Source organism: Papaver somniferum, unplaced genomic scaffold (assembly GCF_003573695.1).
Source record: "Papaver somniferum cultivar HN1 unplaced genomic scaffold, ASM357369v1 unplaced-scaffold_24, whole genome shotgun sequence".
Taxonomy (NCBI): domain Eukaryota; kingdom Viridiplantae; phylum Streptophyta; class Magnoliopsida; order Ranunculales; family Papaveraceae; genus Papaver; species Papaver somniferum.
Genome location: NW_020634374.1, coordinates 2,390,810 through 2,462,898, shown reverse-complemented (window position 1 = coordinate 2,462,898; position 72,089 = coordinate 2,390,810). Strand labels below are relative to the sequence as shown.

Here is a 72,089-nt window from a genome sequence, read left to right as displayed (position 1 = left end):
TTATTCTTGAGAATCTTCTCTTCTGATATAAGATTCACTCAAACTAGATCGAAGTTTCGATGGGATCTTTAGAACTGTTTGTAGATCTAAAGACATCTTGTGATAATCCATTGTTAACAGACTCCGTTCTGTACGTGATTGATCACAAGAGATTCAAGTTGTGGTGTGGAGGTATTTATTGAAGATTTAAGAAGATTTGAAGACGAATAAGATTTCTTATTTGGGTTCATAATCTTTGGTTTGCACAAAACTTGATCGGCTGGGATCCAACTATAATCGGTTTATCTATGATAGATTTGATTGATTAGTTGCGTAGATAGGAATCACTATATAGTATCTTGGTAGATCCTATATTTGATTGCAAAATCTAAACTCGGCTACTTTGGTAGTTGTTGGATAGATAGATCTAAACCCGACAAAGGAGTTTATTGGATTAAACAGAAGAGTCTTTGTCTAACTCATATCACTGAGATTGAACAGAGTTGTTACCGAACAAATTTGTTGTTTCTTTACTGTTTGGAATACGAATCAAAAGAATTGTTCCAGTGCGTGCACTTATTGAATGTCGGAAGCGCAGGGATACTTAAGAAACTAGGTGAACTATAGGTTTAGTTGTTTGGTCTCAACTATACGAAGTTGGTGTGATTTTGTATAGCGGCTTAATTCTAAGAATATTCAATTCTGGACTTCGTCCCGAGGTTTTTCTGCATTTGCGGTTTCCTCGTTAACAAAATCTTGTTGTGTCATTTACTTTTGTTTTCTGTAATTATAATTGTTGTTATTATAATTTAAAGTAAATTACACAAACGTTAACTCATGTATTACTTGATAGTGATCCTATAGAGTTTGGTTAAGTCCGAACCTATTATCAAGTAATCACACTTTGATTGTTGTATTGTCTGGATCTCGTATCCATAGACGATCACACAAAGTGTGAATACCGATTCGTTGTATTGTCTCGACTCAGTCCATAGACAATCACTTTCGGTAAGAGGACTTATAGGTGGAAAAGTTTAAGATTGTGGTATATTTGGGTACCCTCGTCTTTTCAAAATGGTTGGTTAGTGTCGTTATTATATATGATTACACGAATGACGACCCTAAGAGTTACATTCACAGAGATTTTTTGGTTTTAGAGTCGTCTTGGTATAAACAAAACAAAGTAACGCTAAGTGTCCTAGCTAGATGGAGTCGTCAATGTTTATCACACCACCCTGACGATTTTTCATAACCTTGAAAAGTTGCAGGTTTGCGTCGTCATTGGTGGTTTTCATAAAAGAACGACTCTATAGAGTCGTTTGGGTATAAACCCCTGACAATACGACCCTTACGCTGAGTTGTTCCATAGTGGGGATGATTCTACCACTTGGAGCGACAAACAGACAAATCGAAGAGTATAGATGTTTACCTGATTGTTTTGAGCTTCGGGTTCTTCATTTTGAGGGGTAGTTCCTTCATTTTGAGCAATAGGATCTTCATTTGCACCATTATTCAAGGTTTCCTATACTAACATCTCTTCATCATATATCCAATCCATAGGAGAATATAAGATAATCTTACCATCAACACAATCATGTTTGTTATTTAAACCTTCACCAACATCATTTCTTCCACTTGAATCACTCATTTCTAAAAACCCTAAGTTTTCCCCCGAAAACTCCTCTTCTTCTTCAAACACACAAAAAACACAACTCTTCCCCCCAAAATTTAATTCTTAAATCTGATTTTAACTTAACCCACTAATTAACTTAACTTAACTAATTATTAACACTAATCATTTAGGGGTAGTTTAGACATTAAAAAAATGGATAAGGGGTAACCAAATTTAGGTTTTGATGACCTATTTTGTCCTGTAGTGGTAGGCCCCCAATTGTTTCTTGGGGCCCCCAATTAAGCAGTGCTATTTCCTCCTCTTCGATTTCCAGTTGTGTCCTTCAATATCTGCAAGGAAACCGAAAGAAAACGTCATATCAAGAAACAGACTTTGAGATTCAATTTTGTAATTCAGTTGGTTTTAATGCTATACTCATGACCAAATAGAAATAGATTCGTACTCGGAAATTCCCCACCAGTTCATACTTTTCAAACCAATTTAGTAGTGATCTTTCACCCCAAGACTAACATGACTCAAACTCATGTCAAATGACCAAATAAACAAACAGATTAATCATATCGAAACCTCCTAATGGACTAAGAACAATACAACTCAAACAAAAAAAAAGTCGACGGAGGATCACGCTTATAAGCAGAAATATTTAAAAAAAATAATATATCATATGCTTTAACATTCCCATAACCACACTCATCTTGTTAGAAAGCATAAAAGGGGCTGCTAACAAAGCAAAAAAAACAACAGAAGAATAAGACACAAAGTTTGGTATCCCTCTATAAAGAAAACAACACAACATGGCTTGAGTATGGTGTGGATGGAGATGGGTACTAGCCTAGTTATTGTCAGAAGGATCTCTTCATCCACTTTTGTAAAAGACAAAAGTATTCACAAAACACCAAAAACTTATCTAATATGGGTACCCAAGGGTATATTGGATGCCTTTCCCATTTCAATAGTAAGTTTATACCAAAAACTTATCTAATATGGCTTATGGAAGTTGTAAAAACCGTTGGATTGAAATGATCTTAAGGGTTATAAAGTCATGGAATACCTGAGAAATCGTGTGTAGAGTATGAGAGGAGCAGAGGTTGAGCTCCCCCCTCTCCATGGACGATCATATATGTCATGTGGAGACCGTATTATTGCTTGTGGATCCCTTTGTTGAGCATGTGGAGCCCAAGAGAGCTGATCCACGTTTTTGGATAGACATGTATAGTTCAGGCTCAATTTACTAGCCGTGAGTGTGTTTGAGAGGATGAGAAGTATGCTTGATCCTTAGGTAAGGCGTGTGCCTATCATGGGGAATATTCAACCTTATCTGAGATTTCCCGAGATATTTGAATCTCACTGAGATTTTGCGGAGAGATGTGAATCTCTCAGGGATTTTGAAAAGATATGTGAATCTCTTTGAGATTTTGTGGAGAGATGTGAATCTCTCCGGGATTTTGAGGACAAATGTGAATCTCTCCAAGATTTTGCAGACGGCTCCAAATCTCTCTATGGTCAGCTAGGATTTGTTCTGAAGAGAGAGAAAGGGTTTTATGTGCCTGATTAATGTCTCTGCGAGACTTTAGCTCATTTATATTTGACCAGCATATCTTGCAGGGATGTGCTAGGAATCAACTGTGTCTATTTGATAGGACCGACAAGACCAGTGTATCTCGAAAGGATGTTCTAGGAGTCAGTCGAAAGGGTCCGGAGGTAGAATAACCAGTGTATCTCGCGGGGATGTACTAGGAATTATTCAGAAGCCTCGTTAAGTCGAGTCATAGCCTAGAGTAGACATGACCAGTGTATCTCGCGATGATTTTCTAGGAATCAGTCATTGATCTCAAATAGGGTGAGTCGTGCTTACAGGACACATGTATGTCCGTGCTCTGGGTCATAAGTCCGCTGGAGACGTTTTTACGCATCTACAGAGCCTACATGACCAACAGTATCTCGTATAGGATTTATATTAGGAATCATGGCATCACAATCAGCTGCGTCTCGTGAAGACATGATGGAATTGTGGTTGTTCTTGTTCATAAGTCTGTCAGGGACGTTTTATGCTCTACAGAACCTACATGACCAGCAGTATATCGTCGAGGATGTGCGATAGGAGTCACGGCATCACGACCAACAGTGTCTCGCGGGGACGTATACTAGAAATCGTGTCTATGAGTGCCTTGAGGACCAAGGGCTTAATCTCTCCCGTGAGAGTTGAATTTTGTCTATGGTTTTAAAATAACACTTTTTCCCTTTATCCAAATTTCACCATCTACACTAGGAACTCCTCTAACACCAGTCATGTTCCTAGGCTCATAATACATACTGATATGGATGCAAACGGTATACAAAGTATATCCTGCGAGCATAATATGACATGTAACAAAAATATGATCAAAATCACGGATAAGGTATAGAGGTTGTCAGATGTTGAAATTAAAATTTTGTTTCAAGAGGCTATGGATACAAGTCAAAATATGAACAACACACGAAAAAGTGGAAACAACAGCTTCCCATAATACCAAAACATGTCAAGATATATCGTGGGGCCCACACTTTTAGCTCAGTAGTTTTCTATCAACTCTAGTAAGAGGAAGTTTGGGTTCAATCCCTATCGTAAAGGTTTGTAATGGTGTGGTTGTATAGTTGAGTTTTGGCTGGTTTGATTTGGCAGTGGGGTCAATCCGACTTGCTGGGTATGGATTGGAGTTTGGGTTCAACTTTCGCATATCAAAAGAATAAAAAACCAAAAGTTTGGTAATAAGAACTGTATTTTAAAGTGGGATTGGTTTAAATCTCAATCTTAAAAACTGTGCCTATCTAATTTAATAGGGAAATTAATGTTAGAAGTCTAATATGGTCGATTTCAACTGAGATTTTGTCCAGAATCTCAGTTTCCGTCTATGGTCGAGACGAATCGCTGAATCTCGGCGAGACGAGATTTGACTGATAAACTCGCCTTGACGACCTACACACCGTCAAGATTTCGTCGAGACAATCGATATTTCACCAACGCGCGGCTGAAATCTCGTCAAAACAAGTTTTACCTACGAAAATTTAGTAATAAAATTCAAATCCAACCCTAAAAACTTTATTTTTTTCTCACTTTCTTTAAAAGTTGTTTTTTTTTTAATTATATTTATACAAGCTTAGATCACGTAAAGTGTGCGAAATTCTCGACATACATATTACGGGCATAAAATTTAAAAATAAAAACTCCAAAATTGCATCGAGAATCTTCCCAAAATAATGTTGTCCCAGTTTCTTAGAATAATGTTGTCTCAGTTTCTCAGAAACTGATGGAGATTGACTACATTGGTCAGAACGGCAAGTTTAAATTACTACCCATTGAAATTTATTGTCAGACGAACTATCAAAGTGAGTTGGGATTTTGGCAGTTATAGCAACCCTCCCTCGCGGGCCTTCTGAACAAAGTATTTCAGGGATAGTTAACAAAGAACGATTTTTTAGAAGAAGAAGAATTATTGAGAGAGTAAAGTTGGAGAAGATGAAGAAGGAAAACATCACAAAGGATTTTACCAACCACAACCGAAGGAAGAGTATTTGGGTACCCAGGTATGTTTCAAACTTAGATAATGTTGGTTGAATTGCTCCAAATTTTCAAAAAACTACAAATTTTTAGAGTAGATTTGGGCTTGTTCGGTTACCTTATGTGAAGAACAGGTTACCGAACTCATCTGAAAGTGTAGTTCGGTTACCTTTTCCATATACGCAGGTTACCGAACTCGTTCTTTAATGGAGGTTTTTAGTTGTTCGGTTACCTTTTCCATACACGCAGGTTACCGAACTTTGTTTATAGGACTTACAGAGTAATGTTCGGTTGGTTCGCAAACTTTAACCCAACAACATATCTAACCGAACTCCACATGTATGCAATTAGTGAAGAGTTCGGTTTGTCAACATTTTTCGCGAACAAACCGAACATAGTGGAACAAGTTCGGTTAAATTGAAACTCAACATAGTAGGCAAAATAACACAGTTCGGTTACATTGGAAAAAAAAAATTCTTTTTGGAATATAAGTAGAGTTCGGTTACTAGATAGTTTTAGAAATTTTTGCGAACCAACCGAACAAGGTAGGTAAAGTTCGGTTATATCATAACTCAACATAGTAGGAAAAATAACACAGTTCGGTTATATTTTTTTTTTTTTTTTGTATTATGGGTAGAGTTCGGATACTAACTAGTTTTAGAATTTTTTGCGAACCAACCAAGATCGGAGTTCGGTTATGAAAAATTAAATTCGTGATAACCGAAGTGTTCTTCGTGTTCTTTGTTTCATAATGTTCGGTTACAAAACTAGTTTTTTTTAAACTATTCCTAACCGAACATGCCACTTTAACATCCATTTAAACCATATTTTGATGATTTCTACTCAATTTTCCTATCCAAAAACGAATTAAAAAGATTGATGGGTTTTTCAATCGAACGAGGAACGTCAAGGAAAGAGAGAAGAAAAAGAGAATAAACTTCTTTTCAAAACTAAAAAATTTCGATTGCTCTTTTGATTTTGATTTTGATTTTGGTTAATAAATTCATTTAGATTAGATGTATATGATTAGATTTATATAATTATTAAGTTAGTTTTAATTTAAATTAAAATAAAAGGTAAATGAGTATTTACCTAACTGTGGGACACCCCTTATAAGTATAGGGAGGTTGGCCTAATAAGATCATGGTCCCCCAAAAAAACCATGATGCCTATAAAATCATTCTTAACAAAGTGTTGTGCATTGACGGTACTACTAGACGGAACAAAAGTGAAAAGTCACCCACCAAAAAGAAAAAAAATGGAACAAAAATCTGGGAAGTCTACCGATAGATCTGTAAAACAGAGATCTACCTAGGGCTATGGTTAAAAAATCTTCTTTTGCTGAAAGCTGGTAGAATTTATTTCTTTGGGTATAAGCCTACTACTGCCTACCCCCTCTTAAATAGAATTATAGAACTTGAGAATAACAAAGTCACAAACTGGACAAAATTTTCAACAACTATGGTGGTTTTATTGAAGAATCCCTATGCAAAAACGAAACACATTTTTTCACAACTCCATACAAATCAATCCTCTTTTTAAAATCCAAACTAAAAGAGAGGAAATCAAAAAAAAAAAAAAAGAAAGAAAGAAAAATTGCTCCTACTCTTTCTAGTCTTCTTGATATATCTAATACTAACAATTACAAAGATCAATCTGCATTGCCACTGCTATTTCCTCCTCTCCGATTTGCAGTCGTGTTCTTCAATATCTGCAAGGAAACAGAAAGAAAACTTCATATCAAGAAACAGACTCCGAGATTCAAATATGCACTTCAGTTTGGTTTTGATGCTACACTCATGACAAAATAGCAGTAGAGTCGTATTCCGGCAATTCCACTTCAGTTCATATTTTCCCAACCAGTTTAGTAACCTTTGACTCCCAGACTAACATGACTCAAAACTCATGTCAAATGACCAAATAAACAAACAGATTAATCATATTGAAACCTCCTAATGACTGAGAACAATACAACAAAGGAAAAAAAGTCGACGGAGGGTCACGCTTATAAGCAGAGATATTTTTTTTTAAATGATATGCTTCAACATTCCCATAACCACCATCATCTTGTTAGAAAGCATAAAAGGGGGCAAAAAAACAGAAGAATAAGACACAAAGTTCGGTATCCCTTTATAAAGAATACAACACAACATGGCTTGAGTATGGTGTGGATGGAGATGGGTACTAGCCTAGTTATTGTCAGAAAGATCTCTTCATCCACTTTTGTAAAAGACAAAAGTACTCACAAAACACCAAAAACTTATCGAATATGGGTACACAAGGCTAAATTGGATGCTTTTCACATTTCTACAGTAAGTTTATACCAATAAGAACATTTCAACATGCCAATCAACAGTACCAAACTACCGATATATCACATTGTGTGAGTTTCATCACCTACCAATAATTCATGTATCTTTTCATTTGTTTATATATTTGGAAACAATCAGCGTGAATACTCAGACTTAATGAATCAGCCACTGGCTAAGATAATATCACTTAACCCACAATTCATGTAGTTCATACTAAAAATAAGACTCAGATCGTCACCCCCTGGCCAACAGAGCTAATCCCAGTTAACCGAGAAATTGGGTATAACGAGAGGAAAATTGGGTATAACAATGAAAATTGGGTATAACGAGAAACTGAATACATACATGTCTAAGCATCTGACTCATAATTCATGTACTTCATACAAAAATAAGATTGTACGTTTTGATGCTTGTGTGGGAATTAATACGACAACGAAAATTGAGCATAATGGGAAACTGAATACATACATGTCTAAGCATCTGATTTTCATTTTGCAAAGTTGAGAGTCTCTCTTCAAGTTCCCCATTCTTCTTCTCTAATTCTTTCACTTTCACTTCTAAATCTGTCAAGTAAGCCTTCTTTCTTTCTCTTGCTTGTTGAGCTGAAACTCTATTCCTCAGCAACCTAAAATTCATTCACAACAGATAATTAAAAAGGCATTCATGATTGAACCAGGTATACGGCAAATATACATTTTCAACCTTTGCTTCCCATGGAAAGAAAATTTTTGATGAAGTGAAGTAAATCATTTTACCTTTTTAGCCTTTTGTTTTCTTTATCAGCCGGACTTCTTCCTCTTTTTCTTTGAGTACTACCAACTGTTGTTGATGCTTGAACCCTGTCTGGACCGGCTTCTCCTCCTCCTCCACCACCACCTCCTTCTCCTCTACCTGATATTGATGGACCTGGTTCTTCACTTCCCATTTCTGGAACTCTCCTTATCTCCTCATCACTCTCTACACCTGCAAAAATGAGATTCTGAGTTTTCTCTTTTTTTTTAGATTAACCAAAATTTAAGAATGAAAGATCCAAATTGGAGATAAATTAAGATGCCCCATCATCAAATTATCTCAATTTTCATCAGAATTCATAGAAAAAACAAATGATTTCATCGAAAAAAGATGAGGTTTCTAATTTTTACCGTCTTTGATTTCGAGCTGAAACGCAGAACTAGAAGATCTTTCACTACTAGAAGCAAGAGAGTTGGTAGTTGCAACTTGTTCTTGCATCTTCTTTTGATTCTAAAAATCAGAGACTGATCTTGAAATTTTCGATTTTTTTTATTTCTCTGTGAAGATTTTTTTTTGTTGAGACGGAGAGAAAAAGAGCGGGGTTATTATTTTTCTGACTAGTGGTTTATGGAAGTTGTGAAAACCGTTGGATTGAAATGATCTCAATGGTTACAAAGTAGTGAGCGTGGAAGACCAGGAGTCATGAAGAAATCTAGAGACGTCACATGGGGAAACGTGGGGTGTTATGAAACGTTAGATTATAGGTTAGATCTTGTGGTGTATTTACATTATGGGGTTGTTGTATGAGAGAGTCTATGATGGAATGGACCATTCTGTTGGGTGCAATGAATTGTTGAGGCTCCCAATTAGGGGACATTCAATTTGGTGGTATATTTACGTTTGTAAAGGAATAATGATAATGATGTATTTAATTTATCACGAAAATCATCACCCTATTCTATAGACCGATGAGTAGGAGGGTGTAGCATAAAACCACACGTTGCTCCAAACGAGTCCAGGGGAGACAAATTTAAAAGAATCAGTGTCACAAGACGATAAAATCACAAGGTGCTTAACAAAATCGATATTTTTCGCAACGTTTTTTTGGCGACCACCAAAAACTCTCCAATTCTGCTTCTTCCATAAGATCCAACAAATAGCGTAGTGAATAATCTATCACACTTCCTTTCCTCTTCCTTGTAACACATTGGTAGACCAAGCTTCAAACAAATGGAACAAAGTTCTCGGCATCCGTCATGAAATCTTAAACGCCTTGATAAAATAATTTCATATCTCAAAAGAATACGAACAATGAAGAAACATGTGGTCAGAAGTTTCTTTTTCATCATTGCAAAAAACACACAAATCACTTTGAATGCTTATGCCATGATGAACTAACATGTCTCTAGTAGGGATTGAATCGTGAAAACTTGCTCAAAGAACGAAGCTTACCTTATTTGGAATATTGCTCTTCCATAGAAGTCGAAACTACAAGGTGGATAGTTACCTTATTTGGAATATTGCTCTTCCATCGGTACATATCCTGGTGATAGTAGAAAAGATCCAAAAGAAAACAAGCAAACGACAATACAATGCAATAGAGGCTCGATAATTTAACACCAAAAGCTGATATATGAACAACTAAATTATAACACTTAAGTGATAATGAACAACTGAATTACAACACTTTAATGATAATTTCATGTGCGATAAGATTCACTAATTTCATTTATTTAATAATTTTCATATTCACCTAAAAGATAGAGTTCAGGAGTTAATAGATAACAAAAATGTTATTCCTCCACGTCACAAACTAAAATCCTTCCCTTTAAACAGATAAAAAAACAACAGAAAAAAGACGATAAATTTGATGCCTCAAATAATACAAATTGTGTTCCCGTCTAGAAGAGGGGATATAGGGGTGTCCAATAAGGATGAAGTTACTAAACTATGATTACTATTAAAAAACTATCCTTAACGTAACCTATTTTCATTTGAGGCCTAAAAGAAAACCATATTGACCGAGTCGCCTTCTTTCTTCTTCCTCATTTTTAATTTTGAAATTAAAACATTGTTGATTTATTTTGTCCATTGTCGATTCAAAAGCCAAATAATCGATCTTCTCTATATAATGACGATTGTAAATGAGTTCTTTAAAGTAAGCAACTTAGTGGAACTGATCTAGAATTTGGGAAAGTAATTCGATTTAAATAACTAAGTCTGATTTATGAAGACAAAGAAGAAACAAATTTCGAGGAACAACCTCTTAGCGTAATACAAGCAAAAGAAATAGTAAGAATCGAGTATTTTTCTATCAACTCATTTCTCTTAATTAGGTTTTCGATTCCTGCATAACCACAAAAATTGAAAATTTTCAAAACTAGGTTTTATTTGTTTAACCAAAGTCGAATGACGTGAATGTCAACAATGACCAGTTCCTTGTGAAAAAGTGGGGGTCTAACAACCTCACCCAATATTTCGCTTAGCAATCTGTATGGACTAACTCCAGTATACTTTCAAGAGAATCAACTATACATTCAGACTCAATCTTAAGAAAAGTATATCAAGGATTTATATCTCAATTTCTCGATTCAATACTTACTCAAGCAAATAGCAATCCGCGAGTCTAATTGAATACAAAAGAAATCACTTGAACGGATCCAAAGACCAAAGTTCAAAGATCAATCAATCAACAACCAAAGGTCAAATTTACCAATTGATCAATTCAACGCACAACATGTGATATTACAATTATATAACAAAATATAATGCGGAAAAGAAACAACACAGACACCAGAAATTTTGTTAACGAGGAAACCGCAAATGCATAAAAACCCCGGGACCTAGTCCAGATTGAACACACACTGTATTAAGCCGCTACAGACACTAGCCTACTACAAACTAACTTCGGTATGGATTGTAGTTGAACCCCAATCAATCTCACACTGATCCAAGGTACAGTTGTGCTCCTTACGTCTCTGATCCCAGTAGGATACTACGCACTTGATTCCCTTAGCTGATCTCACCCACAACTAAGAGTTGCTACGACCCAAAGTCGAAGACTTTAATAAACAAATCTGTATCACATAGAAAAGTCTACAGTAATAGATAAATCTGTCTCCCACAGAAATACCTACTAGTTTTGTTCCGTCTTTTGATAAATCAAGGTGAACAGGAACCAATTGATATACCAGACTTATATTCCCGAAGAACAACCTAGAAATATCAATCACCTCACAATAATCTTAAGCGACTAGCGAAACAAGATATTGTGGAATCACAAACGATGAGATGAAGATGTTTGTGACTACTTTCTATCTTGCCTATTGGAGAAATTAATCTCGAGCCAATTTTACAATTGTACTCAATACGATAGAAACAAAAAGATCAGATCACGCAACTACGGAGAAAATAGTTGGGTCTGGCTTCACAATCCCAATGAAGTCTTCAAGTCGTTAACCTACAGGGTCTCGGTAGAAACCTAAGGTTAAAGGAGAATCGACTCTAGATTATACAACTAGTATCATACATGAGGTGTGGGGATTAGATTTCCCAGTTGCTAGAGTTCTCCTTTATATAGTCTTCAAATCAGGGTTTGCAATCAATGCTACCATGGTAACAAAGCATTCAATATTCACCGTTAGATGAAAACCTGATTAGATTCAAGATAATATCTTTCAACCGTTAGATCGAATCTTAGCTTGTTATACACAAATGAAATGCACGTTCATTTAGGTTTGTGTAAACGTACCTAAACATGTACATCTAGTTCGTTCAACAGTAGTTAACCAAATGGTTAGCCATACGAGCACTTTCATATCAACCTTATCATCTTCACCATAACTAGTCCAAATGAACTAGTTCGAGAGTTGTTCAATTGCTTAGATCTTATAGAAGTATACAAGACACAATCGAAGAAAAATTGGTTTTGATTCATTAGAATCGATTCATGAACATTATAGCCACGGTTTGCAAATTGCATTCCTTATTATTTAAATGTTTTATTTCATGAACAAACCAATTTTAGAAAGTAACACACTTAAGTATGCGTAAGGGTATGCGTACTTAAGTAACCTGATTTGAGTTTGTTTTGGTTTTCAAACTCAGCATAAATTCACGGACATGAACTTTCCGCTAGTATGCGTACGGGTACGCATACTTAGGTAACCAGATTGAGTTTGTTTTGATTTCAAAACTCAGCAGAAATTTACCGAGTCTCCATCAACCATTTAGTACACACACAAGTATGCATAATTTGGTTCCCGGTTTTGGACTTATACACTAATGTGCGAACACACTATATGCTTATATCCAAAGATGGTTACATATTCTAAACTCTTTATTTCTATTATTGAAACATTCTTAGAGGATGTTATATAAAGGTTATTCACACTCTATTTTTCATCAAAGCGATTTTCAAGAGATTGAAACAATTAACATGGCTTTCGTCACTTGTAAAGATGAACAAACTCGGCTCGAAATAACAAATGTGTATAATCGAAGTCTATATAGCAATACGACTTTTTTCTCAAGATAGGAGATAGAGTAGATAGACTTTTGAGTGATAGATAAGTTCAAGTCTCCACATACCTTTTAGTCGATGAAGATCTACCAGTTCCTTGAGTAGTTCTTTGTCTTTGCATGATGAACGCCGTGGAGTCTAGAGCTCAACTATACTTTCTATCCTACTTCGAGACTTAGCTATAAATAGACTAGAAATTAAGAATTATAGTTTTGGCAACTAAACTTGACAAACAAGCTTGAGATAGCAACGCTTGCGAGTTCTACCGAGTAGTGCTCTAACACCTGGATCAATGGGTTGATGTGCATATAAATATCAAACAATTATTCTCGATATCTTTTGTGGTTAAAGAATATCAGCACATAATCGATCCATGTTGGCATTCATATCGACCGCTTTTGGTTTGAAAAAAGAAAACGTACTTAATACACCGCCAAATTTTTCGTTCGTGAACCTGTGTGGACAATCCTTTGGAAGATTTAATTTAAGGTACAAATCCACATGGTCAGCATAATATGTACTTGAACCTTCAATATCCGAATTCAATCAAGAAAAAAAGTCTTGTATGATATAAATTCAGGATATGAATCCAATAAGAACAAGTCTTGTTGGATTTTTAATAACAAGCTAAATCTATATAGGTTGATTAACATACTACTAGTGATGTTTCAATTATAAAGATAATAATAACATAATGCGAAAAGGAAATAACAAAAGATGCCAGATATTTTGTTAACGAAGAAACATGCGATGTATTAGTAAATTCCCGGGACTTCATCCAATTTGAACACACATTGTATTAAGCCACTACATACACTACCCTACTATAATACTTCCGTATGGAATATAGTTTAGACCGACTATTCCATCCAAGATATTTAACTAAAATTGTGCCATTTACGTTTCTTGGATCTCGCAAGATCCTACATATATGATAACCCTAGAAGACGTCCTTTACAGGCCTAGGGTTGCTCTACAGTCCTTGGTGAAGACTAGTGATACCCTTCCTCTAATAGGAAACCAAATAGAGGTACAATTAGTTAGGCCTAGGGTTCCTTCAGATATATTTTAATCAAGATAATATAAATTTATTTGCTTTGAGGTGTCTCCAGATAAAAAAGATATTAAGCAAACCCCAACATCCATGGTTTACATGTTACGAAACTTAACTGATTGTAACTCACAAAGTCTATATTGATTCCACCTCACAAAATCTATTTAAGTACAACTTAGATCGTAATCTTTTGGAACTAACAAGATCATAAATGAAGAACTCCTTGCAGTTTTTATCAATCTTATTCCTTAATCGATAATTCTTAAATGGTCGTATAACAGAAAAACACGAACCTTTAAAATAGACAAGAACTACATTTAATGATCCAAATAAGAATTCCTGATAATAAAGATATATCAGGTAAAAAAATAATCTGGCCGAGCTTCACAAACCCCAAGTAAATGCTTCACAGTCGTAACCTAATTATGTTACGACTAAGTTGGCGGGAGCTAGCCTGCACGACAACGCATACAGTTCCAAATGGGTGGGGATGATTGGTCCTAATATCTTCCACCATTTTAAGCAGTCTTCCAGGTCACCAACTATTTGGTGAGTCGTCATTTAAGGCCTAGAAAACTCAGAGTACTCGTACAAGTCTAACACGATTTGCAAAGTAACTGGCACAACAGTTACGAATTCTCTTCGCATGCAACTGTCAGCCTACTCTTCCAACCAGTTCCTTTACTTTTCGAGAAAAACTTTGTAGTCAGTCTCATTACAAGACAGGTCCAACACATAGAGTCCCTAGTGTCGTCTGGAATTTTCTCTGACTTTCGATTAATTTCATTTTACGGTTATGCCTAATTCACAATTGGTGCATTCCTATATGTGTAACTTGGTAGGAGTATAAGCATCCAAATAATGAATGCAACTACCTTATCAAGTATGGAAACAGTCATCTCTTGCATCGCATTGCCGAGACAGATGATATGAGTTTTTAAAAATATGGCAATTACCTCTTAATTAGATGATATGAGTGACAAGGTGCTGAAACACTAACGCTGCAACTCATGCGGCTTCTACTCCGTAGCTCGAAAGTATCAATGACAAACCATAATTCATCGATTCCGGAACTAGAATCTTAAAACCAACTCGTGTTGCAAGGCCAAAACTACGGAAAGCTTAGTTTGTATATGCCACATGGTCTTTCACAAGATATGTACAAGACCATGCATAATTGATCCTTTCTTCGTAATGCGTCATAATGATGCAATCATAATTTAGCAAAACGACAAATATGATTCATATTCCTCATGAAGCTCTCTCGAGTATGAAACGCGTCATAATAGTGCTTTTGTACCATAATAAACTCTCATAAAATTACCAAATCATTACCTTTCTCATTTTAAGTCCAAGATCTCCCAATTCTTTCTCCACATATTACTCACAAATCTCTCCAAAAAAAGAGTCACAAAATTGAAAAAATAGCCGTAATTCTTCTTTCTCCTCTGATAATCATTGTTATCATCATCGAGTGTAAATCTTTGAATCTCTAACAGAAAAGCACATACTGGCAGCATCACAAAAAACAATTAAATTTTTTATAGGGTTTTGCCATCACCGATTAATTAAATTAAAAAATTAAATCTTTTGTAACTTGTTTATCATCACCGATTAATTTCCATCATCATCGTCAAATCATTTCTTCATTTGACAAAAAGAAAAATCATTTAAATTCCATAAAGAAAAAAAAAACTACTAAATAGTTTTGCTTAATAATTGCCGAAATTATGATAAAAACCTAAGAAGAAAGAAACTTGCAAGAATATTAAAGTTGTTGAAGAAAAACCTAAATGAGACATTGATGTAACAATATCATGATTCAACATTGTCCCCAGTTCTTATATGTTATTGATTCCTTCATCATAACATTTCCAATAATGAGTGAGTACAAGTAAGACAATATAATTGTTGTCAGCCAGTCTTTTTTTTTTTTTGGGAAGAATAGACGATAGAACATTGAAATTACAAGCATTTAACAAACTGAAATATTAAACTTACAAGAAATTACCAAGCTGAATTTTTCTAATAAGGTATATCCAAACCATAGATTCACCAAATTGAAATTGTCTAATAAGATAAACCTAACCCACATAATTCCCAAAATGATAGTAAAAGCTACAAATAAACAATAGAAAATAAGATGAGACTATAAGACTAACTCAAACATAAGATTTGAATTACAAGAAATCCTCATATGTTAAACACGCCCGCCATAATAGAATCTGAATGCTTTCTCCCTCTATTAACTTCAACCCATGAGGTATATTCTCAATGTCTTGAGTATTTGGCTTGAAGTCATGCCAAATTTCATCTTCACCCTGATGTTGGATGTGTCTTATATTAGATAACTTTTTGGGATATTCCTGGATATTGATTTACTTCCCATGAGAATCCATGAAGTCCTCGAATTAAACCCTAAAGGGTTTGTTGTTTCACTACCATAAAATACTCACCACCTACAACACTGATTGATGTTGTATTTGTGTTTCTTTATGTGGATAAAATTTGGGTTGCTTGATTTTGGTATTATGGATTTTTTCGCACATATCAACTTTGTTCTAATATCTTCATGTTTTAATAATAATAATTTCGTATGAACCAGGTATTACAAATTTGTATTTAAGATTGTGCATAAATCCACGTTTCTTGTCTCAGTACTTTGAATTTATTTCATGTTTTAGCTTATGCATCAGATTGAACTTGTGAATACTTTATGCACATAATGAGTTTGTGGATATTTTCTGCATAGACCAAAGCTCGTGGATGTACTCTGCATATAGTGAATTGTGGATATTTTATGCATAGATGAATGTTTTTTTAATTGATTTGCATTTATATAATGCACGCACCTGCTTGTTGTTATTATGATATGTTGTTGTTTATGTGTTGCTTCATATTAATGTGTTTTTTCATATTTAAAAAACGTTTTCTGAACTCATTTGCTTGATTTAACTGATTATGAATCATGAGTGCATGATTTTCCATTTGAGTTGCTGGTGTTGATATTGCACCAATTACACCAATTACGAAGGAAGATACAAATATTCTTGGATTTTCTTATGTCGATTGGTGCAGTAGGTATACCTTCTATAGTACTCACCAAGAAAAAACGAGATAAAAGTGTGCTAGTGTGGATGCATAATTTTAGGTTCTTTGTTTGTCGTCGCCTCGATATAAGGCTCCTAACAACTTCTCAAGCTTGGAAAAACAAAGTAGAAACTTAACAAGAAAGTTCATAAACTTAACAAGGAATTAACATATAACTTTTAATGTTGATCGGTGAAGGTTCTTAAACTTAACAAGAAAAATCGTAATGCTCCACGGGAGATTCACAATCATGGAGCAATTAATCTTATGCACTCGCAGCATCTATTGCACCATTCAATCTCTCCACAATCAATCCCCTTCAAAGACTTCATATCAAAGTTAAAAAGAAGAAAAAAAATGCAAATCTAGGTTTTAGGAAGTAGAAAAAAAAAATTCTTCTTCTCACGACCAAAATATTAAGTAGTTTATTTACCAGAGGGATCAATAAGTAAATATTGTGAAACGAAGGAATTTATAAAACATAATAAAAACAAATATTTTATTTTATTTTCTAACTTTTTTCTTAAGATGCGTGTACATCTAAGACGTAATATCTAAGTAGTAGGAAGCACACCCTTATAATAGTTGACGTGGGTGACCTGATCACAAAAAGATTCAACTAAAACTGACAAATTACATGTACAAAAAAAAATCGACTATCTTTAAAAACATATCACAATACATATCCTAGGTGAAAATAAGAGGTAATTTTTTTTCTAGGTAAGATTGTTTTTACATTCGATGCATGTACAAGGAAGAAGATAAATGTTAAAGCATCTGCATCTTCACGTGCAAATAAACAGGTAAAAAGTAGAAACATCTCTAATTCAGTTGCCAAAATAACCAGGTCATCTTGGTTAATAACAATTTGATGTTGATTATGTGAAGTTTCATAGGCCAAAAAACCTAACATATACTTAGAGCCGTCTTATAGACTAGGCCAACTAGGATATTATATAGACAAATAGGTTGGGCCCAAAATTATAATTTTTTTACGAACTTGTTTGTCTTTTTGCGTTACATAGGTAGTGCTTTTACATGGTGGTCTACCCCTTTTTTTGTTGATAGTCATACTATCTGGCCGTAATTGAAAGTCGTTTATTTTGTAATCACCAATTACTGCTTTCTAATCCCATATAGCCATTAATTTACTTTTGTAGAGTAAATAAAATTAGAATTTATTGTATTATACAATTCTCTTCATATTAATTTGGATGTTCTCTTTCCTAATAAATTCATCCAAAATATGATGAATATCACCAATACCACAAACAGAAGATCAAATTTTAACCAAATTCTTTTTTTTTTCTTTTCTTTGTGAAACCTATTATAATGGTTTAAACTAAAAATAGATTGTGTATGAGTAGGTTACACCCATGGAATCATCAATTACATATTGCGTTAAAAAGCACGGACGACGTATTCCCAAAAGGTAGTTTTAAAAGATCCCCAACGACTCCTCAAAGTTACTGCACTAATTTTCTCTCTTCAATCACAAAAGGTTGTGATGACAGATTTATTGATGCTTATGTCTTCATTATTTTCATTTCAGTCGTTATTCCCCCCATTTGAGTCTGCAAATCTTTATTGGTAGAGTCGGTATTTTGCAAATATTAATAAGTAATATGATGAACATGTTGGAACATTGAGATAAAAGTTTCAAGCTTAGTGTCATGTTTTTGAGGTTGAGGTTGCACTTCGGGTTGTTGAAAACTATCACATCGCTCAAAAATAAGATTTCGTGAATAAGAGGGCCTACCAAGTCAACCTTTTCGCTGATATGAGAACGAACCTGTGTGGTGCTTTTAACAATTAAATTAAATAACTCTCAATGGAGAAAAACAAAATCACACACACAAGAACTTTGTTAACGAGGAAAACTACAATGGAAGAAAACCCCTGGGACCTGGTAAAGTTAGAACACCGCACTGTATTAAACGACTACAGAAACTAACCAACTATCAGACTTTGGAATGGATTATAGTTGAGATCACAATCATCCTCCGACGAACTCAACTCCGGTCATGCTCCGTCTCTAGATCCAATACGATCTTACGCATTTAATTCCCTTAGCTGACGTCTTTTATAACCTAAAAATTTCTTCCACCTAACTCAGAACTCTATAACATAAATCCTATTTATTTCCTTCATATATGTTTCCGTTAAGGTAATAGAAATATGTATATAGTAGAATAATCCTCAAGAAAAGAAGATGTTCAAGCAAGCCTCAATGATTAAGATAGCTTACTCTTTTCAAAAGTTATAGAGAATCCTAATCAAATCTACCTCACAAGAACAATCCAAAAATATCAAAGAAAAGTTTAGATATCTTTCTTGTGGAATCACAAAGTATGAGACGAAGAGAACTTTCTGATTTCTACTTATCTTTTTCCTGATTTATAATCTGTGAGCTATAATAATCAATAAGAACAAGATCCGGATACAAACTTTTAGGTAAAACATAGTTTGGCCGGGTTTCACGAATCCTAAAGTGAAGTATTCAAAGGTGTATAACCTAATGTGGTTTAACAAGGAAACATAGGTTATTGCGAACTCCAGTTGTTAGAGTCCTCTATTTATACAAGGCTTAGGGTTTCCTAGAGCTACACAAACTTCTCTAATTAGAAGATTCAAAGTTAAGAATTCATGTCAGCATGTGAGAAGTTTTCCTTATATCACAAAGAAGAATATGCACTCATGGGCCGGCTGGTTACGAAACCGTGCACAATAAATGGTTCACAAGGACCAAGCAAGGCCGTGAACGTGCAAGCAATAATCTACAATACCAATAATATTTTGTGAATAAAGGTGTCTTAGAAGTGTTTATGAGAGATTAAGCAACAGTGAAAGGATGCCTTAATAATTAGTGTACAAGTTACAAAGGCTTCTTTGTAAATATTTTTCTTTTTGCTTTTACAAAAATTGTATAGAACTATGTTAAAATTGACATGATATGCATACCCGTTGGCAGTTCACGTACTTTTTCCTTGTAAAAGTTTTTAGAACTTTGTCTTGAATGACAAGGTATGCATATGCATACCCTTGATAGTTCATGTACTTTAGCCTTTATAAAATAGGTTGCAGAACTATGTTTAAATAGACATGGTATGCGTGCCCCAAACAGTTCGTGAACTTTTTCCTCTCATATATATGGTCATATACATACCCAAAATCCATAGGTATGCGTACACCAAAAAGGTTCTTGTGTTGTATACTTGGGTAAATTCCAAACAAGTCAATTTAGACAAAATGGTTTATGAACAATAAATTGCTCTTGTCTAAGATTGCTAAATATCTATGAACAACCACTGCTTGAATCATCAATATTAATCAAAGATACGCTTGGACTCGAAAAATTCTTCTTTGCAATAGTAGGGATGAATGCAGACTGACCATTATCAAACAAAATTCTAATCTTTGGAAAATTATTTTGTGATAACCTTATGAACAATATTCCATCAAGCAATAAGTCTATACTTCTCAGGTTTGGTTGAGTTTTGACTTTCAGAATAAACACAAGGTTTGTGTGATTTTATACCTTTAGGCATTAAAATTGAAGCAAAACACCGCTTGATTTCCTTAACAGTATCTTCACCCACCATCTCCCAACACCTTTTGTAAAATATATTAGGTAAACCGTCAGGGTCTAGATATTTTAAGGATCACATCTTCTTAATAATGTTCCAAATCTCTTCAATTATCGTGATGACAAAATTAATCCTACTTTGGTCCTCTTCAAGTTGAGCTGGAACATTGAAAGAAATAGGTTCAACAGAATCCTCAGTATTTGCTAAACAGAGTTGAGAAATGATGTATCAGGTATGCATCTATCAGTACCTTTTTGCTCAGAAACCCATTTGTTGTTTGGAAGTTAAAAGGCTACTACGACATTTTTTCCCTTCCACACTTTACACTGTTATTAGAGATTGTTTGGTTGAACTCAAAAGTGTTGCTATAACAAGTTTGTTGTAAAATTTAGTTTCAAAACTATATCTTGGTTTCTAGTCTACAATTACTAAAGTCACGGTCTAGGATAGAGGAGTTGAGAAACGAGTCAGTCATCATTTGCGTTCTACCGTTTGAAGGCGAAGATGAACCGAAGCTTTTGGATAACTTCATCAACAAAAGGTAGGTGAAGACTGAGCCACTTATTTATCAAGTTATATTCACCTTTCTATCCTTGAGACGATTTTCGCATAAAAAATTAGACTAGCATACATAGACGAGAATTTCGAGTCGAGAACTAATTACGAATTTCTCGAACTATAATGACTAAGCTTAATGAACATTTGGTCATACTTGATCAAATTTCGGTGGAGAGAAATTTATTGTTCGGAACCAAATCATGATTCAAGTTTATCATTCGAAAATATCCTGGAACAGTGATTTGTGTCATTGATGATATTCAGGAATGTTTCGAATTGATTTAGAGAAATATAGAACTACTATATTTGGAATACAAGACAATGTTATCAGTATTACAAACTGAGAAAACTGTTATATGTCTGAAGTGGTAATACATGTACTTGTACACGTAGCGGAGTAGCTATATATCGACTTTCAAATTTGTGTGATAAGCATATTCGTATGCCTATCATGGAAAATCTAATTGTTTCATGATCCATATAGGTATGTATATTCATATACAAACCATTTGGAATTGTGGTTAGGGTACCGGGTTAAAGTATCAAACCGGTATGCGAGCCAATACAGTTCTACATTCTAGAACCAGTTTAGTGCCCAAACCACGCAAATTGAAATGTTATGTGAACTCCGGAACCGGTAAAGGTCTTGAGTTTTCAAACCGGTACGTAAACTAAAAAGTTATGTAGACTTCCGAAATTTAGGTTGGTTCAAGTTTTGCAAACCGGTATGTGAACTGAAAAGTTATGTAGAGTCCGAAACTCGGTAATTGCATAAGTTTGAAAACTGGTACATGAACTAAAATTTTTTGTAGACTACGGAACCCGGTAATTGCATATAAGTTTGCAAACCGGTTCGCGTACTGTGACTCAGCCAACTCACGAATGGTTCAAGTATTTGTACCTTGTACATTTACAAACTATGACGATTATGATTCAATTGCGATTAAATTATTTCTATAAAGTAATTTTCATTTGGTCAATTCTCTAATTAACACTAAACTCATTTGATCACATAATTGTGACTCAAGATTGATGTCTTAGTGAACATGAAAATGAATGTTAAGTTTTTAAGTTCAACCCTGCTAGTTTCGGATAACCTAGTTGGACATAGTCTTTATACACAGTTCGGTTACGCTTTATCTAACCAGAGTGTATATCATGTATATGTAAAATAAGATTCAAAGCTTTCATCTAACGATGGATATTGTTTGCTTGGTTCCAAAGTTATCTTAGCTTAAACCTAGAGCAACCTACGCTTTGAAGTCTATATAAGGGGAACTCTTGGCAACTGAGATCTTTGAATCCCGATACTACTTTTTGTGTGTCCTAGTTGTATCTAGAGTCGTCCTCTCCAGAAACCCTTTTAGGGTTTAACGACTACAAAGACTTCACTAGGATTCGTGAAGCCAGGATTAGTTATCTTTTATCTTGATAACTCAAGTATCCTGATCTTGATTGTTTGTAGACCTTGCTCCAACGATCAAGATAGACAGTAATCAACAAAGTCTTTTTGTATCATACTTTGTTGATTTCGCAAGATTTATACTTATGAGGTGAATAATAATTTAGGCTGCACTTCGGGTTGCATAAGTCCGGATTTTGAGGATAGCCAGACTTTTGTCAAGTTGTTATCGATTTCCTTCACCTGTATCTATCGTTTGATCTCATCATCCGTTTAAATCGTAAATCAGGAAATCAATCATGGGCTTAACCTGTGGGAGGCAGATTCGGTTTAAAGTCTTTAATTGAGTTGAAACAAATCTTAGTTGGTGTGAGACCGTCCAAGGGAATCAATTGCGCAGAGTCCTGCTGGGATTCAAGAGGCGTAAGGAGCGCGACTGTACCTGAATCAGTGGGGGACTGAGTTCGGGCTCAACTACATTCCAGATCGAAGTTAACTGGTAGTAGGATAGTGTCTGTAGCGGCTTAATACAGTTTGGTGTTCAATCTGGACTAGGTCCCGGGGTTTTTCTGCATTTGTGGTTTCCTCGTTAACAAAATTTATGGTGTCTGTGTTATTTATTTTTTCGCATTATATTGTTTATCTTTATAATTGAAATATCACAGGTTGTGCGTTGATCAATCACAGTAGATAGGTCCGACCTTGTTTGTTTGATAAGACTTGATTGATCCTTGGACATTGGTCTTTGGTACCGTCCAAGAACTCTCTTTGTAGTTAGGTTCACGGATTCAGTTTTGTAAATGTTCTAACACCAAAAGAGAGAGTGAGAGAGGGAGAGAGATAACTCTAGACACTTTCCTTGATTGAGTTTTTACTCTCGGAGTTGTGTTGAGTGAGTCCATACAAATTTCCTACGAGAAAGTTGGTGGTGCATTTTGGTACCCCCAGTGTTTTAAATTGGTATCAAAGTAGGCAAACACATTAAGACCTAATAAGTCTGTGTTTGAAGCAGTCTGACAATGTAGACAGAGACGAAATCTCTAGTAAAAATTGTATCATTGTAAAAGAAACTGTTTCTATGGATCCTTTAAAAGAGTTAGATTTGTCAATATCTTCTAGGAATGAACACTGTGATTCCATAAAACAGTCTGATATTGATAAGTGTCATTCCTACTATTCTACAGATGAGTCTGACTCAGAAGTAGAACGGGAAGTAACCAAGGAGAGCTCTGAAATTTTCAAGCGTGTAGAATTTCAGACTCCCGAGCTCTTTCGGCCGCGACACAAAGTCAACACTCTCATTGGTATTATTTATAAATACGATTCCAAAACAAGGATGTATCGTGAATATGATGCCTTGGAGATCACAAGTAAGAACACTTCTTGAATTTGTGATAGTTAATCCAAATAAAGTACCATGATGATAGTTTCTGAACAAGGAGATGAATTAGAAAAAGTAAGAACAAATTATGTTCATGAAATACTAACGAAATTGCAGTCAGAAACCAATAGTCAAAGTATTGCTTTGATAAGAGACGATCAATTAAATTTTTATGACTAAGATAAAACTGTGTCTCCGAGAATGGAAAGTTCTATACAAAACAAAAAATTTAGACTATGTTCTGATTTCATCGTAACTCAGAAAGTGTGCTTCTATTGCAACACTAAAGGACATGTTCAAAGGAAGTGTAAACTGAGATTGGAAAACTATAAGTTCGACCGTCTCCAAAACACCTTGGATTTAATTCTGAAAGGTGTTACTGATATTCTAATGTCTAAACCACTTTAGGTGAGACCACATTCAAGCAAATCTGCTTCTAGGAATGTCAGCATTTCATGCTCCACAAATCAAAAGGGTAATATGTAAAACTTGTTTAAGAAGAACTCTGTAAAACCATCACAAATATGGGTCCGAAAGGATACTTATATACCTTCAAGAAGGATGCAAACATTTGAAGCATCTCAACAAGCTAACCTGAATTTGATCATTATATGATACAAGGATCTTATCGACAAACTTTCCACTTCAAGACAAGGAACTTCAGGTAAGAACCCTAATCATGTCTCCTATTTTGATGACAGTAATTGTTATGATCATTTTTCACGTTTCAAAAGAAAGAACAAAAGAAAACAACAACATTATTCCGGTGGTGAGTGTACAACTCACCCTTGTGCAAACTAGGTACAGGTCTTGGAACCTTATCCATGAAAATCCTGCTGGATAAGGATTACTGCATGACAGGTGTACTATTTGTCTCAAGTAATTCTTGTTTATGATAAGCAACAATCCCTTCATATTGCATTCCCTTTATGATAAGTGCGATAAGATTTGAATGAGTTCTTGAGGTGACACTCTCTGATTAAAACCTTATCATAAGTATTAATTTTTTGTGCTCTAAACTCACATGTTTGTTGAGCTAAGAATATATTAATAAGCAACGAAGAATATTTGTTAAAAAGGATAGTTGCGGTATTGATAAAAAATTTTTTTTAAAGTGTGTCTATGGTGTGTGTGTTGGGTTGGGGGGGGGGGGGTAGAAAACTTATTTATACTCTCTTTTTGTTTGTTTCAAAACCAATTTGGATCAACCTGTCGCGAACTATCAAAAGGTACACGTACCTTTCCGTTTTTAACGTGCAAAACCCTAATATCCAAATCGGGTCACGAACCATCGTATATCCCAGAGAATATATTTTATTTATATATACCAAACTTGTGATTGAGAAATTCTCATCCAAGGTTTCACAACCAAGCATGTCTCCTATGTCTCAAATTCTTGAAAGCATGGAGAGAGCTCTTAACCGCGATGGTGTTGAATCAAGGGGAAAGAAGAGAAAGCTGGTCGACGACGATGTTACTGATTCATCCGAGATTCCTCTAATATGAATTGCTACTTTGCTTGTGATCATAAATATGTTGAACGAGAAGAGATGATTTCTTCTGATATTGTTTATGATTTTCTTAAACAATTTGAAGAAGCAGAACTAGAACTTGTTAAAACGCTAAAAAGTTTAGACATGGTGAAGACTGAGTTGAAAAAGGTTTTTGCTGATCTTGTTCTCATAAAATCTCATGTTTGTGAACTACTCAATGAGGATATTTTTTCTGAAGAGCTCGTGGATACAGTTAATGACAAATTCAAGGGTCTCAATACCGATGAAGTGTCTGGAAAAGTCTAGTTTATTTCTATTTTCTTCTATTTAGTTATACTAGGAAACTTCTTTTGAGGATTTTATTCTTGATAAGGATAACTAGGGTTTGGTATAGCAAAGATTGTGATTACACATAGCTATTTCCAACGTTTTTCATCTTGCATGTTTTTAGATTTATTTATTTAAATTCTAGAGTTGTTGGAAGATGAACTTGCAATATGTAATCATTATTGGTTTAATTATTGCAAAAAACTTATGAAATATTTGTGCTTTTACGTTCCAGTGAATTAGCTAATATTTCATATATGCTCAGAAGTTAAATCTATTATGTTTTTATAAACGGAAAATAGAACAAACTCTTTGAGATTTTTCTCGCAGTATTGATCTTTTTGTGATCACACTCTTGTGTTTTGCTGCTTGACACACTCCGTAAAATTCTCTTATGTTGAGTAAAATCGAGTATAATTGTCTCATTGTTCGTAACCGGCCTTAAGATCAATTTATGTCGATACTATGGATACAAAACCGTGTGATTTGTTAATGTCCACCAAAATCCTTCTTTTTCACAAAAAGTAAGGTCACTCGTGTTGTTCTCTCGGGAATGACATTTATGGGGGAGAGTTCTTAAATGAAATTGTGCTTAATTGTTATATCTTTGTGGGGAGTGTGGATGTGGAATTATAAAGGGGATGCTTGTATCTTTTTAATCTCCTAGGATGAGCGCTAAGTATTTATTATTATGTGAAAGCATCTGAATAAGTTGATATGAGGAGTTGCATTTTAAATATGTTATTATGTAGTATCTTTATCTTCCTTAAACTTGACATATCTTTTGGTTGTATTCACTATGATCCCGCGATTTTCGTACCTATGTTAATTTTATTGATTAAAAAGGGAGTTTTATTTAGTAGTTTCATACTACATACTTATGGTTTACGGATCATTATGTAAGGGGGGAGTGAATCATTTAAACAATTGGTTTACCTATTATACAAAATATGTATGTATTGATTAAGGGGGAAAAACATATCACCATAGTATTACTTCGGAGTTGAGATACAATTGAACTTTGGAGAGAAGATAATAATACTATGTTTCTGTATAACAACAAATTGAAAATATTATTTTCAAAGTTGTTATCGTTATGAAATCGATTATTCAACAACAATGATGCTGAATTGAACACGTTCAGAATCATTGCAAGTTGGAACATCGAAGAGTTCAAGGAGAGTTGAAGATACCAAGGAAATCAAGGCATATTGGATAAAGAAGTTTTTCAAACTTTATTTTTGTTATCCATATGTATTAAATATTTTTATCACTATAATTGACAAATGAGGAGATTGTTAGAGCGTTGCTCGGAAGAACTCACAAGTGTTGCTCGGTAGAACTCACAAGTGTTGCTATATTAAGCTTGTTGTCGAATTTAGTTGTCAAAACTATATCTTGATTTCTAGTCTACAATTAGTTAACTCTCGGTCTAGGATAAATGTAGTTGAGAAACGAGGAAGTCATCATTTGCGTTCTACCGTTTGAAGGCGAAGATCAACCGGAACTTTCGGAGAACTTCATCAACAAAAGGTAAGTGAAGACTGAACCACCTATTTCTCATGTTATATTCACCTTTCTATCCTTGAGACGATTGTCACATAACTAATTAGACTATAGCATGCATAGACAAGAATTTCTAGTCGAGAACTAATTATTTAGTTTACGAATTTTTCGAAATATAATGACTAAGCTTAATGAACATTTGTTCATACTTGATCAAATTTTGGCGGAGAACAGTTTATTTTTCGGGACCAAATCATGATTCAAGTTTAACATTCGAAAATAGCATGGAACTATGATATGTGTCACTGATGATATTCAAGAATGTTTCGATTTGATTTAGAAAAATATAGAACTACTATATTCGGAATACAAGACAATGTTATCAATCTTACAAACTGAGAAAATTGTTATATGTCTGAAGCCGTAATACATATACTTGTACACGTAGCGGAGTAGCTATATGTCGACTTTCAGATTTGTGTGATAAGCATATTCGTATGCATATCATGGAAAATCTAATTGTTTCATGATTCGGATAGGTATATATATTCGTATACAAACCATTTTGGAGTTGTGGTAATGGAACCGGGTTAAAGTATCAAACGGGTATGCGATCCAATGAAGTTCTACGTTTTAGAACCAGATTAGTACCCAAACTGGTACGCAAACTGAAACGCTCTATGAACTCCGAAACCGATAAAGGTCTTGAGTTTGCAAACTGGTACGTGAACTAAAACGTTTTGTAGACTCCAGAACTTTGAGTTGGTTCAAAGTTTGCAAACTGGTACGTGTACTGAAAAATTTTGTAGAGTCCAGAACTTGGTAATTTCATAAGTTTGCAAACCGGTACGTGAACTGAAAAGTTCTGTAGACTCCGGAACTCGGTAATTGCATATAAGTTTGCAAACCGGTATGCGTACTGTGACTCAATCGACTCACGAACAGTTCAAGTATTTGTACCTTATACATTTACAAACTATGTTGATTTGTGATTAAATTATTTCTATGAATTAATTTGCATTTGGTATATTCTCTAATTAACACTACACTCATTTGATCACATAATTGTGACTCAAGATTGATGTCTTAGTGAACATGAAAATGAGTATTAAGCTTTTAAGTTCAAACCGGCTAGTTTAGGCTAACCATGTTGGACATAGTCTTTATACACGGTTCGGTTACGTTTTACCTAACCAGAGTGTATATCTTATATATGTGAATAAGATTCAAAGCTTTCATCTAACGATGTATATTGTTTGCTTGGCTCCGAAGCTATCTTAGATTAAACCTAAACAACCTAAGCTTTGAAGTCTGTATAAGGGGAACTCTTGGCAACTGGGATCTTTGAATCCGGACACTACTTTTTGTGTGTCCTAGTTGTATCTAGTGTCGTCCTCTCCATAAATCCTTTTAGGGTTTAACGACTACAAAGACTTCACTGGGATTTGTGAAGCCGGGATTAGTTATCCTTTATCTTGATAACTCAAGTATCCTGATCTTGATTGTTTGTAGAGTCTTGCTCCAACGATCAAGATAAATAGTAATCAACAAAGTCTCTTCATCTCATACTTCGTTGATTCCACAAGTTTTATACTTGTGAGGTGAATATCAATCTAGGTTGCACTTCGGGTTGCATAAGTCCGAATTTTGAGGATAGCCAGACTTTTGTCAAGTTGTTATCGATTTTCATCACGTGGATTTATGGATTGATCTCATTATCCGTTTAGATCGTAAATCAGGAAATCAATCATAGGCTTAATCTGTGGGAGACAGATTTAGTTTAAAGTCTTCAATTGGGTTGAAGCAACTCTTAGTTTGTCTGAGACCGTCTAAAGGAATCAATTGCGAAAAGTCCTGTTGGGATTCAATAGGTGTAAGGAGCGCGACTGTACCTGAATCAGTGGGGGACTGAGTTCAGGATCAACTACATTCCAGATCGAAGTTAACTGGTAGTAGGATAGTTTCTGTAGCGGCTTAATACAGTTTGGTATTCAATCTGGACTAGGTCCCGCGGTTTTTCCGCATTTGCGGTTTCCTCGTTAACAAAATTTCTGGTGTCTGTGTTATTTCTTTTTCCGCATTATATTGTTTATCTTTATAATTGAAATATCAAATGTTGTGCGTTGATCAATCACAATAGATAGGTCCGAACTTATTTGTTGGATAAGACTCGATTGATCCTTAGACAATGTTCTTTGGTACCGTCCAAGAACTCTCTTTGTAGTTAGGTTCATGGATTCAGTTCTGTAAATGTTCTAACAACAAGAGAGAGAAATATAACTCTAAACACTTTCCTTGATTGAGTTTTTACTCTCGGAGTTGTGTTGAGTTAGTTCATACAGATTGCCTATGAAAAATTTGGTGGTGTATTTTGGTACCCCTAGTGTTTTCGTACACTCATATGAAAACACTTAAGTGTTCATATGAACATTAGGGATCTACTGATTGTTCTTTTTATTTTGCTGCCAGAATTTTTGTGCAACTTTTTCTACATTTCAATTTTATTAAGGATCACTTTTTATTCTTGTCCTGGGTATCTTAAAGCAAGGGCTATGGGGGCTTAGAGTCTCCTTCAAAATGAAATAATTGACCAAATTTGACCAAAATTTTGGTTCTACTATGGACAGAGGGAAACGTCCTTTCACGCAAAACTTAATCAAAGTCTCATTAGGTGATAGAAACAGTGAGTCGTATGAAAAATAGAAGAAAAACGACAGTTTGTTAGCGATATAAAGTTTGAAATGTAAACAGACGACACTTTGTTTGCCATCCTTTTTTTACAAATAAAACAAATTATGTCGTATTAGTATTTCTTATATTCTTTATAAATATATTAGATTCTAAAGTCCATGATCATCAGTATCATGGTATCAAATAAACTGGAATACTTGTCACTAGTATTAAAGGTATATACTGAACTTGAATCAAATCTAGTCGTGATTCTGAATCAGTTGCTGAATTTGATACTAAATATAAAAACGATGGTGTTGAAATTCCTCAATTATTTGGTTCATACTCTATGTACTGTGATGGATTCTATTCTACCATCTAAATCTAAGGAAAAACCATGATGAACATGTGTGAATTCTATTTCTATTTTTGATGGTAAAGCTAGAGTTAAAGAATTAATGAGAGAGATTGAAAATGATAGATACATGAAGTTTTGTGTTTTTTTTGTGGTGATGGAAGAGAAAAAAAAGGAGGATAAGAAGGGATGAGAATGATGATGGTAATAAGTTAGATGAAGGTAGGAGTGAAAAGAATGATATGCGTCAAAGTCAATTGAATCTGCCAAAATTGTACAATGTGTATGTTAGTAGGTTTTGACGGGATGTTTTTTTTTTGTCATTGAATGATTTTAGAGGTAAGGTCTGGTTCATGGATAAAAAAAAAACTAAAAATTGGACGATACTTGTTTTGCCGCACAGTTTGGTTTCATTTTTTTTCCATACGGCAACTGTTAGCCGGATAGACTACTATTCCCATGGTAGGTTCTGTACTCCTTCAGCTAGACTCTCTTTCATTTTGAAAGGGGATAGATTCCAAAACAGTATATTCCATAGTCCTTGCTCTAAGTAGATTTCTTTTGGACTTGAAGAAGCTCATGCATAGTATTTTGCACCTGAGTTGTGACGTTGCCAAAAAATTGTTTACCTCAGTTTCTGAGTTTTTGACTTTCTAATTTTTTGAAGAATATCACGGTTAATTTAAACCAAATTCTCTGGACCTCATCCTTGAATATTGGATGGTATATTGTAGAATATAAATCCATGTATCGTCCATATATATGTTGGATCATGTATTAGAGTCCATTGTAACATGTATCCATACAACTCAATAAGAATATATGTCTCAATAACCTAAGAAGGTTATCTGAGAACTTCCATAACTGTTCATGGTAACAAGATCCAGAACGATCTCTCGGAAACCCTAGTATTCAACTTTTTCTTTCTTCTTTTATTCAAACCCTAGCCTGCTCTTCTTTTCCTCGTTTCTTCTTTCTCTTTCACCATGTAAACTGCTTCAACTCAAGCCTCCTCTCCCGTTTCAATCATGTCAAACACCACAGGAACTCCAACTCTTGCTGCTTCTCAATCAATCAACGTTGGTTCCTTCATGACCTCATCGTTTCTTTCTTCTTCAACCAAAATTGTTCTCTTAGATAAAACCAATTTTCTTCTCTAGGAATCTCAAATAACACCCATTATGAAATCTCACCGTCTTTGTAAGTACCTTGCTGATTCATATGAAATCCCAGCTCCAGAACTCGTTGACAAAGTAACTGAAGAGAAGACTCCTAATCCAGCCTATGAAGAATGGGAAGTCATCGACCAAACCATTATGTCTTGGATCAACTGTTCCCTAACTGAACCTCTGAAATATGAATGTGCTCGACGAGGCAATTCTCGTGCAGTATGGAAATATCTTCGCTCTACTTATGCTACCATCAATCCAGCCAGAATTCTACAACTCAAAGAAAATTTATCAACCATTCAAAAAGGTAATTCTTCTATTTATGAGTATATTTTCAAGATCAAGGAAATCTCTGACTCGTTAGCTGCTGTTCTACAACCTGTGTCTGATCTTGAACTCGTCTCCACAACTTTGCGTGGATTGGGAGCTGATTGGACAAGTATCTATACGGCTGTCATTGCGAGAACCTCCCTACCCACCTTCACTGAACTTCATGCACTACTTCATCATCATGAATCTCATCTGCAATACCTTCAAGGTCTTCAGAACCCATCATCTGACTTACAGAGTTCAAGTGCTCTCTTTGCTGGTTCACCATCTGTTGGTCGTGGAAAATCCTCCAATCGTGGTCGTGGCTCTCCTAATGGTCGCGAAAATTGGAACTCAAATAACAATGGTCGTGGTCGTTGTAACTGGAACACTAATGTTCGACCACACTGGAATAATAATGGTCGTGGAAACTGGCATAATAGTGGCTGGAACAATGGTTCTTCCAACAATTCTTGGACTAATACTCGTGGTCGTGGAAGCTATGGTGGTTCTCAATTCAGCAACAACTACTCTTCTAGTTGTTTTGGTCGTCCATATGCTAATGGTCGTGATTCTTCTGCACCCTCAGTTCTTGGTCCCCTGCCTTCATCGTCTGTGGATTGTCAATGGTGCGGAGACGCTGGTCACATAGCCACAACTTGTCATCGTCTCATGCAAGCTTAGACCCTTGATTTACCTCAGGCATTTTCAGCAATGCAAGTGTAGTCCATGCCCTATGAAAACCATTGGTTTGCCGATACTACTGCCTCGGCACACATGACTTCTGATGCTTCTCAAATGTCGAATCGTGTCGACTATAATGGTAATGCAAAAGTCCTTGTAGGCAATGGAAAACTTTTGCCTATCACAGGGACTGGTGATATCACCATCACCTCTCCCTCATCTAAGATGTTATTGAAAAATACTCTTCATGTGCCTTCACTTGCCAAAAATTTAGTATCTGTTGGACAACTCACACGTGATTCTGATTGTGTTTTTGTCTTTGATAAATTTGGTTTTTACATATAGGATCGGCGAACGGGAACTCCTCTGTACAAGGGAAAGACTGAAAATGGCATGTATCCTATTCTTAACAGCAATCATTGTTCTTCTAAGTCATCAACTCCATCATCTTTTTCTGCTGCTACCATTAGTACTCGTACAAGTCACGCAATATGGCATATGCGCCTTGGTCATCCTAATCATCGTGTGTTTCAGTCTCTTAAGTCTAGTCTTTCTTTCCCTTTTTCGTCTAGTAGTTGTTCTTTTCAATCTATTTGTGCTAGCTGTGTAGGTTCCAAGCACCATCGTCTTCCTTTCATGTCGAGAACTACTTATTCTAATAAAATTGGTGTTGTTATTCATTCAGATTTATGGGGTCCTGCACCTTTTCCATCAAATTTTGGTTTTCGTTATTTTCTCTTGTTTGTTGATGAATGTTCTCGTTTCACCTGGCTATATTTCCTATCCGATAAAACTCAAGTGTTTCGTTGTTTTTTGGATTTCAAAGCTATGATTGAAAAACAATTTTCAACGTCCATTCTCATTTTACAATCTGATGGTGGTACTGAGTATGATAATCCATTGAAATCTTATTTGATTGCTAATGGTATTCAAAGTCGATCTTCCTGCCCCAGCACGCCTCAACAAAATGGTCTTGCTGAGCGGAAAATACGTCATATTACTGAAATTGGTCGTGCTCTTATGCTTCAAAGTGGTTTAGCGGAATGTTTTTGGGCTGAATTTTATGCCACTGCTACGTATTTGATTAATCGTCTTCCCACTCCAGTTTTGTCCAACAATACTCCGTTTTTTGCTGTGCATAATCGAGTTCCAGACTATGGTTTTCTCAAAGCCTTTGGATGTCGTTGTTATCCTCTATTATCTCATTTCCGCCAACACAAATTGCAACAAAAAACGCTTCTTTGTGTGTTTATTGGTTACGGTGATAAGCATAAAGTCTACAAATGCTTAGAGGTTTCGAGTAATCGTGTTTACATCTCTCGCCATGTGATTTTTTATGAGTATGTCTTTCCATACCCCACTGATGCAGTTGTTAATCTAAACATTTCCTCTTCTTCTCCCGCTACTCGTACTCTCTTAAGCTGTCCCAACACAATTAAAGCTACACATCTGTCTTCACCTCCAACGCAAGTAACTACTCCCTCTTCTCCAATTTCTGTTACGTCAACTTCACCTCCTTCTTTTACATATCCTATTTCTACTTCCTCTTCTGCTTCACCCACTACTCCTGACTCTTATCAAACTTCTAGTGCTCCCCCTTTATCACATACTAGACTATATTTTTCTGATGATTCCTCCTCCTCTACAGATTCCGTGTCGTCGTCTTCAGCCTTGCCTGCTACATAGGAGCTACCACCGTCGACCACATGTTACTCGACTTAAGGATCAAACTATTCAACCTAGGAGTTTCAAGGGTTGTTTTGCTACTCGATACCCAATATTGTACAGTTTTGCAGCTGCATATAATTCTTTACCGACAGAACCATCATGCTTTACTATAGCTTCCAAGTCTTCAGAATGGTGAGCAACTATGCTTGAGGAAATTAATGCACTGTTACGAAATGGCACATGGTCTCTTGTTCCTCGTCGACCGGGAATGAATATCATTGGTTGCAAATGGGTTTATTGTGTCAAACAGAAATATGATGGATCACTCGACAGACGCAAAGCACGCTTGGTTGCTAAAGGGTACACTCAACAACATGGGATTGATTATGATGAAACGTTTAGTCCAGTTGTAAAACCTGTGACTATTCGTTTAGTTCTCAGTTTGGCGGTTTCTTCATCTTGGCCTATTAAGCAACTAGATGTTAAAAATGCTTTTCTACATGGGTCTCTTGATCAAGAGGTTTATATGGAGCAGCCTCAAGGATTTGTGGATCCTCGATTTCCTGATCATGTTTGTTTGCTGCACAAGGCACTATACGGCTTGAAGCAAGCACCTCGTGCTTGGTTTCATCGTTTTGCTTCGTTTCTTACAGCACTTGGATTTCATTCTTCTCAATCATATCACTCCATGTTTGTCCAGCAATCTAGTATGGGCATCATTATACTTCTCCTTTATGTGGACGACATAATTTTGACTGGCATTGATACTCAAGGTATTCAATCTCTTCTTCCAACACTTCAAGCTCAGTTTGCTATTGGGTGACTTAAACTATTTTCTTGGTTTGGAAGCCACTAGAACTTCCTCTGGTCTTATTCTCACACAAAATAGGTATAATTTGGATCTTTTAAAACGTGTTGATCTTGCTGATTCCAAGCCTATGTCTACTCTTGTGGCTCATCGCTCTAAGCTAACATCTGCTGATGGTGTTTTATTTCCTGATATTACTTTGTATCGAAGCCTGGTTGGTGGTTTGCAATACCTAAGTATGACACGACCGGATATAACTTATGTAGTTAACCAAGTTAGTCAGTTTATGCACAAGCCGACTCATACTCATTTCACGGCAGTTAAACGAATTCTTCGTTGTCTCAAGGGTACATTAGGCCATGGTATTCGTTTTTGGCATGACTCTTCTTTGCAGCTCACCTCCTACTCTGATGCTGATTGGGGTGGTGATCCGGATACTTCTCGCTCTACCACAGGCCATTGTGTTTTCTTAGGAAAAAATCTTATCTCTTGGGGTTCCAAGAAGCAGCCCATTGTCTCTACTAGTAGTACTGAAGCCGAGTATCGTGTGTTGTCGTCTACTGCTGCTGAGCTTATTTGGATTGAGTATCTCTTACGTGACCTCGGTGTCAATATTTCGCAAGCTCCAATTATCTACTGTGATAATATCAGTGATACATACCTAGCTCTCAATCCTATACAACACTATCTCTCCAAGCACATACAGATTCATTATCATTTTGTTCGTGAACCGATATCTTATGGGTCTCTATAGTTGCGATATATCTCCACCGAGCATCAACTAGCAGATCTCTTCGCGAAGGGTTTATCAACTGTGAGTTTTCACTTTTTATGTGACAAGCTTTCACATTGTTTACCACCGTGTACAGCTTGAGGGGGTGTGTAGAATATATATCCATGTATCGTCCATATATACGTCCATATATATGTTGGATCCTGTATTAGAGTCCATTGTAACATGTATCCATACAACTCAATATAAATATATGTCTCAATAACCTAAGAAGGTTATCTGAGAACTTCCATAATTGTTCATATACCAATAAGTGCTCGACTTTAACATCTTCCCTGTTTTTCTTGAAATTGCTACCAGTGTTGAGGTATATGCTAAGGGAAGGTGAAAGACCAATGCTTTATCGTGAATTAATTACCAGTCATGAGTACAAATAACTATGTCGAGTCTTTTCAGGGCCGGTGTATCGACTATTGCAAAATTAGACCAAGTAAAATCCGGTCAACTGAAACCCAAATAGACGCGATGACATATAAGTCTCCAATTACAATCCATAACATTTAAGTCCCTAATTACACACCACCACTTAAAAATATTTGTAGTATAACTTGAAAAATAAAACCATAAATTGCTCCTTACTCACTAGTCAGGAGGTCCATAAACGCAAAAAAGTTCTCAGCTTGGAGCCAACCATTAAGAGATTTTGCAGTGAATAAGGTTCTAATTACCTCTGGTTACCTCAATGTTGATGTTTTCATGCCAAATAAGATCTAACCCTCCTTTACCACCAACAACCGGAAAGTTAAACACTTATTATATCCCAATCTTAAAAGAATTTGATCAACTTTATTATTATCCAACTTTGCCTCAGAGAGAACAATATTAAAGAGGAAACGATTTGACTACCTCACAAGATAGAGTTCCCTAATCATGTTTAATTACCTCACATTACCTAAGATGGCTAATACTACCTCCGTTTCTACAAAAAGGTACTATCATTTTTTTTCATTTTAGGCTAAAAATAAGTCAAATTGAAAAAATAATAATAACTCTTTTCCAGATTCGGTGGGAGTATATCAATCATTCACTTGTGATCAAAGTCAATAAAATATAAAAAGTCAGGTCCCATTTTTTTCTTCTTATAGTAGCCCCCTTCGGCTATAAGCAGTCGGCTTTACTTCCAAGCTATATTAAAAAAGGAAAAGCTTTCTTTATATATAAATCGAGGAAAAAAAATATGTTCAAAATCAAGAACCCGCCACAACCACCACTTTCTCTCTGGTTGGGTTCGGTTCCGGCGGATAACCATTACCATGTACAACCCTATATGAAATAGCATGATGTTTAAATCATTATTGGGTATGTGCTTCCTTGACCCGATATCATAAATCGTGATTCAACTACTTGTATTTCTCGTGAATTGCATTTCTCAGCTTATAATTTCTTGATTGTAGATAACGTTAAGCCGTTATTCTTGATCGCCAAGATGATGAAATTTCTTTCCTGTACATGTCATCACGACTATCCTATTAATCTTGTTATTGATAGCTTTATAACGAGCGAAGACGCTCAACTTTCAAAATTTGCTTGTGACGGCATACACAGTACCAGCATTAAAAGGCATTTCACTGGGTACCGATGGAGAACGACGAATTGCTATGATTTAAAGGAACTACGAATGTAATTTATCTTTTTAGGTAGTTGTATCTTTGCTGCAGTTTTATAGACCTATCACATTGTATTTATTTTCTTTTGTTAAGGCTTTATCACTACGGGTTTTTCTTAATAATGTTTTAACGAGGTAACCAGGGGCGGATCCAACACAAAGCAAGGTTATACACTCACTCACAACCCCTGCCCATTGGGCTTCCAGGCTTAAATTCTCAAGGGAAAATTAGGCGCATGCCCAAGAAAAATAATATTCTCATTGTCAGACCCACAATTAATTTTAGGTACTGTGACACCCATAATTATTTCCGTGACACCCATAATTATTTCCGTGACACCCATAATTATATGAAATTTTGAAAAACGTCTGCATAACAGGTTATGCATCAGCGATATAATTGACAACGCAACTTGGATATAACAAATCTAAAAAACCGCGCCTTGGAATTTTACAAATTTTATATCGTTGGAAATCTTTTTAAGAGAGCTACAAGTACAAACAACAACATCAAATTTTTGTTTTTCACGAAAAAATCGGAGGTGATCATCATTTTAGGCAAAATTTCGAAAACTTGATACATAACCATTATGCAGCCACCAAAAATGATGCATAATGCATTATGCAGACGCATAACGAACTATGCAACCATTTTCTCCATTGCATAACAAATTATGCATCTGCATAACAAAGTTATGCATCTATAACAAGTTATGTACCCATTATATTAGTACGTACATAAAAAAATAAATGCATAATGCATTATGCATCTATTTTCTCGATGCATAAAAGATTGTGCAACAATTTTCTCGATGCATAATGCAGCCGTATTTTCGGATGCATAACAGGTTATGCCTCTATTTTTGCGACTGCAGATATTATTGTAGGTGCATGACAAGTTATGCAGTCTTTGTTTTTATTGGTTTTAATAGTGACAAAAAAGTTGTTGCATAACATGTTATGCAACCGTTTTCTAGACTGCATAACAAGTGATGTAACAAATTTTGTAGATGCATAATAGGATATGCAACCAATTCCATAATTGTCATCCATATAACATAATACCATTATTGGTACAAAGAAAACACACTAGTTGCAGGTACAAAACCAACGTTTCACAAAAAGAGTACAAAACCCCGTAAATAGTAAATCAGCCAAGTGTTAACTATCATCCCACCTGCAATAACAAAATTCCGAAACAAGAAAATGTCAAATAAAATTCAATCGATTAATTTCTTCTGATTGAAAATCGGAAAAGTGGGACAATGATTTAATTACCATTGGGATGAAGGACTTGGCCAGTGAAATAAGAAGAACAGTTCTGATTAGCTAAGAAGATATAACATACAACTCTTCCCATGGGAGTCTTTTCCAAACTTTGTCACCATATCCTCATTATACGTATCTGGTTGTGCTGGAGTCCAAACCAGTCCAGGGGCAACACCATTAGCCAATTTCTCGAACAACAGGTGTGCATTATATTAACCACCAACAATTTCTATTCTTTGGGTCTTATAATCTCGTCCTACGAGTTGTATAAGCAAACAATACTATCGACTAAAATCTATTCGATCAAACAACTTCATACAAAATCAAATCGAGACAGTAGTTCTCCATAAATCTCTTCTAACTCCCTTTACTTCAGTTCAACCAAGTACCCAGTTGTTCTCATTTGAAGTCCCAGAAATTTTACAGCACAACTCCTACACAAACCCAAACTAGTAAACTATTGAATCAAGACTCTCTTTTCTCACAGTTCCCATTTAGACCGCATGAACCAACACCATCAGTCACCAACTTCCATCACTTCTCATCTCTGGTCCCTGGACTTCTGTTTCTACACAACTGAATCTTCATACTTGCAACCATCAATTCAAGCTAGGATTAGGTAAATCACCACTGCCAAAATCAGCTGATTCATATTCTCATACAACTATATCAACCCATCCAATTACCACCATTAACCATTCGTATGAATCGACGGCAAAATCAGGCTTTGAATTTGATTTTCCGGCCTTAAATTCAGGCCAACAAACCTCAAGTTCGATTCACTGAGATCCTCCGAACACATTTTTGCTGTTGTTGTTGTTGTAGAGCCAATAATTGCTTCTGTCGATCTCCATCTCTACGAACTGACGTCGCAACACTAATTCAACAAAAAAAATATGGGTTTGAGACTAATTTTTTTCTAAAAAATGGGTGCGCCGCGTGTAATTTTTTGACGGTGGGATTCTCTGTGAAATTTTTTTACAAAATGGGTCTAGTGGTAGTTTTCACAATTGTCAGACCTAAGTTTTTCTTGAAGCCTAATCTTGATTCTTGCTATTCATTCCAAGACTTTGCTTCATTTGTCTAGTTTCTAGCTCCACCGCAAGAGGAAACATATGCGTGACTAATTTTTTTCAATACCTTTACATTCACCCGTAACGTATTTTTCCCAAGGCTGATGATCTTAGGATCTCGAGCTAGTCCACGACTCCAAGTTATTTAGCTGGTTTTAATATTAATTCTTGTTCGACAAAATAAAAATGAAGATAAGAGAGAAGAAAAACCTGGCTAAATTGGGGTCTATGTCACTTAATTGGGGCCTATAGCTACATGACAAAATAGGTCATTAAGAAGTAATTCATAAAAAAACCTTAACCAACTATTTTCTTAATGACTAATTTACTCCTGATTAATTAGTGTTAATTCGGGTGATTAGTGGTAAAATATAATGTTAGATGTGAAATTAACTTGTGTTAATTAATCATCTGAACATGAAAAATTTGAAATTTTGATTTTTTTTGAAGAACACCAACTCAGAATCGATATATGTTGTCAAAAACATATACCGATTGTAACCTCAAAAACATAAAGAGATTTTTTGAAACTAGCTTCTACCCAGAATCGGTTTATATGGACATGAAAATCACCGATTATCCATAATCGGCTTATATTGGCATGAACGTAAACCGATTGTGGGTAAATTTTCTCTTTTTATCTGTGAAATATGTGTTGTTAAACATCAAATAAAATTAAAATTCATTCTGTATCCGAGTTAATGAAATGAAATCGAGTATGATTTCATACTCATTTTATGATCGAGTATTAACTGAAAAAAATGGGTTAACCAGAATCGGTTTACACGATACATATGTAAAAACCGATTCTTGACACTGCACAATAGGAATCGGTTTATAAGAATGCTCATGTAATTCGATTCTAACAAAAAAAAAGATACAAAAAAATTGAGAACAACAATCGGTTTACTCGACACACATATAAAATCCGATTCTAACATTATACATCAACAATCGGTTTTTATAAGTGCTAATGTAATCCGATTATGGTTCAAATTTCTCGAACCAGAAAACATATCAAGGGTAATAGGTCTTTGTGGGCATGAACATAAACCATTTCTATTTGCAATCGGATCACATATACATTAACCGATTCTGATAAACCAGGAAAAAATTGATTTCAAAATTTTCAATTTTTGAACAATTTTATGTTACTAAAACCTAGTTTATAGGATTGGGTTAAGAAGAAAAGAAGAAGAATCAGTTGAAGTGGAGATGGAAATGAATTTGATTTTAGTTTTAATTTTTAATTTATGATTTTAGTTTATGATTTTGATTTTGATTTTAGTTTTTAAATTTTATGATTTTGATTTTAGTTTTTAATTTTATGATTAGGATTTGATGGGGACAAATTAATAGTATTAATATTTGACTGAGGGTAAAATGGTAGTTTCACCAAACTTAGACATCCCTTATCATTCTTTATGTGGTGGATGAAAAAATTCATAAGCCCCAATTAAATGGCATAAGCCTCAATTTAGCCATGGAGAAAAAGCATGCACAAAAAAGGGGAAAAAAAGCCTCGCGTTTTTAGGGGCCACTCAAAAGGATTTAGGGGCCAACAATAAAACAAAAAAGGTCACCTAAAGGGAAAATATAGCCAGCCCTTATCTCGCGTAATTCGTAATGGCAAAATTATCCTTATATATTCGGAGGATATGATAACATTTTTATCCTCCGATTGCAATCGGAAAGCCAAAATATTACCCAGACTTCCGATTGTAGTCGGTGCAGTATTAGAATGATTTCTGTTTCATTTTTTCCATTTCTTTTTCATTTTTGAGTTGTTAGAGTTATAGAGAAGAAGGTGAAGGAAAAAAGGGAAAACCCATTTTATCACTACAAAAATGGATGGATATGAAGAAGAAGGTGAGAATCATGGCGAAGAACAAAATGTTGAGGGTTCACAACCGTTTAGAGAAGACGATTTGGGGTATATGTTGAATGATCCAAACTTTTGTGGAGAGGAAAACCTAGACGACCCTTTCATGGAAGAAAATGGAGAATCGCCTGATATTGAAGCTAACGATGCATGTAAAACACATGTATTGTGTTAAGAAACTCAAATACCCGATTTGCATGCGTTTGTGTGCTTTTGTAAACAAGAAAAACCGATTATTGCATGCATTGAATGCCATGAACTACCCAGATTCGGTAGATAATTTCTCGAATAAACTTACGAATATAACACACTGAGTACCAAATTTGTATATTCGGTAGTTCCAAGATAGTAGTTTACTGCCGAATATGAGAAAAAACCCAAAACTGGTTTTCCAAAAAAATCTTCATTCGGTAGTTATGTAGAGTTATTTACCCCCGAATGGCCCCAAAAACGAATTCCCCAAAAAATTTCAAAACTCAGTATTCTTATCCTTTACAATCGGTAATAGTTTAACATTATTTGACTGCCGAATTTAACAGTGGCCTCAAAATAAAATTTCCGAAAACTTGAAAATCGGATGTTTATCGATTAAAGTTATCTCCCGGTTATTTATATTCGGTTGTTTTACTATATATTTTAGCTTCCGATTACTGTATAATAATTTGTTGCTTTCATATGCAGGCCGTTGAAGAGTTTGTTGATGATTTCTATTTGTTCCTTTTTTGTATTTCTTCTTCCATTGCTGCAATTGATGTAGTTGTTCGCTTGCATCTTCGAAGTATGTTGTCGATTGATGATGGACTTGCCATTGAAAAGTTTTTTCATTCTGATTTTTTACTCAATAATAACTGAGAGGGGTTACCCTCCTTATATAGATTAGAGTTCCAACGGCTCTAATTTTTGAAAATATGGCCGTTGAGGTTTCTGAAAATATGGCCGTTGAGGTTTCGTATCAATGATGCACTACAATCGGTTGCTAACGATACACGTATTCCCTCCGAATAAAACATTCGGAGGACAATTTTTTTTGTAAAGTCCCGAATGTACGATGGCCCAAAAGTCAAAATTTGGGAAAAACTGATACTTTTCAAATTTTGAACTTGAAATAATCGGAAGGTAACTCAGTTACCAAAACTTCCGAATATGGGGTGTCTAACCTTCTATATTGGCCCTTGGAACCACCTAGAGCCATGGCATGGTTTGTTTTGAACTTGTAATATTCGGAGGATAATTTTTTTTGTAAAGTTCCGAATGTACGATGGCCCAAAAATCAGAATTTGGGAAAAACTGATACTTTTCAAATTTTGAACTTCAAATAATCGGAAGTTAACTCAGTTACCAAAACTTCCGAATATGGGGTGTCTAACCTTCTATATTGGCCCTTGGAACCACCTAGAGCCATGGCATGGTTTGTTTTGAACTTGTAATATTCGGAGGACTATTTTTTTTGTAAAGTCCCGAATGTACGATGGCCCAAAAATCAGAATTTGGGAAAAACTGATACTTTTCAAATTTTGAACTTGAAATAATCGGAAGTTAACTCAGTTACCAAAACTTCCGAATATGGGGTGTCTAACCTTCTATATTGGCCCTTGGAACCACCTAGAGCCATCGCATGGTTTGTTTTGAACTTGTAATATTCGGAGGATAATTTTTTTTGTAAAGTTACGAATGTACGATGACCCAAAAATCAGAATTTGGGAAAAACTGATACTTTTCAAATTTTGAACTTCAAATAATCGGAAGTTAACTCAGTTACCAAAACTTCCGAATATGGGGTGTCTAACCTTCTATATTGGCCCTTGGAACCACCTAGAGCCATGGCATGGTTTGTTTTGAACTTGTAATATTCGGAGGATAATTTTTTTTGTAAAGTTCCGAATGTACGATGACCCAAAAATCAGAATTTGGGAAAAACTGATACTTTTAAAATTTTGAACTTCAAATAATCGGAAGTTAACTTAGTTACCAAAATTTTCGAATGTACCACATAAATCATTGTCATTTGAACTTGTCTAACTTAGTTACCTAAACTTCCGAATGTACAACACAAATCATTGTTATTTATCTGCTCTTCTTTACTTTACGACCGTATATTAATAAAAAATACATTAATAAAAATAGTAATTTTATTACCTCGGTTTCGTATATTTCTCTGGCCCATGAGTCTCTGTATCCAAATAGAAATTTTCCTCCATCCGCCGGTAGCCCAAGGATTGTGCCTGCTGGAATACCCTTCTTCTTCAAGTGCTGAGGGACAAGATGTGATGCTTTCTTAGCAATATCCTTCTTTACACCATCTTTTCCTTTTTTGGCTTTTTGGGTACCACTTGGTTGTCCTTCTTCTTCTACTCTTGGCACTGGATCAACTGGTTCAACACTTGGTTCTGCACTTTGTTGAGCGGCTTGTTCAACACTTGGTTGCACCCCTTGTTCACTGCCTTGTTGTTCTACACTTTGTTCAGCACTTGGTTGCACTCCTTGTTGACTGCTTTCTTTGGCACTCCTTTCCCTCCTAGCACTAGCTGTCACTTTCTTCCTCCTTTCTCGACTTTGTCTAAACAACAAAGAAAGGAACAATATTTACAAACTATACAATCGGAATACAAAGTATGGAAATATAACCCGAATGTACACATTCGGACGTAAGAAGACACATACTATTCCCGAATACAAAACAATCGAAAGCTAACTAAACATATTTACAACCGAATATGCATCAATTGGAGTTCAGAAGCTCTAAATTTTTCATCCTACACAATCAGAAGACAAATGACACAACTATAACCCGAATGAACAAATTCGGAAGTAAGAAGACACATATTTTTCCCGAATAAAAAACAATCGGAATATAAATAAACATGTTTACAACCGAATATTCATCAACTGGAGTTCAGAAACTCTAAAATTTTATCCTACACAATCGGAGGTATAAAACATTATATTGTCTTTCGAATAAATACTGGCCCCAAAATGGGATTTTTCCTATATCAGAAATTTTGAGATTTTTTCAATATATATATTCGGTAGTGAGTGTACTTCCGAATACTGTGTGTCTACTTAAATATATTCGGAAGCCAAAAAATTCATCAAACTACCGATTATTACCAGTTTGTATCCAGGAAGATATGGCCAACAATATTCGGCAGATAACCAACAAATATATCTCCCGAATACTGTCGATGTTCTTGAGAAGCGAAGAACACGACTACATTCGGAAGTAAATAAGCATGAATATCGCCCGAATCTGGATAAAAAACCGAAGACCCTAGAAATTTTTTTTCTCGATTCGTCGAATTAAAGCGAAATAAACACCAAAAATGATAGATTCTTACCTAATTGGGGCCAGTTGAAGTTGACGAAGTGTTTGACTATCGGAATTGCCACCACCGACTACATTGCCGGGTACTTCTTCTTCGCGTTCTTCTTCATTTGCAGCAAGAATTTCTTTATTTCTTGCTAAAATCCCAATCTTTGGATCGATACCCGAGCAACATTTTTGGTTCTAGGTCTGTGGGTTTCATTTCCCTTATCCATTGTTTTATAAACGAATCGACGATGTTTTGATTTTACGATTCGCGGCGATGTTTCGGTTGAACGAGGGAAAAAAAATTTTCTTCCACAATTGGAAGATATGAAACTGGAAGAAAAAGAGTTGAAATGAGTAGAATTTTTTTTGATTTGGTTTTTATACGGTTTTACTAGAAGGGCATTTATGTAACTTCAATATCATATAGGGTACCCCTTAACTAGAGTTTTTAGATGGGTATAAATTGATGGCCCCTAAAAGTGACACTCCCTAATCTAAAGACCACGTTATATTTAAATTATCTACGAGAGTGAGAGATAACAGCTGTTGATGTGAGAGTTATTAGTAAATTATGAGCCACTAATGCGATGACACGTCGCGGGGACAAAGTTTGAGGGCAAAAAGCGGGAGTGTAAAGCATTTTCGGCTTTCCCGTGCCTAGGTCATTCACGGCCACAAAATACTGCACAAGTCATACCTATAGAGGTAATCATCATCCGAAAGGGGGGAGAGGGAAATCTTTCAGAAGATTTGAAAACTGGAGCCCTACATGCGTCCACACGATTAGCCTAGTCCCTTACATCTATAGGTCCATCCAATGGCGCTTAACTAAGTTACTATTTTCCCTACTGGGCAGCGAACACTGTGGAAATGACTGATGCAAAGGGTCTGAGTCTGAGACTCTGAGCTACTTATTTCCTACCAAAATAAAAGCTCTCGAGAACCGGTAAAGAAGTGTAAGACTAGGCTAAAAGCCTAAAACCATTTGGAGAGTGTGAGAGAGAATCAGAGCTGTCAAACGGGCAAGCTAGGGTCAATCCGGCCTTAGCTTGCCAATCTTTATTAGGGTTAGGGTCAACCCTAACCCTAATACTATTCACGAACAAGCTCAAAACCCCAATCCTAACTCTAGACGGGTCAACTCTGACGGATTGGCGGGTTGACTTGTTAATGCTATCAATTTAAAAATTAAATTTAAAATTTTAGGATTGTTTAGGATTATTCATTTAGTAAAGGTCGAACCTAGGTCAATTTGGTGTTTAACTAGAAGCCCCACCACTGAGTTGTAAAGTGGACGTTTTTATTGCCACTTAATCAACGATATAGCCGGTTACGGCGCTTTAGTTTTCTTAGGCAGAGAACCCTAACATCAACTAAGCATTTTACTTTTTTTTTATCATTTTATAAGTTTAAATTAATGTGAGTAAGACTAACTCACTGTTTAAATTATGCTAGTCCTTTTATCAATTTAGGACATCCCGAATAAATATGTGATTGATGAATCTAAGTTGTAATTTAATTTATTGATTGATTATTTAAAATCTAAAAATTGTTATATTTATTTGGGTAGATCCAAAATTAGCTTTATTTATTGATTTAAAATTAACTAATTCTAATATATGTTTGCAAATCATGGATTTTAAAGAGTTGGTGGGCTTGAGGGATATATTTATTAATTTTGACGGGTAACCCGCGGGTTGGCTAGCCCGGCTTGTTTTCTAGTAGGGTTATATATGCCAACCCTAACCCGGCCCGTTTAGACAACAAGCCAAGCCGGTCCGTGTTGAAACAAGCCGGGTTAGGGTCAACCCGCAAGCCGGGTTATAAGTTGACAACCCTAAGAGAGATAGAGAGAGTAATCAATGGCGGATACAGATGTGGAAACGGACTTCGACTTTGCATTTTCTCTACAGTTTAATTGAAGAAGCAATGACTGCTTCACTGATCGACCATGAACAAGAAAATTTTCAAAACGTAAGTTATCTTCAAACTCTAGAATTACTTCAAAGGTTAAAACTTGAAGATAAAGATACATTACAATGGCAAAGAGAGACCAACCAGATGAAAGATGATCTCAAACGTTTAATACATGATCAAGAAGTTGCTAGAGAAATGAGTCGTATTCCTGATGATCAATGGGAGGAAACTGGTGGTCATTTTGAGAAACCCTTTGGTGAAGGTTCTTCTTCATCTACTGATCAGTTTCTTAACAATGAGCCTTTTAAGTTGTATTTCAAGGGTTTGTTTAGCAATGAAAGAGCTGGAGATACGATCGCTGGTATAGGGTTTGCTGTTTGTGATCCTCTTGGTAATTCTATTTTGGATGGAACTAAACCATTAGTTGGTGATTGGAAATCAGATTTTGCTCCAGAAGAGTTAGAATTGAAAGTGGAAGCCAAGGCTTTGATTGAAGGTTTAACTGCTGCTTATTCGTTGGATATTAAGAGAATTGATTTTTATTGCGCCGCTTTATCAATACGTGAGTAGTTCATTTTTGTTTAGTATACATGTCTTCGTTTTTTTCTTTTTTATTCTTAATCTTTTTTACTTTGCTTTTGCCAATCAGATCACAATGAGATATCTAGTGAACCAGCAAAACATTGCAACAGTTGTTGATCAGGTATCGCTGCTTCAAAGAAACTTCATCAGTTGTCGCCCGTTCCTTGTGGCTCGTAAGGATGTTAAGTTTGCATTTAAGCTGGCAAGGAATGCGGTAGATTCACAGATTGCCAAGTTTGGTGAATGTAGCAATGCTAGGAATAAGAAGGAGACGTGTGACATCTGCTTGGAAGATATTTCTGTGAGACAAATGTTTTCCGTCAATAATTACTCACATCGCTATTGTTGTTCTTGTATGAGGCAGCATGTGGAATTCAAGTTACTTGACGGGGTGATGCCTCGATGTCCTCACGATGGCTGTAGAACCATGCTGAATCAAGATAACTGTGCACAATTTATGACCCCAAAGTTGAATGATATGATGAGCAAGCGGATTAAGGAGGATTCTGTACCTGTAACGGAGAAAGTCTGTTGCCCAAACCCAAAGTGCTCCAACCTGATGTCAAAGAACGACATCCCAAAATATGTTTACAAAGAGTCCACTAAGGAACATCTCTGTGGAAAATGTTTGAAATGCAATGAACATTTCTGTTTTAAGTGCAAGGTCCCATGGCATAATGGCATGACCTGTGAAGCTTACCAGGCACAGATAGTCTCCGAGGATGATGCGAGGCTGAAGAAACTTGCTGATACAAAGCTCTGGCGGCAATGCAAGAAGTGCAACCATATGATTGAACTGATTTGGGGTTGCTACCACATCACTTGCAGGTACCTTCTGTCTCTTCTACAAGGCATGCTTATTGTTCATTAATGGGAATTTTGCTTATGCTTATGCTTATGTTTATGTTTAAGAGGTTCCTACAATGCTTATGCTTATGTTTAATGCTATTTGTGGTTGTGGACACTATGTCATATTGGACAGTAGGGGGACCCTCTTACTTCCCAAATACACCGGGTCCTTTAACGTAAGATAATGGTCTTTTAAATACTACCAACTGATATGTTCTTCGAATTGAGCAGACAATGAAGTACCTTATATCCCACAGAATCTTTTGAATACATTATAGCATGTGCTTGTTTTGAGTTATGTTAAATGGACAGAGCTTTACTTGTTTTGAGCTATGTTAAATGGACAGAGCTTTACAACTGCCCAATAGTTCCACACCATCTTAGGAATTTCATAATATAAATTTATTTTGTTGAATGACCTAGATTGACCTGTTGATTATGTCGAAGGGACAATCATTTTGTTGGATCTATGAATGTTTTTACGTTCCTTCACAAGCGTATGTTATGTATAATAGAGAGAACCCATATACTGTTCACAACAAACTCCATAACGTTCTTTATCTTTTCTACAAGTTCGAACTTATGTATATATCCTTGCATGGCTCATCTTGTTTCCCTTTATTTTATCTTTCCGGCTTTGCTGGAATGTCTCTTTTTTTGCTGGTGTGGTCATGAGTTTTGCTATACCTGCGGAGCAGTGTGGATAAATAGAACGGCAACATGTGATTGTCCAATTTGGAATGAAGGGAACCAGCTCTTACACCTCCCGGAACAAAACCAACATGACTAGCAGCAAAACCAACATAACTAGCATCACCTGTAGCTGCATTGATGTTCATGGAGTATGTTAAGAAACGTAAATTAGGATATTCCGTAACTACGGTACATATTTCTTTTTTTTTTGTGTGAAAAGCAACTGTGGTACATGTTACTAGACCCAACATGGTATATCGGAAATTAGGAACTCTTTTTTGGGTGTGCCGAAGCTGAACATTGGATCTAAAGTCAAGATATTAAGTTCCTAGTTTCGTTCCATTTTGATCAGACCCCGTAAAATTTGTATCAGCTGAATACTCGTAAGCTGCTTTTATGCTGTGGCTTACACAATGACATTGTGGCCAGGGAAGTACAAATTTAGTAACTGAGCTTAATTCATCCACAAACACAGTACATCAAACACTCACCTGTGACCAAAGTCAAAGGAGTTTGAAAAGGTCAGGACCCATCTGATTTTCTTCCTCTCCCTTTTCCCGCCCGATTTGATATCCTTGAACATTCAATTCTTTTTTTTTTAGAATGTCATATCTGTAATAATTTAGGCAATAGGCAGTCAGCTTTACTTCCAAGCTATGTTAATTAAGGCAGTCAGCTTTAAACCAAAGATGTGTTGGTAACTAACTAGTTCCTCTCTGTATATAAACCCAACACCAGGAAACGAAAAACATGTTCAAAATCGAGAGCCCGCCGTAACCCCCATAGTATCTCCGTTTCTCTCTGATGGTATCGATGTCAAGCAAGATTTTTAATTACCCGGAAATAACAGAATTGGCTGAGGGTTTTAAACACATCGAACCTAAACTTGAAGAAGAAGATGAAGATGCTCTTCTCCGTCTGTATGTAATCTCTTTACTTTTTACCTTTTTCGATTTGATTTGATTTGAATCAGTTCTAAATTAATGGTTTGGTTTATGATTGTTGAGTGTAGAAAAGCGAAACTGTACCGATTTGATAAAGATGGAAATCAGTGGAAAGTAAGAGGAGATGGTGTTCTTAAGCTTCTTAAACATAAACAAACTAAGAAAGTTCGTTTGGTTATGAGACAATCTAAGACACTGAAGGTTATTGTTAATCATCTAGGTTAGTTTTTTGTTTTTGAATTTGATTTGTGTTTTTTCTTTTTGAAGCTTGGAATTGTTAGTGAGATCTGTTTTTTTTTTTTTTTTAATTTTAGTTTGCAGTTCTTCCAACGATATTGATTCAAGAACATATTCGGAGTCAGAAATCATGGTTCTGGCATGCTAATGATTTTTCTGGTGGTGAATTGAAAGAAGAAGTGTTCTCTGCTCGGTTTGAATCCATTGAGAGTAAGTATTTGCTTGAGATTTTTCATTAATTTTTGTTTACAAGAAGTGAACGAGTGTTCGCACACCTTTTTTTTGTTCTCTGACTTCCTAGCCTGTGCTTGCTTCCTGCCATACAGATGCTAGATTATTCAAGGAAATGGTCCTAGAGGCTGCTGAGTCTCAAGTGCAGAAATCTAAAGAGAGCAAGGTAGAAGGTGCTACATCACTAGCAGACGACATTGCTGAGAATCTGTATACTGGTGAAAAGAAAGATGTATCTGACAAATTTCAGTTTTCAACTGCTAAGTCTCAAGTCGAGCAGAAATATGAAGAGAGCAAGGAAGGTGATACATCATTAGCACCTGATCTTACTGAGATTTTGTATGTTGGTGAAAAGAAAGATGTTAATTCAACTGCTGAGTGTCAGGTGCAGAAATCTGAAGCGCGCAAGGAGGGTGCTACATCATTAGCAGCTTATCTTACTGAGAAGTATATTGGTGAAAAGAAAGATATATATAATATCTTTGAGTTTTCAACTGCTGCATCTCCAAGTCCGGCAGAAATCTGAAGATAGCAAGGAAGGTGGCAGCTGCTATTACTGAGAATATTGGTGAAAAGAAAGATGTAACTAAACCATGGGAAGAAGGGTGAAAGCATCAACTGCTGAGACACATGGGATCAAGTTCCAATATAAACCAGAGAATCATAGACGATAAGAAAAACAAAATTTTATTTACATTCTTAAAACCAAAGTTGTTTACAAAAGAGATGCACTTGTTCTCAAAATCAAATTGTTCGGAGAAACCAAGCTAAAAGTTATTTGTTTGCGTACCCTTTAGATTAGAGGGTGTATCATCTGTTAACTACAATTTGTAGTGAAGGATTTGAGTGCTCTTTTGCTTCTGGCTGTAAAGCATGCATATGATTGCTTCCACAGCAGCCCTTTCCTGTGTCTGAATTAACAATTGTTTCTTTCAATATAATCCTGCAAAAAACAGAAGTTGTTAGTTTCTTGTAAGGATAACAGCTCTATATTTTCACTATATGAGAAGATTTATGTGACAGGCTAGTGAAAATGTGGTGGCTGGTAATTGGTGATACCAAGACTAATCTGCTAGCTATAGATGTTCATGACGCAACACTATTAATCAATACCAAGACTGTTAATTAATGGCATTATCCCTTGTTTCTAAAGAAAAAGAAAAAAGCAATAGGTAGAAGGAGAAGAATACAGGAAAAAATACCATCAGTTATAGGTACTTGGTCAACCAAGGTAACTCCGAGCAATCTTTTAGTGCAAATGCGACATCATCACTGCCAAATCAAACCATGAATAATCTTTATACCAGAAGCTGTCAAGAGGTGTGATAAATAGCAGAGATCTATTGTTGTGAATCAACATATTTCATTGCTGGAATTAACAAACCTTGGAAAATCGAGCTGTAATTTTTACAACCCTCCTGCCTCACATATAATGATTCTGCATTCCCCAAGTTTACACCTACAGAGGTACTCAATCAGATTTAAAATTAGGAGATTCGTAAAGATAGTGCAGTAACTTGCTCTTACCCAAGTTAGCTGCCAACTGCACCAATAGGGTAAAGAACAAAAAAGACAATATCAACCAAGTATCTCAAAAATGATTGTTCTCAAAAACAAGTTAGTCAAATAGGTTTTCTATTTTCTACTTGTGGTCTTTCATTCTACCTGAAGAATTCCCATTTCAGATCCGTAGGTGAGATTTTCTTCTCATACGGCAATTGGAATCCAGTGCACGACGCGCGTCTCCTGAAATAGCTGCCACCTGCAACACACACAGTTTAGTGAATGTGAAATCTGAACACCTGGGTTCCAGACAAACAAACAAACGTATATTATGATTGGACTGCAGGAAATAGAAAAGATGGCCATGAATAACACAAAATTTATGATGACGAAGATACTGAAGGAACCCAAACCTTCCTCGAAGCAAATTCTATAGCTAGTCTGTCAAATGCTTCGATTCCTTCAACGCATCTGGAAATGATTTCTCTAAGTTGCTGATAAGTATAGGGGCAAAAACAAAGCTGTTGGATTCCCATGCGGCTTGAAATACGAGGTTTCTCAGGAAGATCCATGGTGTTTGCTATCCCTGCACATGAATTATCAATAAAAGAAACATATCAATATTTAGGTCAATTCGGGAATAAACAGGTCATTAAGCTTGGGAGCACAATCGGAATTAACATGTTACCTATTACAACCAATTTGGAATATAGCTTAGTCGGCCAATCAAGGATATTGTATATAACCTGTCACCATGGTATATGGTTACGAGTTAGCATCTTGAATTTATGAGAACAGACCACTGAATTTTTGAAACAAAGATTTCCCTTCACAATAAATAATTGCTTGTAAATCCTTTCCCTTGATTCTCTTTTGGAAATTACTAGGTCAAACATAAAAGAAAACAAAGAAAAAAGCCAAAAAAAATAAAAAATATGTCTTTCTCTAAGCTTCATATTTGGCTGTATAAAAGCATCATGAGTTGCCACCTGTGGAAGATATTTGGTCTTACAATATTCTCTTACTCAAAAATATTCCTAGACAACTAAATGTAAACTGTTGAACACAAGGGAAAAAATAAAGAAAATGCGACAATTACCGACTGGTTTCTTGTTACTAGAAGATCAAGCTCGTCAATCAGTAAAACACAGGGTTGACTGCTATGGACTTCACTATTGTCTGAAAATCTCTCATTCAGCAAGGAAAGAGCTTTTTTCCAACTGACCCTGTGCCCACTTAGTTTTTCACATATGACCTGAAAAAAGCGGTGGTCACGATCTACAAGGAGAAATAAACACAGAGGAAATGCAAGCATTAAATTTTCTTTTTACCGATGCAAATTCTTACCCTGTAAATATTCTCTGGAGAAGCCAACTTTAAACCATTAACCTCCGCGAAACAAAACGATCTTATACTACCTGCATCAACTTCAGACCGCAAATTCCTCGTCGCTGGGAGTACACTCATAGTCTGCATATTGACACGGACAGATATTAAAGAATGTAGTCAAGGTTTAAAAAGGCGAAAGCGTAAAGAGATACTTAGCAACGCATAAAGCGCTGCTAAAAAGCGTTATCTAAACTTCGCTAAATATATTTTTCAATAAATACTTATAATTATAAATCTATATATATGGAACTTGCAAGATGTATCCTTTTTGGTACACTTTTTAGCTTGGCCAGACACGATTGAAGAATCGAGGAAAATCACAGAGGAAACAGGAAGAAAAATGTCTAAAACAAGTGGCGGAAAGAGAGAAACAATAATTTTAATTGTAGCAAAGTCAATAGATCGGTGATAACCCCATTGACTAGTCAATCAAATGATCAAGTATACCTAACTTTGTACTAGTTGACAACTGTCACTTGGAGATAGCTAAACACGTCACTACACAGTTTTGTCTCTAAATTTCACAAATAGTAGTTCTATACACACCGTCTCTTTAAACAACACAAAAACAACCTCCTCGCACAGGGTGGGCCCCGCCGTTCTTGGAGTTAGCAGGGGGTCCACTTTGGGCCCCATGATTGGAAGATTATGTGAGAGGGTTGTTTTTGTGTTGTCAAAACAGGCGGTATGTTTAGAATTTTTGTTTCACAAATTGCCTGTATGTGGCATGATGTGGTTATACCATGCACCATGTCATATAAGGGTCTGGTGGGGCTTCAAAGCCTCTCTTTTTCTTTTCTTAATATAGACCAATTCATAAAGCTGTCGCACTGATGCATTTTGGGGCTGAGGCGCAAACGCCTCAGTCAGGTCCAGTTTCAAACTCCGGAATAAGTCACAATACTATATTTGATAGCTTACCTTGCCAGTTCCAGGAACACCATGGATGTACAAGCAGCGTCCCAGACATTGATCAATACTGACAGCGCCTTTAACAAATTCGTTTACCTCCTTCATTTCTCTGACATAAAGCAAATATCGGCTGTTAAAATCCAAATAAAAAGTGGAGACACATGGAAACCCTGAAATGCTGACATACTTATTCTTACAAGGAGGAGATATAGGTAGTGTTGCCAACAGCAAATTCGCTTTTGATTTTTCAATTTCATTCTGCTTGTGGACTTTCACATGCTCCAAGATTTTTTTTTGTCCCTATTTTGTGAAGGCCAGAGAACTTCCCGCCTTGTGCATTCTGCATAGATGAAAAAATGAACGATCAAGCAGAAGATGAAACGTAGAACCAAGAGAATGTAAAAAAAGAAAAAAGAAAAGAAAAAGATACCGCAGCAAATCCATGACCCGGTGATTGCGCACTTGCTGAAATATTACGCTTCTTCCGTGCACTCTTTAAGTTTTCTTCAGGGTCAAAGATTGAGTCACTACAAGATTCCCAGTCTTCATCTCCCACAGCTTCTTTATCATCCTGGCACATGGGGTAGGTTAAAGCTCACAACAAAACGATGTCTCTTGTTTAACTAACCACTCTACTATGCCAAGCAATTTAAAAGCTCACATCTTCCTCATTGTCAATATCTGCAAGGCACTTGAAACTCTGCCGCTGGATATCATACTCGTATTCACATAGAAAGACATCATCTCTTTCATTATTGGCTTCAGAAAATTCTTTACAATTCATTACGGAACAATGTCTAAGGATGGATTCCATCTGCATACATTGACAGGGTAATAGTGTGAGGATTGAGGAAAAAGAACTCAATTAGATGCAATATGAAACACTACAGTACTGTAACAAATATGAACCCTGGCCCCAATGATATATCTAAGGTTTGTGCAAACCATATCGTCCTTCGTTCACTCCGTAAGGATCAAGGGCAAATGAATATCCATTCCCTTCTTGCTGAACAAAGTTATACATGCCTAACCGCCCTCTTGGTGGTGATATAGACTAAGAGGTGACAATGATAATATAACTTCCACTTAGAAGAAAATAAAAGACAGGATAAGTTCTATCAGCCAAGAGTCACCTCACCTCAATGTCCGCGAAATCATTAGTGCGATAGATCTCCCTGCGTAGATTATGTGACTGCCTTCCAACTGCAGTCTCTTAAGGAATCACATACCATCGGACTCTAAACCAATAGCTACCATCCGGTTCCTTCCATAAGCTGATTAAATTTCAAAATTAATAAACTGAATAATGTGTAACATTGTAAAAGTTGTATTTTAAGTCTCACCTTTTAATATGTACAGCGCATAAGTCACTAGAAAGAAGCTTCTCCCTTGCCGTTCTTCTCCGCTTTTTCCCTTTTGGTGGTTGAGGAAGCTCAACGATCTTCCCCGCTTTCCTAGCCTCACATAATCCAATCCCCATCTGGAATCTCCTTCAGTGGAGGTCTAAGACATTTAAGATGAAAACCAACCAAGCAATCGTCACACTCAATCGTCAAATTCTTACGAGACTTAAAGAAAAAGAAACACTATTCACCCTCAGGATCATCATCATTATCAGAATTAACATCCATAAACCAGATGGCAGGGAGCAACACAGTTTTGACTAAACTTGAGCTCAAAAAATTGTCTTCCTAAATTGCAATCGATGATTCAAGTTATTTGAACACTATAAACCAACCCTAGATTCATAATTTTCCATGTAATTGTTGTAAAAATGAAATCAAAATCAACAGATTTTAGGTATCAAAGTCATTTAAACAAATCTAAAGTTAAATTAGGGCAAATTGGTTTTGATTGTTAACAAAATTTGAAAGACGGTAACAATCATCTACGTACCTTGGGTTCTTATTCTTCATGTCTCTCGTTTGTATCAAGCCAATCCCCCGCTCAAGAATCAATAAAGAACCGCGAGAACAAGCTGGAGAGAAGAAGAAGTAATATTATTATTATGGGCCTGGGCTGCAAAAGCAGCGCTTGACATCGATTAAACTTGTCGGCTATTTGTAACCGACAATTAGCTGCATCAATCCCGCCCGATTTTGAACGTTAGATTTATTTATTTTTCTTGATTTCTAATAATTTAGGCAGTCAGCTTTGCTTTCAAGCTATGTTAATTACAGCAGTCAGCTTTAAATCAAAGCTGTGTTTGGTAACTAGTAGTATATATAAACCCTACACCAGGAAACCGATTATATCTTCAAAATCGAGAACCCGCCATAACCACCACAATCTCTCAGGATGGCATTGATGGCAAGCGATTATTTTAAATGCCCGGTAACAACAAAATATCCTTATCCTGTGCGAAACATAGATTTTAAGAATGACAAACCAGATATTGGTTGTTCTGAATTCCGGGTAAAATGAGAGTTGGCTGAGGGTTTTAGACATATCGAACCTAGACTTGAAGAGAGTTGGCTGAGGGTTTTAGAATTCATGGACATGGCATGACAGGGAAATAGATTATTCTGATTAGTTTTTTTTCTTCTTTTGGCTAGTATTTTGCTGTAAGAAAACATTTTGTGAAGCCCAGTTAGTTTTCTTTTGCATCTATCTTACAGTAAGAAATAAGAAAAAGGTATTGTGGCTGTACTATTAGTACTTGTGTTTGAGAGTTGAGAAATTTTAGTCTACGTTGCCTTATTTCGTTTTGTTATCTGGAGGCATTAGAGACAGAAAAATAATTTAAAATAAAATAAGCTGAAGAAGATGTAGGGTTTTTGAGTTGGTATGATCCATAGGCACCGATAATGATATTTCTCATACTGAGCAAATGGACCAAGAAAACAGTAATGGTTGTCGACAAGACCATCATACTGTATTCTGCCAAATTAACCAGTTCAATAGCCAAAGTTGGTTGTTGAACCTAAATTGAACACATTGTGATTTGTGACCGTCCCCCCATCTAATATTATTGGTTGTTCTAAGCTTTACCGTACCTCTCTGGCATGTTCCACTAGTGAGTGGAACCGTCTGTTTAGCTCCATTTGCTGTATTCTTAACAGCTAGGATTGGGACATGTCAAATTTCAAATAACGGGAAACAGATGTTTAAAAACGGACTTTATGTTCATCTGAATGCCACATTGCAACCAATGGCATCCACTAACTCTACGCAACACCTTATTAGAAAATGCATCTTGATAAAGCCTACCACTGACTTTAAAATCCTAACGGTTTCATGTTAAATTTGAGACCCCTCCAGCACTAAACATCTTAAGAACTCCTAACTATTCTCTAATGGAGATTTTCCAGAATTTGAAAAGGCCCGTCTGATTTTCTTCCTCTCATTTTTCCCGCCCGATCTGAACGTTCAATTCTCTAAGTCATAATATTTTTCTTTTCTTGATTTCTAATAATTAAGGCAGTCAAGCTTTAAATCAAAGCTGTGTTGATAACTAGTTCCTTTCTACATATAAATAAACCCAACACCAGCAAAAAAAAATACTTTCAAAATCGAGAACCCGCCATAACCACCACACTATCTCCTTTTCTCTCTGATGGTATCGATTTCTGATTTCCCGGAAATAACAGATTCTGAGAAGGATGAACCGGATTTTGATCTTTTGGATTTCTACGCAAAAACAGAGTTGGCTGAGGGTTTTAGACACATCGAACCTAAACTTGAAGAGGAAGACGAAGATGCTCTTCTCCGTCTGTATGTATACTTTAATCTAAATCCCATCAAACTCTTTACTTAATACCTTTTTCCGATTTAATTTGAGCCAGTTGATGATTTGTTGATTGATTCTGTGTAGAAAAGCGAAACTGTACCGGTTTGATAAAGATGGAAATCAGTGGAAAGAAAGAGGAGTTGGTATTCTTAAGCTCCTTAAACATAAACAAACTAAAAAAATTCGTCTGGTTATGCGACAATCTAAGACACTGAAGGTTCTTGCTAATCATCTAGGTTCGTCTTTGGTTTTTGAATTTGATTTGTGTTTTTCCTTTTTGAAGCTTGGATTTGATCTGTGCATGAGATCTGATTGAGTTTGATTTTTGATTTCTAGTTCTTCCCACAATTCCGACTCTATTTCATGTTACGAGTCGGAATTCATTGACATGGCATGCTAGTGATTTTTCTGATGGTGAACTGAAAGAATAGGTGTTCTGTGCTCGATTTGCACGCTCTGAGAGTAAGTATTTGCTTCAGATTTTCTATACGAGTGTTCGTCACACCTTTTCTTTTTCTGGCTTCCTGACTTGTGCTTGCTTCCTGCCACACAGATGCTAATTTATTTAGGAAAAGAGTCTCAAGTGCAGAAATATGAAGAGAGCAAGGAAGGCGCTACACTGTTTTAGATACAAAATGGTGGAGAGGGAAAAAAAAGTTACTCCGATCATTCTGAACTAAAATCTTGAAGTATTTTGAAGTCTTAATATATAGTCCGCCTTGGTATTTTAGGAACGTCTTGTCTGAAATTGGTATTTTTTTGTTCATATAAAAAAGGGATACCAATTCTACCAAGTGTTGATACCGTTTCATATAGGACAAAAAAATCACACCGATTCTGACCATTGGATCGACGAAATGGTATCAGCACCTAGTAGGATTGATATCCCCTTTATAAATCGTGTTTTTTTTTTGGGCTATTATTTTGCTGTAGGAAAACATGGGGAGGGCTTTCCCCCCGTTTTATGAAGCCCACTTATTAGTTTTCTTCCAAATATTATAGAAAAACGAAAAGATGGCATTTATGGTGAACCGTACTTGTGTACTTGAAGAGAATGCGTGTTTTGTTTATGGAACTGATGGCATGAAAGAAGATTAAAAAAAAAAAAAAGTTAGTCAAGTTCATCACCCCAGAGAATTACTGATACTATAATCTCAATTTAGTTGGCAAGACCGGTTTTTAGGAGGATCAATTTTAATCTTATAACTGCCTTGTATGAAAATGTAATGTTTTACTTCTACATACATGAAATATTCCTCATGTTAAGAATTTTTATGGCATGAAATTCCTTGTGGGCAAGTGATTATTAAAACTCTGAATTATGCAGGCATAGATGTGTTAGTTTTTGAGTTAAAGTTGTTTTGGATCCAGATTTGAATCATCTTATTTTCACTCATAGAGTGCTTAAGGGTGTACTCAAGTAACTGGGTTAGTATGCCTCTTAGTTCAGTTGTGGGTAAAATTCCAGAAAATCTTGAGAATCCGAAGCATGGCAAGATAACATGGACAAGGGATAGCAGTGGTCAAGCTATAGTTTACCTACTAATATTGTTAACTTAGCTCTTTTTAAGGCTTCAGAATTTCAGACTTGCAGCTCCAATATATAAGTACAGTTCTTCTAGAGTCGGAGATTTGATCTTTGTCAGTTGGCAATGCCCACATGTTGGTTGCGTGGAACTAACTACAAATGGTGCATCTGATCCTTTGTTTATGTAGATATTGTTCCTTTGTTTACCTTAGATACAACGCTGGTAAGACATACTATTCATTCTCTTTTCACCCATATATACTACTAGATTACTGCCGAAGCAGTGAAGGCCGACGATGAAAGCGAACTGCTTTTTAATAAAATGATACTGAAATTGATCGATTTCGACGGATCTGATGGCTATTTTAAAGAAATTTGAACTGTGAATCTGTTTGTTTAATGGCGTTTGCAGTTTGATTGATGATCCCAAGTTTGAGCTTAATTTTATGAAATTGTGATTTCCAGAAAACCAATTTCAGTTTCTCTGCACAAACATTGTGGCGGACAAACTCACCATTTTTTCATCATTAAGGGACTCCTTCCTTTGGTCGTCGTCCAATTATGATCGTTGAAAGAATAAAAGTATTCTTCTTTGGCAAAAATCCTCTTTGTTTTGGTGTTTGGCTGAAAACTTCAGATGTAAGATACTTAGGGAGAACGGATGTAGATTATTCATGCGGTGTCCGATTTGAACCCTGACCCCAGTTTGAAAAAGTGAAATAATAATATATCCAAGGCAAAAAGAATGTCTCAATTCTTTCAACGATCAAAAGAGTGTAAATTCTTCATACGGACTCCGATTTGAACCCCTGACCCTAATTCCGAGTCTGTTAGATCATTCAAAGTAATGTACACATTTGACTTCAAGAATCTCATATGAATTTTCAGGAGTTTTTCAGATATCCATCAATCATGATTTTGTCGCGTTCTGTCGTGAACATCAGGGGGGGTTTTACTTCCTCCGAGAAGAGTGACATGTTACATCTTGATTGGATGAGGTGATCTGTGATAATAGGTGAATCTGTAAAGTTTTCCTTCGGTCACAGACTCTTTGGAGCCTTTCCAAGTGTTTGCTAACTTTATTATGTAGATGATGAAAAGACGAATTCAATGGAAAAAGAACGAGGTCAATCGTATAAAGAGCGAAGGAGTTATGAGTAAAATAATGAAGTGTAGTATACTTCCCGAGTTCCATGTGATTGGTTTAAGGGGTCCTTGACCTACACGGATTTTGAAATGAATATTCGTCACTCTTCAAGTTTAAAGCGTCATCTGGTCCTTAAGAGAGATGAGGTTGGTTGGATGTTGTTCATTTGCTTTGACACATTCTTCATGAGATTCATCTTCTTTGTTGAGGTCGATCATAAAGTAACTCCTGGCCTTGCTATTCTCAGCAGTTTTAGTACTCCTTATTTGGGAAACTTGTACTCGATCTCATTACACAAGTGTCTTCAGGTAAGTCAGGATGTCGATTTGATATTTTACAAGATTATGAGTCCCTGGGAACTCTCATTGGTCCTTACCCTACGATTTTAAGGGTTTGTAGTATATTTTCGTGGTAATAGGTTACTGGTACGTTTTTGCAGTGGAGAGCAAGATTCAAGTGATTCAGGACACTAACATTTTCACTAAGGTCAAAAACTTCTATGAGAGAGTAAAATGCTGGTAGGGATAACCCTCTCAAGCTTGTCAGTGGTGGATTTACAGAGAACAAATAAATGGGACGTTTTTATGTTTGGATAGGTGGAATCATCTTCTTTCCAAATAATAACAATGATTGATATCTGTAACTGAGTGAACAACCTCCCACTGAGTTCGCCAAAATGCAGTTACCAAAAATCGATAATAGGCTAAAAGTAGGATTCTCTGGTTTTGAAAGCGAGTTACAGGAGGTTGAGCACGAAACAGTCCTCGCCTAAGACAAGAAAAATAGCCATAAAAAGGCTGCGTCAATCACATAATAGATTAGGTCTGGTCTTAGGGGGAAAACTGGGATGAAGGGAAAGATAAGAGAGTAAGTAATTACTCTGAGAGGTTATGAGAAAGTTGTGTATTATCTTGAAGAATAAATGACCTATTAAAATAAGGATTACTTTCTGTGATGAGCACTTTTCATGTCTTTTCAGGAACAACCAAAGACAAATTAAGATAAGTTTATCCTCTTATTCCATCGCCTTTACACTCTTCTATGGTGAGAAATAGGAAGGGTATTTATCGCACATGCGATAGACGGCCATACTAAAATCCTAATTGATATCCCCCTATTTGTGTATGACTGAGTCAGCCTTTATCATAATGTGCTTTGAGATATAAATACCATTTATACCTGACATTATCCGGGATAGAGAAATAATCTCTAATTTTTGAGCTTGACTAGGATGATGACTCATGTGAAAGGATTTCTCATCATCGTCTTGAAGAGAATTGAAAGAGGAAAAGAATTCAAAAACAATGAGGTCATTCCGAGTTCGGACGAAGAAGTTGTGGGAAAAACAAGTTTTTTATCGAATCCGAAGACAGGAAATTAAGTATGCAAACCGGTATGCAAAAGGATTTTCAGTATGCAAACGGGTATGCATACTTATTTCCCTGGATTTCATTATAAAATTATGTATGTGAACGGGTATGCATACTTGTGAAGGCCAAAGTTCACGGTTAGGGTCTTTCCTTCGTAATTTCGGGTCGGGTTCCTTAACCGACAGAGATACTTGATGGCCAAGCAATGTAAACCTATATAAATAGTTATTAGGTCTTTCATCATATGATATCAAATCATCTCATATCACAAGCTAGGGTTTATTCTACATCAAAACCTAGGGTTTACCCCTTTAGGGGGAAACCACCATTATTCATCTTCTTTGTAATATGAGTAGCTAAATCCTTCATTGATTAAGGATGAATTCAATGTTCTAAGCATGAAGCTTTATTAATAATACAAGTCTATTTGAAGTTTTTATCGTCATCGTTTGTTTTTACCATATCTAGGGTTTATAAGTGATTCTTAGATTGATTTGGAGTGCACGCTAGATTGATCTATTGATCGTTCTATTGCTAGTAGAAGTTAGGAGATAAGTAATCGTCGAATAACTCTCTACACAAGTAAAAATCACGAGACCTTACAGAGGGATTATGTGGAGCAGTCGTGTGTAAAAACAACACCAGCAAGTAAACCTTGAGCTAACTACTGGGATTAACCTAATTCACAAAGCTTAAAGTGTTCGATTGGATTACACCTTGAGTGATCTACTACTTGGTGGTTCGGTTGGATAGAATCTGATATTGGAGAGCTTTTGTATCCGTGGTAAAAGGAGTTTTGGGGATAACACTGAGTTAACTATTGTCCTATGGTTGGTGATGAATGGTTCTAACGGAAGATAGATAAGTATTCTAATCCTGTTGACGCTTGGTAACAGCGAAGGACTCCTTAATCATCCCTTTCTTCTTATTGTATTTTTATTTATCTTACAAGCAATCCCCTTTTGTTATTTACTTTATTTTCCTGATAAATATAACCTATCAATTACACAGCTCTTTGTGGGAATGATCTCTTACTACCGCTATATTGCTAGTTAATTAGTGGAAAATATCTTTATTAATTTGTTGTGCCTACGACAGCCCATACAGGGCCCGGAGGCCGAATTGTATCTAGCGTGAGTGTTCTAGGAATTATCCAAGAATCTTTAGTAAGTCGATTCAAGGCCTAAAGTAAACATGACCAGTTGGTATCTTGCGAGGATGTACTGGGAATCAGTCTCTAAGCTCAAATAGGGTGAGTCATACTTACGGGAGGAGGATGTCTCCGCTCGAGCGCATAAGTTATTCATGGAAGTTTTATGAGTCTAAAGAGCCTCCATGACCAACAGTATCTCGCAGGGACTTACACTAGGAATTATGGCATCACGACCAGTTGTGCCTCGTGAGGACGTATGCTGAAATCATGGTCGCTCATTCTCACTCATGAGTTAACTAGGGACGTTTCATGAGGCTTTTGAGCCTCCGTGACCAGTAGTATCTCGCGGGAATGTATGCTAGGAATCACGACATCACGACCAGGACCAAGTATGTTCCGCGGGGACATACACTAGAAATTGTGGCTAAAAGTGCCTTGAAGACCAAGGGATGAGACTCTCTCGTGGGCGTTGAATTTTTACCTATGGGGTTGTATTTGTCTTCTTGCAACGAGGGATGAAGCTAAGGCTGAGCTTGTCCTTTTTTGATGAAGGCTAAGTGAACTAGGGCTGAGCTTGTTTTTGCAATACAGACTGAACTTTATCTTCAGAGCTCTCTTTTACATTCAGTCTTTGGACATCTTCAACTTCAGTTTTGCTCAAAGAAAACTATTAACTCGGAATAATGATTCACTGTTAGTTGTAAAACTATTATTTTGCCTTCGGTATTTAAATGACCATTTTACCCTTCATTGAAATTTTACCATCTATAATTAGTAAATCTAAATTTCTAAATATGTTAATAATCAGAACAATTGTTGTTGTATGTGTAATAATAATAAACCTGAAATCACAGTGCATATTCGTTTAAACTGCCCCTTTGTCAGGGTTATATGATATGTTATTTGCAACGGTTCAATTGTCCTACAAGACTTAGCAAACAACCCAATTATTCAAGATTGGATAGAGAAATGGTTATGCAACAATCAAAACCAATAAGCCGACATGATTCTTACTACTGCTTGGTAAGAAAGAAGTTTTACGTAATCTTAGAACAAGACTCTACATGCATAAACCACAACTAGATTTTCCATACTCGATAGTCCAATACTCTCTCTAACGTTGTTCAAAGCGCTCCAAAGATTAGAAACAACGAAATTCAGACACATATAAGTGTTGCTTAAACTCAAAGCAACTGAAATAAGAATGAAAATAAATATCCCAAATAGGATTTTTGGTGGTGTTACTTTGTTTTATTGTGATACTTCATTTGATGAGAATTTTTTTTTATTGGCCTCTACATGACTGATATTACAGGAAATTACAAATGATGCACAACTGGCAGAGAATTGACAAGGAACCCAGAGGAGACAGAATTACTTGCAGTGCTTAAAGCAATTCAGTGGTTGAAAAGCAAGAATATGGGAAACATCTGTCTGTTCAGTGATGCTAAAAAAAGGGAGCAGATACTTTGAATTAAATTCATGATTTAATTTTTTACTAAATTTCTCAATCATTAGATGATCAAGATCAAGGTAATTTAAATATATATATATGTATGTATATACTAGTGATTTGGGAGAACTGGCCGGACAAATCATTCATCGACTCGTCCGGTTGAAAACACGAACCGATATGAAAGGCTGGTTTAATTGGTTATCAGTATTTAGTGTTTGGTTTTTCCCAAAACTGGACCGAACCGGTTGCTGTGCAATCCTAACAATGAAAATTTTTAAGTCACGTGACCAAGTATAGTCAATGAAAATATCGCGCTATAGCTCGTTTAGGTTTTGGACAACAGTTCTCATTTTGTGTTCCATGAAAGAATTATCATGACAATTCCAAGTAAAGGTGTAAATTTGGGTTAACAGTAGCAAAATAGTTAGGGTCACCTGGAAAATTTTGGGCCTTCGAGCAATTTTACGGTCACAATGGTATATTTTAGGTTGTAGTGACAAAATTTAGGCCATGGTCTGAGTAGCCATATACATATTTTTGTTGCGGATGTTCAAAAATCGATACATGTTGAAATGGTGACGAACAACTTTAAGGACAAAAACAACATATTTTTTCGCGATGCATAATTCGAGTGGGCTATATGTAAGGGAAGTAGTCAATTGAGATTTCAAATGACTTTATGAGAGTTTCCAAATCTACTGTTAGTCCATAGAGAATTTTAGAGAGTCTTCTAATGTCTCTTGTTATTGGTTAGAGACTTTTTTTAAGTTTATATTATCTGGAACTCCATGTTAGGATTTCATAAGAGTCACTCCAACACCCATGTTATTCGACGCAGAATTAGAAATCATTGATTTGTAATTTTCAAGGATTTGGGTAGACTTTTTCATGAAAATAGGCATGGTAGAAATTTCTCTTCAAAAGATGATATTTTGGGAGACTTGGAAATTTAGGGAATATTTGTTTTTGAGAGTATGACCGATTTTATTTTCTCTTTTTTGTTTGAGATGATGACCAAGGGACGAGCCATTTGCTCAGTAATACAGTCGACCTCATCTGAATATATTTGACATCTCCTCTATCTTCTAATTTTTCCCCGTGTATACCGATCGAGCTTTCTCTTTACCACTTCAAAGGACATCTCCTCAGATGAAACAAGAAGACGCTAACCAGTGATGAGATAGTGTAGCGAATAAAGAAAATATGGTATGGCTGAAAACTTAGGCATAGGACAACTGTGAGATTTATTCTGACAACGAACAAATATTTTACTAGGTATTCATTGTACTTTTATAAACATTATGACGTGCATAATAAAAAAAAATTGGTAAATGTTTAAAAGTTTTAGTTAGATATTATATTTTTTTTTGTCCTTATAAATCATAGGGACTCTTTATAAATTTCGTATTTTTGCCACTACAAGTCAAAGAAGAAATCTATGAAATTCTATAGAAATCTCATTTTACCACTCCTGTTAGATTTTTACCAACATTAAGGTTGGGTCATAATTCATATCTTGCGCAGTGTAGCAAATTTTGAATCACATGGCAGATTTTTATCAGTGTGGCAAATTTCATGCCATATGTTGAGATTATTAGTCCCACAATGTCTGGGCATCTAAGATCATGCGGTTTATAATCCTAAGGGTCACTCCACTCATTGCCAATTGGTTTTGAGTTGGATGCCCGTATTCTAACGTTGCCTCGTTGGTTTTGATTTGGATGCCCAGACAATGTGGGACCCAATGAGGCTACACGTGAGGGGGCGTGTTGAGATTATTAGTCCCACATTGTCTGGGCAATCTAAGATCCTGCTGTTCATAATCCTTTGGGCCTCTCCACTCATTGTCATTTGGTTTTGAGTCGGATGCCCGCAGACTTTAATTTGGTATCAGAGTTAGGCCCGTGTGAGAGTAGGCCCAACGGTCACCACACAACGTAGGTCCACGTGTTAGACCCAACGAGGTTACACGTGAGGGGGGTGTTGAGATTATTAGTCCCACATTGTCTGGGCATCTAAGATCCTGCGGTTTATAATCCTAAGGGCCACTCCACTCATTGCCAATTGATTTTGAGTTGGATGCCCGTATTCTAACACCGTAATACAAATTTTGTTCCATAGGACAGTTTTTGGTGCAAAATCCATAAAATAAGGGGTCAATTGACAAGGGCTGGCAGATGTGCAAACAATACCTATCTGCATTATTTGTTTTGAAATATCTGGATCAACTGATTGCCAAAAATAGGATAAGTTCACAAAAATAATTTGTACTACGCATTGAGGAAGGGACTATGACATTTACATTCCAAAAGACAGTGACTTTGGAATGAAACAAATTAGGGGCTTATAAAATGAAAGCATTTTGTCTTAGTGAATATAGACCATAATTCAAGATATTACTTAAAACATTTCTTATGAATATCCGTTTTGCCAACTACAACAATAATCATGATTTTGATAGACAATGACTAATAATAAATACCACAATAACGATAAAAATATTTAAGAGAGGTACATCTTCTGGCCAAAATTTATATCTATTCCAGAGCAGAAGCTATGGCTTAGAATTGCTGCACACATTCGATGAAATTTAGTTAAGATATTAGGTTGCCAAATGCGTGAGTAGTTAGAGGTAGGTTCATTTATTTGATTTTCTTGTAAAACATGATTGAAGTAGTATTTCATTTTAAGCAGTTACATGTTGAACTTCCATATGGTCAAGTTTTTGGCAATCAATTGGACTGAAAATTAGTGGAAGTTTCATATTTTTCAAATAAATCTCCCGGAAATTTTTGTCAGATGTCACGTGAACACTTTAAAAAAATATGCGTTTCGTTCCTCGCTCAACGATTGAAATCTAGATGTCACAGTGAATATTTGTTAAAGAATGTGCACAAAATTTCACTCGTTTAATGTTGGCAATCAACCTCATTAAGCTATGAAAATTATTCACAAAGCTTCTTGCTCAAAATGTATCAACTTGATGATGATGAATCACTGAAAAAGATTGTCTCAAGTACTCACAGCTTGTGATCTTGAAAGGTGCTGTCAACTTCGGCCATTCTTAAAGCATAGAATGACTCGTATAAGGTTTTGCGGGAAGATTTTGACATATGATAAAATAAATTTTTGGATTTTTAATGAGTTGATAAACATAAAAGTCTTATTCCTCAAGTCCAAATATATTTGTTTTGGAGGTTGACAACTCAATTATACTAAAGATGAGGAAGTTTAGTTAAACAGGAGTTACAACGGCACGGGTCATACTCTAATAGTATATGCAATAAGCCTGAAAAATGCATTCCAGTATGCAACAGCCAAGGATAAGCTCCACAGTTATCACTTAAAGCGGCAGCAGACATTAACCCCCAGGAATTTATGAAATTTTGGTACAAACATTAATGCTTTGACCTATTTCAACAACAGCAATAATAATTTTTCTGATCAGTAATTAAATTGTGCCGCACTATATGGAGCATTACGTGGACACTATTTGCTGGGCACTACTCTAGCTCAAGGACCATGCCTGATCTTAGTAGCTACCTACGTTTGCCCCCTAGATATGGAGTCATACATTGAACATTAGGCAAATTCTCAAAATCAATAATGATACCCAGAGGCCCAGCCTTTTTCTTCTCCATCTTTTAATCCTAGTTTTATTGGGGGCCATAACTTTTAATTGGGGCCATGAAATTTTGTTTGCCCCCCAAATTTTTTAGGAGTGTAAAAATCGGAAAATGAATATACTATTTTATCCTTGATTAATATTTTTCTTTTTCAAGTAACGATCCTCATTAACGATCCTTCACCGACATTAACGACAGTTTAGGGTCATCATATACATCATGATCAAAACAATAACGACTCTAAACTTCATACACTAACGACTCTTTTTAGAGATTAACGACAGTCTATAACAACATTTCTAAAACATTAACGACTGTTTAAGTCGTCAAATGCGTAACCAAAATAGTAACGACCCTTCCAAAGGATCGTCAGGAAATTGATCATTTTTATGACGACCGAAAATTGTCGTACATTTCCGCCATTAATGAATCTTCGACAGTTTAGAGTCGTCACTTAAACAGTCTAAACATTAACGACTGTTGAGGGTCGTCAATGAAATTTTTTAATACCTTAAGGATTTTTCATACTATCTGGGCAAAAAAAAAAAAAAAAGTTAGACTAAAAATTGCAGATAAAAAATTTGGAAAAAAAATTAAACTTTAATTAAGTAAGATTATCACTAATTAATTAAGATTATCACTAATTAATTAAATTTTAACACTAATCATTTAGGGACATTTTAACCATTTAAAAAATATTTTTATAAGGAGTGAGCCAAATTAGGTTCTGGTGACTTTTTTTGTTCTTTAGTACATGACCCCCAATTAATTCCGATGGCCCCCAATTAGGCTAGGCTTTTAATCTTTTAAGGGAGACTGATAAGGTTTTTAAATTGCCCATTGGCGAACTTTTACATATTTCTCCGGTGCCCAAGCACCCTAGAATGCAATCTTTGAAGGCATCTGGGCGCCATTTTGTTATGCTTGACTAGAGGACAAGAGCACATGGTCTGCTCCTAAAACATTTACTATTATATCTTTAATATATTCGATTCCCCCCTTCCAAACTGTACACCGTATCTTATTTATGGCCAGGTGTGGGGTATTTTTCCCTACTATATACACCACCACATTTATACAACCCCCATATATAACCAAGACAACAACAATCAAAGCCCCCATCAACAACCACTGCAAAAAACTACTAGACAACAACAATGGAGTCCAAACCGAAAACCAGAACCGCGCAAAATCTCTACACCACAAGCGGTGGCAACGCGGTCGGAATCATCGATAACCAGGTAAACATTGCAGCAACTCCAGCTGCGAAAGTTCGAAAGCCTGTAACCACGCGAATTTGGAATACACTGAGCAGGAAATCAAGTAAACCACCAACACATAAACAAGAGACGTCCGTGTCGATCGATGAGTTCAGGAAGAACACAGTATTGGCCGCGTTACCACCAGTACTACCAATATTGCCGGAGGAAAAGGATAAAGAAATGATCGTAATCGAGGCAAGGAAATCAGTATCTGACGTAGAAATAATCAAGCCGGCGAAGAAGTCGACGTCGGAAATACTGCAAGAGGAAATGATCCAGCAAGGGAGGAAATCTACGTCGCATTTAGATATGATATTTGAGCCAGCAAGGAAATCGGTATCGCGGATTGAGAAGTTAGAGCCGGCAAGGAAATCAGTATCACATATTGATGTTCAGGGGAGGAAATCAGTGTCACATATAGAGATGAATAATGTTAAATCAGTAGCTTCGTTTCTGAATGTGAAAGTTGTCGCCGTCGATATGCCGGGATTTATGCAAGTCCACTGTTTCCGGTGTGCCAGAAGAACGTACGATGGGTTAGACAGTTTTAGCGCTAAGCACATGGCTTATAACATGAAAAAGGTACTACTGTCAAACTTAAACCTTAATCAAAGTAGTTAAGTTCTTTTTTTCTCTTTAATTAAGTTTTTTTACTAGTACTAAATATGGATAGTATATCCACTAGACCACTACCACTATCCACGCTAACTAAAATTTATTTTTCTTGTTTTTGTTCGATTTTTGAGCATTTAATGCTATTTCTTAGTGAGTTTTAGATCTACAACCCTTTGTTTGTTAGACTAATTATGATAGTGCATTTATTCTCGACTGTATATAATGTGTATATAAATAAACAAAAGCCAACATTATAACAGTTTTGGATTTCTTTTTTTTTCCCACTGATAACCTGCCGCTCTAAGTTGGCTTCGAAAATTATGAAATCCTTTTAAGATGTTGTTTTAAATTAGTTGCACGAGTCATAACATTGTTTTCGGTTAGTATCACCGCATGCTTAGAGCTTTTTTAATAAACAGATTCGTGTTTTTCAGAAGTTAAAAGTAAATTTCGTTTGCTTGTTTCTAAACTTCAGTCTAAAATCTAGCTTATAAAATTATTCTTTGATTGGTCGACTTAATCTAGTCGAAAATATTACTTCTTTAAGTGATAATCCATACGGCTTCTTAGTTTTCACCGTTAATTGGCAAATGTACGGCTAAGCCACTGAGAAATTTTGTGCAGTAGGCCTACAACAATTGTAAACATTAACACCCATAACATGTTGGTCAAACGTTTGAACAACAAAAACACGCTTATCAGAGATGCCAGAATGCCAGTAATCCATACAACTGCAGCATTTACGGGTTTGATACTATTACTGTCACTGACCATGGCCATGCCGATATTATTATAGCAGTAAAACACTGCATGCTTATTATTCATCAGAAAACAGACCGTTATTAGCAGTAAATTGTACTAATAATGTGGGTAGTGTCAGAATTAACTAGTGCTGCCTACTGCATAACCATTATCCCACTAGTAGTACACTGCAACGGTCGTATGAAGTAGAATAATAATGCTTGTGTTGTTTTTCTGGAGGTAATTAAAATTCAGGGTGGTCAAAGGGTGTTGCAAAGAAAAACAGAGTTTATTTATGCGTCAGAAATAAGAATCACTCCATGTGATGAACAACATTGTAAGGGAATATACAATGCTAGTTGATTGAATTTGTGCATGATCTAGTTTACTAATGGCATGTCGATCTCTAGGTAAGACTTATTTTAGAGATGCGGTGCCATGTGATCCCATTGTTGTTTGAACCCATCCCAGTGACATATTTATTACAAAAATTAAATGAAAAAACAATTAATTTAATTTTTTTACTACACATAGAGAGATGTTCTCATTTTTTATTTTATTTTTGGAGTTTCCCATATTAAATGAACCGGTTTCCCATTTTGTTCACTTAAATGATCTTCGAGATGGAGTTTCCTACTCATTTGTTAGTTTTTACTGCGTCTGTCTCCAAAAAAGTGGTATCTCTTTTCTCGGTTGACCTAAAATAGAAGGAGCCGAGTGACTTTTTTATTTTATTTTTCCGTCGTCAACATATATAATGCGTGTAAAAAAAAAGAAAAGGTTCGCGATTCTTATTACTAATGTTTTTGAATTTTGCAGGAGTTTGATAGGGTGTATGGACCGGCTTGGCATTGCATAGTTGGCTCAAGTTTCGGATCATTTGTGACGCATTCGACTGGTTTTTTCCTGTATTTTTCTATTGAGAAAATTTTTATTTTAATTTTCAAGACAAAAGTTCAAAAAGCATTAGATTGATTATACAATCATGTTAATTATGTAGCTCAAGAAAACAAAGAAGAAATTAATAGTACATGGTTTAGTTTAAAAGTTTCAGGTGTATTATTTGGTTTTTTCGTACTCTTTTTTGTTCCTGTCTGGAAATTACCTTGCGCCAAAATTTCTACCGGTATTGATAAATAACGTCTGAAAACATTTAACTTCAACCTCTAAGTAGAGCCGAAGTCATAAACATTGGACCAACATTCTTGTTCCAGGCGAATATACGTACTTCCTCATTGTTTGATGTTATACAGTGACAGAGTCAGGATTGAAGATAGAAACGAATAAAATAAATGTAAATTCCACGAACATTAAATAATGGACTTTATTCTGTTATTTTGCGAAGAAGTCGATAAGTAGCTTTCCGGAGCCGGTTGGCAATTACCCCTGCCCCGACCAACTTGCTCCTTCTGCCCTCGCTTCCACGTGAAGTTTGCATCTTAAAATCATATTCTAATAATCTTCTTGTTGCCGAAACATGTTCTTGAAAAACAC

General features: G+C 35.9%; 5 protein-coding genes, 1 non-coding gene and 1 pseudogene across 6 annotated transcripts; 4 read left to right on the top strand and 3 right to left on the bottom strand.

Annotated features, from left to right (window-relative positions):
* Positions 1 to 6,599: 6,599 nt before the first annotated feature.
* LOC113340901 (transcription factor HY5-like) lies at positions 6,600 to 8,786 on the bottom strand. The gene is made up of 4 exons (XM_026585954.1): positions 8,605 to 8,786; positions 8,218 to 8,425; positions 7,931 to 8,087; positions 6,600 to 6,861 (listed from the first exon to the last, which is right to left on the bottom strand). The coding sequence occupies exons 1-4, from the start codon at positions 8,690 to 8,692 to the stop codon at positions 6,802 to 6,804; spliced, it is 513 nt and encodes a 170-aa protein (XP_026441739.1). The 5' UTR covers positions 8,693 to 8,786; the 3' UTR covers positions 6,600 to 6,801.
* Positions 8,787 to 47,282: 38,496 nt separating this feature from the next.
* On the top strand, positions 47,283 to 48,152 carry LOC113340861 (probable E3 ubiquitin-protein ligase rbrA). The gene is made up of 2 exons (XM_026585916.1): positions 47,283 to 48,037; positions 48,122 to 48,152. The coding sequence occupies exons 1-2, from the start codon at positions 47,283 to 47,285 to the stop codon at positions 48,150 to 48,152; spliced, it is 786 nt and encodes a 261-aa protein (XP_026441701.1).
* Positions 48,153 to 49,564: 1,412 nt separating this feature from the next.
* On the top strand, positions 49,565 to 50,689 carry LOC113340860 (ran-binding protein 1 homolog c-like). Its single transcript, XM_026585915.1, has 4 exons — positions 49,565 to 49,671; positions 49,764 to 49,915; positions 50,017 to 50,142; positions 50,259 to 50,689. The coding sequence occupies exons 1-4, from the start codon at positions 49,565 to 49,567 to the stop codon at positions 50,687 to 50,689; spliced, it is 816 nt and encodes a 271-aa protein (XP_026441700.1).
* A 145-nt stretch (positions 50,690 to 50,834) lies between these two features.
* On the bottom strand, positions 50,835 to 55,883 carry LOC113340859 (annotated as a pseudogene).
* On the bottom strand, positions 54,644 to 54,721 carry LOC113341118. Its single transcript, XR_003355789.1, has one exon. It is a non-coding gene; the product is annotated as a small nucleolar RNA snoR28 (small nucleolar RNA).
* A 1,640-nt stretch (positions 55,884 to 57,523) lies between the features above and the next one.
* On the top strand, positions 57,524 to 58,128 carry LOC113340858 (ran-binding protein 1 homolog c-like). The gene is made up of 3 exons (XM_026585914.1): positions 57,524 to 57,681; positions 57,782 to 57,933; positions 58,034 to 58,128. Exons 1-3 carry the CDS (start codon positions 57,524 to 57,526, stop codon positions 58,126 to 58,128), a joined length of 405 nt encoding a protein of 134 aa, XP_026441699.1.
* Positions 58,129 to 69,086: 10,958 nt separating this feature from the next.
* On the top strand, positions 69,087 to 71,641 carry LOC113341096. The gene is made up of 2 exons (XM_026586121.1): positions 69,087 to 69,821; positions 71,415 to 71,641. Exons 1-2 carry the CDS (start codon positions 69,135 to 69,137, stop codon positions 71,568 to 71,570), a joined length of 843 nt encoding a protein of 280 aa, XP_026441906.1. The 5' UTR covers positions 69,087 to 69,134; the 3' UTR covers positions 71,571 to 71,641.
* The last annotated feature ends 448 nt before the right edge of the window (positions 71,642 to 72,089 follow it).

What these genes read in the sequence shown, in the direction of transcription:
- LOC113340901 (XM_026585954.1), bottom strand. Translation starts at nt 8,692, where the DNA reads ATGCAAGAACAAGTTGCAACTACCAACTCTCTTGCTTCTAGTAGTGAA. An exon ending in TCAGCTCGAAATCAAAGACG is followed by an intron (nt 8,426 to 8,604) that starts GTAAAAATTAGA and finishes TCATTTTTGCAG; the next exon opens with GTGTAGAGAGTGATGAGGAG. An exon ending in AAAATCAGATGCTTAGACAT is followed by an intron (nt 6,862 to 7,930) that starts GTATGTATTCAG and finishes GTTTCCTTGCAG; the next exon opens with ATATTGAAGAACACGACTGC.
- LOC113340861 (XM_026585916.1), top strand. Translation starts at nt 47,283, where the DNA reads ATGAGATATCTAGTGAACCAGCAAAACATTGCAACAGTTGTTGATCAG. An exon ending in TGCTACCACATCACTTGCAG is followed by an intron (nt 48,038 to 48,121) that starts GTACCTTCTGTC and finishes TTTATGTTTAAG; the next exon opens with AGGTTCCTACAATGCTTATG.
- LOC113340860 (XM_026585915.1), top strand. Translation starts at nt 49,565, where the DNA reads ATGTCAAGCAAGATTTTTAATTACCCGGAAATAACAGAATTGGCTGAG. An exon ending in GAAGATGCTCTTCTCCGTCT is followed by an intron (nt 49,672 to 49,763) that starts GTATGTAATCTC and finishes TGTTGAGTGTAG; the next exon opens with AAAAGCGAAACTGTACCGAT. An exon ending in TCGGTTTGAATCCATTGAGA is followed by an intron (nt 50,143 to 50,258) that starts GTAAGTATTTGC and finishes CCTGCCATACAG; the next exon opens with ATGCTAGATTATTCAAGGAA.
- LOC113340858 (XM_026585914.1), top strand. Translation starts at nt 57,524, where the DNA reads ATGGTATCGATTTCTGATTTCCCGGAAATAACAGATTCTGAGAAGGAT. An exon ending in GAAGATGCTCTTCTCCGTCT is followed by an intron (nt 57,682 to 57,781) that starts GTATGTATACTT and finishes GATTCTGTGTAG; the next exon opens with AAAAGCGAAACTGTACCGGT. An exon ending in GGTTCTTGCTAATCATCTAG is followed by an intron (nt 57,934 to 58,033) that starts GTTCGTCTTTGG and finishes TTTGATTTCTAG; the next exon opens with TTCTTCCCACAATTCCGACT.
- LOC113341096 (XM_026586121.1), top strand. Translation starts at nt 69,135, where the DNA reads ATGGAGTCCAAACCGAAAACCAGAACCGCGCAAAATCTCTACACCACA. An exon ending in TGGCTTATAACATGAAAAAG is followed by an intron (nt 69,822 to 71,414) that starts GTACTACTGTCA and finishes TGAATTTTGCAG; the next exon opens with GAGTTTGATAGGGTGTATGG.